Raw genomic sequence first — 72,089 nt, forward strand, 5'->3', positions numbered from 1 at the left:
TCTGATCTTCAGACAGAACCTCTTGCATTCCACTATGTGCTCATTGCCTCTTGCCTCGTCACTGGGCACTAAAAAGAGCCAGGCTCTGTCCTCTTTGTACCTTTCTTTCCAGTATATATAAACATTGATGAGATTCACCCAAGCCTTCTCATTTTCAGGCTGAACAGTCTCATCTCTCTCAGCCTTTACTCACAGAAGAGGTACTCCCATCCCTTCTTCATCAGTTCTGCCCTTTTTTCTGTACCCAGAGAAGCAACCACAGCTCTTGTTCTCATCCATATTCTAAATTCTGCCACCCCCAAGTCCTGTTCTGCTGTTTCCCAGCCCATTTGCCCTGCTCTCTGCTCCATCTCATCAGTCCTTTCTGTACCTCACTCCTATTCGTAAGCTTCCCACAGCTTTGTTTCTCTTTCTAAGCTCATCACGTCTCTTTTAGAAGCAGGTTGAAAGCCTCAGCAGGTTTATATCTCCCTTTTAGGCTGGAGTAATTTCCTTCATTCTCAGGAGGGGAGAGGTGCCAGAGCTCCCTGAGCAGCTCAGTATTTCTTCTTATTCCCACCCCTTGTCCTGGGCTTTTTACTGAAAAGACAGAACAAATTGCTGAAACCTGAAAGACAGGATGCCATCCTTATGGGATAAACTCTGATCACAGCTAAAAAAGCTGAGTTCTTAAATGCAACTTACTGCAAAAGAAGTGCATCAACAACACTCAGAATTTTTAGAGGTAAATTATATCAAAATCCTAGTATTTGGCTAATAGCAAGAATGGGATGAAAAAGGTTGCCTAAAGCAGGCACACACACACAAAAAAAAAATTAAGCTCATTAAGAAGCTACAAGAAACTTTCAATTCTGAAGTTGGAATACTTTGCATAATCAAAGATACACTGTAGATTGGAACTGGAGGCTCATAATGAGGACATATGCTTTAATGGCACAAAACATTAAAATGCATGATTAAGAAATGAAATGTATTATGGAAGATTCTGTGTGTAGTAGCATATATTATGGCAGAAAATTCTACAAGGAGAAGGCAGGACTTTAAAAATGTTTTAAACAATACTGACACAAAGTAATATACTCAGTATTTGGCAGTGCGTTATATCTTTATTTAGAACAATAAAGTATATGTATATAATGTAAATTCCAAATTTGAACTGGTATAAAAAAGGATCAGGGAAAACATCTGTCTTTAAGAGGACACATATATACACACATCACATTATATAAATTTTGTTGATTACCATCAGTCAGAATATAACTATGCAAGACTGTGCTGACATTTACATCAAAATAAATGAATTTGCCCATGATACAACCAGCAAACATCTGTGTCTCTATCACTAAAGAGTCTGAAGTTTCCGCGTTCCATCACTTTGATAACATAATAGCAACATGCCACCATTATTGTAGATCTGCATTCAATAGACAGTTGAAGCAGATTCCTGAACAGAAGAATCTTGGATAATTCTTAAATGTAAATCTAACTCAAAATATCTGTATTTTATATGTAAGGTTAGCTTTTCAATTTAATAGTTGTACTATGTGTACTGAACAGTTTCAGTGTATTACAAAGAGAGAGCAACAGAGAAAACAGAGCTGGTGAAGACCAGAATCTAAAAACTGTGCAGGTTGTACACATACTCCAGAGTATAGCACATTAGTTGTTCATAAGCTTACTTATACAATGACCTTGTGATGAAATAAGTACCATTAATTTATTCAAGTAAACACACATCTAAAATAGCACATTGAGTTACTCAGTATATCACTATCTGCTTTTTATTCTCACAAGGCCACTATTAACTGCATGCAAAGTTCAACTACTCCAAATGAAACCTAAAAAATTTAATTTCTCACAAAACCACAGATATCTGAAACCCAAACTTTTAACTTTCATAGAAAAAAAAAAAATACAACACTCACTTCTCCCCAACTTCATTTTAAGAGAAAGGGCATAAATTTCTAACTGAGTTAATAATGCACAGGCTATGTCTACCCAAAAACAAGATCAAAGAACTGATCACTCTTCAGAAGTCAGATAGGTTACAGCTGGATAAAGAAGCAACTAAGGGACTATTTCTGCAGCTACTATTCCCACAGAATAATAACTCATCCTACTTCCACTGATTTCAAAGATGACTCATAAGTCAGTAGTTTTTCAAAATTTAACTACATCTGAAGTAAGAGCCTCCTTGATGGGTAGACAAAATGGGCACAGAAGCATTCAAATAATTTCATGCTCACATTTTCAAGTGCCATGACATCCATTGTCTTTACAAATGTCTAGAACTGTCCTTCTACCTTGCAAAATGACTGAGACCACCTAATATTTTGTACAAATCTCTCAAAAGTGGGTAGGAAGAACAGGGAAAACATGAGCTCTAACAACAGTTTTGCTAGTCTGTGCTGTACTATGTTCAGTGTATGTGCAAAATAAAAACAGGTTGTGATGTCAAGTTGGAAGGTATATACATGAACTTTCTTTCACTTCACACGTAGCCTTAAATTTGCCTTGATCTGCAGCAGAGATTAAAGTACATGACATTATCTAAAAGTGACATAGCTACTATTTTAAGATGTTACTCTTAGAACATGAATGTTTTGCTACTGTCTATCTGGGTTTAATGTATGTTTCAATTTAAAGCTGATATTTTGTATTTTACTATTGAACAGGTAGAATGTATATTAAGGAGTCTAAAACATCACACATTTTGAATGTCAAACTATAATTTAAGGCACCCCAATGTGCAATGTAACTGTGTTTTTGATTTGCTGGAAAATATGTATTTAGGAAAACTAACATTCTTATAAACAAGTAACATTAATAAGTACCTTTTTTTTTTTTTTTTTTTTTTTTTTTAAACGAATCATTGAAAAATACTGTAAAACGTCAAATGTATAAACTTGCTTTGAGAATGTATAGTATAGCAACATGAAATATTGAAGTTTTTTGGTAAAATGTGTAAGGATAATTGCTTCCACTTGATATGGATAATTTTCATTTCTTTCAAAACCTATCTGAAGTTATTCTCCCCCTTACCATCAATTAGGTCATGCTGACATTTCTTTCAAGGTAAATCTTAAATAAGTTTAGAGGTCTAGTGAGTAAATAACTACACATTTTCAAATGAGACTGAACTGCTAATGGATAATTCTGACTGATTTTTGCAGAGCTAAAATTTGAAATGTGCTCATTTTGTAGAAGTGGTGGGCAAACCTTCTCACAATTATTTCTTGTTGAATGGTGAGTGCTCCAGCATCTTTTGAATAAAAATGAAGGCCTAATTCTCATACTGAGCTTCTTTAGAACAGAAGTTCCTGAGATGATGCAAACTCCAAAGCTCTGTTAACATTAATGGAACTGTGTTAATTTGTATCAGTTGAGCAGGACTGGAGGGCACTTTTCTGACACTCAGTCAGGGCAAAAAGGCCTTTGTATAAATGGTAAAGATCCACATGGCAATAAAAAATGATCCATATGATCATACCTTGGTATCAGTGAATTCAAGAGAAATTTCACCATTGATCTCAGTAAAAATGCCATTCAGGGTGTCTACATGCACACATCAAACATCTGAGTTAATTTTTTTCTTTTGGTGGATATGAAAGCCAAATCAATTTTACTAATAATACATTTGTGCAAACACATACATATTATATGTAGGTTATATACTTTTTATGCATGGTTCTCAGGAAATTTAGCAGATGATTAAAAATTCCGCAAGAATTCTTTAAAAATTAAGTCTGTGTACAAGCAGCATTTGGACAATGCTCTTAGATATGGTTTAACTCTTAGGTTTCCCTGTGTAAAATCAGGACTTGATGATTCTACAGGGTCCTTTCTAGCTCAGGATATTTTATGAATCTACAGTTAAGTTATAGTATACTTTAAAGAGAATTACAACTTTCTGTGAAATGAGCTGTGTTTTTTTTTTTCTTTTGTTTTTTTAGAGTTTTTTCAAGTAACTCAAACTAAAACTTCTATTGACCTTGACAATTTGAAGTGAGTTGCCCTTATCTTCTAAACTGAAACCCCTAATACAGATAAGTGATACATATCCATTATCTGGAAAGAGCCAGGATGAAAATATGCACAACTGCACTGGTAAATTTTACCATTGTAATTTTAGGATTTACTTGAAAATGCATATGTGTACATCAATCCTGTACAGATTCCATGGATGCTATAGCAGCAATAGATATAGAAGACAAGTGAGAAATAAAGCCTTTCCCTTTTATTTTAGGGAGAATTAACCTTAAGAGTGGAGAATGCCAGGATATTAAAGCTTAATAATCATTCAAAAAACAATGCAAATGTTAATTACAGCTGATGTAAGTAAAAGCTAAATACATTCTCAGGATCTTTCAGATTTTCTATGATATACATTTAAAAACAAGATATTAATGGCATGCATCTTCAGCATTTAAAATGCATTTCATAGGTTTGTCTTTATTCTGATGTTTGAACGCAGTTCAGACTCTTTACTTTCTCTTTCCTTGGCATGGCTGGAAATTTCACCAGTGTTCATGTATCCAGCAGTTACTCCTAATGGTTCAAAGCTCAATGATGTATTATCACCTCCTGTTTACTTTGTCTTCATCCAGTATTTGCTTCTTCTGAGCAGACACCGCCAAAGCTGATGAATTCTTGAGGCTTTCTGGGGCAGGCATACAGCCACCTGGCATCCAAAAGAGACCACATGTTTCTGTACACATGACCTTTGCCAGGCATAAACCCAGTTCCTTATAAGTAAAAGGCTACTACACTGGTCCATGGCATGACTTTACTTTCAAGTTTTATATACAGTATTGAAGAGTATGTTATCTGTATCCATTTCTGTGTTTTCTGTCAGTTCGGAGAACTCCATTTGAAGACACCAAGGTAAGGTAGAGGACACAGAACTTAAATTAAGGATGCAAAGGTATTTATGACTTTCAGTGATTACAGATAGTTGGAGGCATTTGAAAGATGCATTTTTTTCAGGACATGTACTTTGTTTGCCAGAGTCAGCTGCAAGTATTAATGCAATTTAAAATCCCCAAATGCAACGTAAGGTAGATATTCACATAAGATACAGTCCTGCTAAGTGCACACTCTTCTTGTCGTTGTTCAACTCAGTGTTGGTTTCACAGTAAGAAACACAAATTGTCCTCATACTATGTCATGTCTATGGAGTCATGGGCAGCAACAACAGATGCAGACTCAGTCTGTCACTCCAGAAGGAATATGAATGTGCTTAAAGCTGCTTCATTTATGAAGCGAACATGTAACTGTTACCTGCCTAAAGAGAAAAATGGAAATTACAATTTTGCTGATTGGTATCTCTGTATTGCCAAACAGTAGAGCTTTTCACAGATATATAACACAGACATTTTTTCTTATAATTATGGAAATAGATATATTCCAAGACACTTGCATGGCATTCATTTATTCAGAAACAAAAAATATTGTTAATGAGATGTATTTTCAATTTCATGCCAACTCCTGTTCAAGAACACACTTACCAGTAAAAGCCATTAATATCTAGTTGACAGTGATAAGATAACTTTCATGGTTTTACAGAACTATTACATTTGTGCAGGGCTTTAAAGTGTTCTGGACAACACAATATCAAATGAACTTACCATTTTTTGAAAAATAAGTGACTGGTTCAATGCAGTGATGATTTCCCTTTTTAGTGAGCAGATGTTAGAATAAATTAGCTAGGGAGACTGAAATTGGCTATGAAGATAACTACAAACAGTTTGGAACAGACCTGAGAGTGCCCGCTGCTGGGTACACTGGAAAGCCTGGACAGCCAGTTGTACTCTGATGCTTGCTCCTTCCACTCTGACATAAAATAAACCATTCAGCACTGCCTGAATCTTCCAGACCTTTGCTGGAGAGGCCATCCACAGGCTAAGTAAAGCCCTAGTCCTGCAGAAGAAGCCCCTTGCCAGAGACGTGCTCCTATATGTAGAGGACTGCTGGGACTGAGAAAGCTCACTTGTGTTCGCTGCTCACTCTGATACACAAACACAAGAATGATGGATCTGATAAGGCTATGGAGACCGCAAACTGTGTCGTGCAAACAACTGAAAGAAGCTCAGCTCTATCCTGCTATTTTAAGGATTTTGTTTTTTAGGTCATGCTGCTTTGAAACAGCTGTAGAAGAAGAATTCTCTGTATTGGCTGTCAAAACCAAAAGAGAAGCAGTAGCTGAATTTTGAAATTCTGTCATTTTTCATTTTGTAATATTTACATTACCAGCCAAATACCTAAATTATTGATTCAGGATTAGAAGCTAAAGACCTTCAGGTGCAAACAAAGCCTACTAATAATAAATTTTATTTGTTTTCAACAGACAAAAGTTAAGCTTGTGTTAGGACTTTAAACCATACAAACTTACCAGTACATGAAACAGTAACAGTGTTGAGGGAGAAAAAGCAATGGTTACACTTGTAGATGTTCTTTTTCTTTCTGCTGCAACATCCTGAAATAAAAAATAAGTACTTTGTTACTACAGTGCTAGTACTATAGGTACTATTACTACAGTTTCAAGGAATTAGAATGGAAGTTTTTATCAGTTAGTTACAATAAAAACATTTACATATAACAAAAGTGATGTTTGTAATTTAACCCAAATTATTAAAACTTATGGTTGCTAATAGATTCTTCCTACTTATAGATGAATTTTCCAAATTTCTTCATGAAGAGGGAGCAAAAATGTACATATATGTAAGAAGTCTTCATGTGTAAAATGTAATCTGTTTAAATTTTCCTCTTAGGGCAATGTCCTGCACTTAACTAATTGTTCAGTTTTCATCTTTTGTCTTTCTCCTATAAAGCAATGCTTTGTATTTCCTGTGAAGTTAGAAGGAAGATTCATGTTCCATTTCATGTGTTTTAATACCTGTGAGGATGAGGTGTAGGATGAGTTATTTTGAGCAACTAATATACTTGGTAAATATGCAGTCTTCCTTTCTATGAATGTTCATGAAGAAAAAATATTTTAAGTATGTGTGATTCTAGAAAGTTTAAACTCACTTCTTCTGTTAAACATTGAAACTTGCAGCACAAGTGACCAAAAGTGCTAGATCAGAACCTTCTCTATTCCTGCCTTCATCTATGGGCAGCATGAGACATTTCACAAAATATGAGAAGCCTACAGTATAAGATGTGTTCTTCCACACAGTATATCCTTTTCTTAATCCCTCACAGTTAAAATTTGACTAAAGACTCTGAAATATGATATTAAATAATACTCCCAAAACATTTAATTATGAACTATACTAATTTGAACTATTCTAACTTAAACTATCCCTATGTCCTTTTCTGAATTGAACAGACTTCTCCCCCTCTGCTCTGCTCTTCTGAGACCCCACTTGGAGTACTGTGTTTAGCTCTGGGGCCTGTAACATAAGAAAGACATAGACCTGTTAGAACAAGTTCAGAGGATGGCCATGAGGATGATCAGAGGGCTGGAGCCTCCTGTGAAGACAGGCTGAGAAAATTGGGGTTGTTCAGCCTGAAGAAGTGAAGGCTCTTTGGAGACCAGCCTTCCAGTGCCTAAAGGAAAGCTGAAGAAGGACTCTGTAAGGGAGTGTAGTGACAGGACAAGGGGTAAGGGCTTTAAAGTAAAAGAAGGTACGTTTGGATTAGATATTAGGAAGGAATTCTTCACTCAGAGAGTGATGAGGCCCTTGAACAGGTTTCCCAGAGAAGCTGTAGATGCCCCATCTCTGCAAGTGTTCAAGGCCAGGCTGGATGGGGCTTTGAGCAACCTGGTCTAGTGGGAAGTGTCCGAGCCCATGGTGTTGGAACTAGATAACCTTTGAGGTCCTTTCTATCCTAAACTGTTCTATGATGTCTTGACCCAAGTCATGTTCAAGCAACTTTGAATGTCTTCTATTGTTATTTCTGGGTTTGTCGAATTGACTGAGTTATACAGAATTATTTCAGCTTTAAAAAGAGATAAAGCCGTGTTTAAGTATGAATAGAGCAGCAAATCATTTCAGGATGACCTTATGAAGTCATTAGGAATATAATCTCAATGGCTTTCTATGAAAGTTAAAAAAAACAAATAATGAAAAAAAAAAAACAAAAAAACTAGAAAACAGTATAACATACCAAGGGGAGTATCAAAAGGTGAAAAAATGTGAAAAATGTTACTGCAAGACAGATTTAAAAGGATTTAGACATACAACTAAGAAGATGCTGTTTTCTTTTTGTTTGCTTAATATCAACCTAGTTTTACACCTTACAACAAATAACAAATTCACTTCTCTGTCATTTCTTTTACAGGTCTCAGCCATCCTGGGTTTACTTCATTCTTCCCAAGTAAGATACTCCTTTGAAGCTGCTGCTTTTCATCACTACTCCTTACTCATGGTGGGAGTAAGGACAGATAAAGGAAAGGTAATGCCTCATTAATAAAATGAGGTATACAGAAATATTCTCCATATAAATTCTTACTTTTCAAATAGGAGCTCCTTCAAAGGACACAACCTAAGCACACATTTTGACTCTATAGCAAAACACTTGATAATGTGGTTTGGTTTTGTGTGTATGATTGTCATTCTGAGAGCTAAAGAGGAACCTTCAGTAAGCATCTCTCAAAGACGAACCTACATTTGTATATATGTGTGTAAAGTGAAACATTATACCTTATCTCATTTTCCTCTTGACAGCCATGACACTCTGTAGTTTCATCACTCTCTGGTCTGGATTTGGGATGTGTTTTCTAGAAGAAAAAAAAAAATGCATTAAATGTAAAAATTTTAACGCTTCATTAAAAACTCACAAAACAATTGTATGTTTCAGGTTGCTTCAGATTTTCAATATCAAAATCATTTTGCAAAACATAGGCCAAATCTTATGTAGGCCACATCTCCTACTCCAATAATTTTACAATTAAAGCCTTTGTATTGTAGGTAAGCCACAATAGCTAAAAGTAAAAGAATCCTTCTCATGATATAATAGAAGAACTGAGAAATTGGGTGAATCCCATTTTCAATTTCCAGTTAGAGAGCAAGCATGCTGCTAAGACAAGATTTACAGTTTGGTGATGGAACTGAAGTATTTCACAAGAGATTTACATTTGCATGTCACACAGTTCAGTGAAGATCAGAAGAGATGTCTCTTGCTTTCACATGCAGAATTGTTCTGTTCTTCCTGCCTCTGTATAACTATGAAATATGGTATGTAAACAATTAAATGTAGTATTTCTTACCTTCCAATATATGGCTCCCAAAATGAAGCCAATAAGAAGAGACAGTAATGATGTCAATGCTATGCTGATCCCTTGAAGGCTGGAGCTGCTAATGAAGCCAAGTGCCTCTTCTGTAATTACAGATGTTCTCGTTAGGGAAGACAGATTTATGACAGAAAACTATCTTCAGGGCAACACTATTAGTAAGAGCACTTTTATGCACCACCTACATAACAGCTTCTTAAATAGCAGAAGAGATACTTCAAAGTACTGTGTACAAGAGATGCATTTCATACAATATCTCACAGAAACTTTTTTGACCACAAAGATGCTCTTCCCATTTCTGCAATTGTTCTGTTTAATAGTTCCAAGACTAATTATCCTTTTGTCATTTGTAGAGCATTTTCTCCTTCCTTTACTTAAAAGTTTTGGATATATCAGTTTTTAACAGTCTTATTTTGTAACACAGAGTATTTTTTTGAAGAGAAAATATCTGCCACTTCTAAACACTCACTTCATGTATTTGCTTAAGTTCCATAAGACACATCCTACTGACTGCAGATAGACATTCTGCCTTTCCAATAATGAACCTCAACACGAGGCCTCTCAAGGGAGGTTATTTTAACAAAATAAGCCTGAATTCACTTCTAATGTGTGCCTGGAAAGGTCCTGCTGACTTCATTAAGATCAAACCCTTGTAAGTTGAAGTCTAGCTGTGTGCTATTTTGTTGCTACCATTTTTTGAGAGCTTTTTATATTTCATATGGAAGAGCCCCAATCCTAGTCTTTTATGTACACAAGCAATTCCATTCCCCTCACAGACAGCTGTGTGCCTGCCAAGACTAAAATGAGGCTATCCAGTTATTTAATCAAGAGCAGGATGTGAAAAGTCCTGTGGAGTCACCCTGGGATCCACCTTCTGACATACAAAGTGAAAAGCAGGAAACTGCCAGTTTAGACACCATCCACTCAGTTTTAGTTGATATCATGATTTGGAGTCTGCAGCTCAAATGGTGTGAGTATTGTCAGCTTATAGGAAAAGAACTAAACTAAGCACAGGGAAAGTGTAGATGATTAGATATAGAAATAAAAAATGGAATGATAGCACTAGAAATTTTTGTGACTCATACAAACAGCAAACTTCTAAGCACATATAGTATGATATACTGTGTCAATTGATGTGCATTTAGTACATTATTAAACAGCCACTAAGAAAACACTTCAGAAAGGAGCATTCGCATAATATCTGGAAACCTATTTTCAACTCTCTGAGTTTTTCTGCAAGTCACGGTAGAAGTTTTTACACAAACACTCTTTTTATCTTTGAAATCCATCCATGTTTACATAGTTACCACAGGGAGAACTACAAAATAAGAAAACAGAAAGTCTGCACCCCATTATTATTCACCATTTACAAGGCTCTAGATTCCTATGATAGAGGTTTCAATTTTACTTACATCCAGTAGACTTGTCATACTAAAAGGCAATATTGGTCAAGCAGAATAGATAATAGTCTGCTGTGAAAGAAATCTGTCTACAAAGGATAAGGGAAACAAACTTCTACAGAGATGAATGCCAGCTGAAAAGAGGCTATTAATTAATCTGCCTCTGTCTGCTCAGACTTTAAAACCAAGTGCAGAAATTAATGGGAGGGGCATGTCTTTTATCAAAGTCTGTTCTAGGTTAGGTATAGAGGAGGTTGACTTACAGAACTGAATCTGGCAAAGGCAAGTAGTGTAGAGAGAGCCTGAACAGATTAAAAAACATTGACATTATTTATGAGACTTATATTCTCAGAAGAAAATTCCTATATTGTTCTTGTGTTTTAGTCAAGAAAAGTTAAATGCTTTTTTCCTGATCACATTAGCCATTCTTCCCAGTGTGAGACTGCTCAGTTATACAACTGAATTTATGGTGATGGTCATGTTTCCTGGACTCTGCCTGAAGTTCAGGAAAAAAAAAAAAAAAAAAAAAAAGGAAAAGTGAGATAAAAATCAGAGGAAAAACTCTTCAGGTCACATGAAGATTAAACCATTTGATAAGATGTTATAGCAGTGTGTAAAACCTCAAAAAACATCTGACTGCAATGCCAGCCAGCATGCTATGTCAGGCTTGCTGATTTTTATGTAAACTTCTTGAGAAATTGTGTGCATTCAGGGAGATCATGGTTAGTCTGGCATGCTGATTTTTACAAATTTTCAAAAAAATTAGATTGTCTTAAACGACAGAAGAGTTTTCTTTACAATGAGGCATCTAAAAGTGGAACAATCTGATTTTGAGAAGATATCTCCAATACAGATGCTTTCTTCAGCATCTATGGAAAGGAATCATAGAATCACAGACACATGTAATGGTTTGGGTGGAAGGGACCTTAACGATGATCTAGTTCCAAGGATGCCATGGGCTGGGACACTTCCCACTAGACTACATGTAGGTTGCTCAAGGCCCCATCCAGCCTGGCCTTGAACACTTGCAGGAATGGGGCATCTACAACTTCTCTGGGAAACCTGTGCCATAGCCTCTGAGTGAAGAATTTCTTCCTAATATCTAATCCAAACCTACCCTCTTTTAGTTTAAAGCCACTACTCCTTGTCCTATCACTACACCCCCTGATAATGAGTCCTTCCCCAGCTTTCCTGTAGGACCCCTTTAGGTACTGGAAGGCCACTTTGAGGTCTCCCTGGAGCCTTCTCTTCTTCAGGCTGAACAACCCCAATTTATTCAGCCTGTCTTCATAGGAGAAGTGCTCCAGCCCTTTGATCATCCTTGTGGCCCTCCTCTGGACTCATTCTAATACTTCCATGTCCTTCTTATATTGGGGGCACCATGAACTGAACACAGTGCTCCAGGTGGGGTCTCACAGGAACAGAGCAGAGGTGACAATCACCTCCCTCACCCTGCTGGCTGTGCTGCTTTTGATGCAGCCCAGGATACAGTTGGATTTCTAGGCTGCAAGTGCACATTGCCAGGTCATGTTGAGCTTTTCATCAACCAACACTCCCAGGTCCTCCTCCTCAGGGGTGCTCTCAATCTATTCTCTTCCCAGCCTGTATTTGTGCTTGGGATTGCCCTAGTCCAGATGCAGTTGTCGTAGCACTTGTCCTTGTTGAATGTCATAAGATTTGCACAGGCCCACCTCTCAGTCAATAGTTTTATTATAATTATTTTTCCTTCGGTAGAGACCTTTACCTCTGTTAGAAAATTGAACTAAAACAGCTCTATACTAAAAACATTCCAACACCTGATGGTTATGAAGGCAGAGCAGGCTAAGGAATAGGAGGAACCAGATGGTTGGGTAACTGTGAACTTCTTGGGCAACGCCAGAGGAACTTCTGGCTCTGCAGTTGGTACATTATTCACTTGAAATAGACCCTATCCTGCAAGGTGCTAAAGGGGAGTGGAAGCAGGCCAGCACCTCTCCAAGCTCTCACTTCACACCTTGTGGAAGAATCCTTTAGGAAGTGAGATCATTTGAAGTAGATTCATTTATAATCTTCATGGACAACAGGATGTTAAGCTGTGATTGAAATGCATTTACATTGAAAGCCACTGAGCTACACAATGAAGTTATTCAGCTGCTTTCCACCTTGAGCCATGTATGTAGGTTTAGCAAGCAATTATGAAATAAACCAGCTAGATTTTATTACCATTTATGTCTCAAAGGAATTTTTGCTTTACCTCTGCTAAGCTCCAACACAATTACCAAAAGATCTTATCTACAAAAATGTAGAACAGCTCTCACCTGTTCATTAGGGTTTGCCATTAACTGTAAAGGTGGAATAAAGGAACAAAGGCACAGAATGCAACATCAATTGCATTAAGCCATGCGTAATATTTTCAAATTGTTGTGCAATTACTGAATTAAACTACAGTATTCTTTGCTTAACTATAAAAATCGACCTTCTCTCTAAAAGCACTTCTAGAGGTCTCAGTGTTTACAGAGCACACGTTCTTTGAGCTGTTCAGTACTGAATAATAAAGCTTAACTATTGTAAGGAAACTATAGGCAAAAAATGGAAGAAAGCAACACTGAACCTTCCATAAAAATATAAATTGTGCCTTGAAACAAGGTGCTAATGTGAGAAGTGTTATTAACAGATGGCAAGTTCAAGTTTAAGCTGGAAAACATGAGATTCATTTGGTGGGGTGAAAAAAAAAGAATACTATCTACTGCTTGATTCAAGCACCGAAAGAAGAGATGAAGTTCAAGACCTCTTATCCTGACATTTGTTCTTTACACAGGAACCACCTCATCTGAATTCTCTAGACTATGCATGGGATAATGATCCAAATAACACCAATGGGACTTAAACAGTTACTCAGAATTTAAATTGGATTACAGTTATGTAGAACCAAGAGAAGAAAACATAAGTATCCATTTTACATTTAGTTAGGATAAGATTTTTGCTGTAGATCTTGTCAGGGCTCACCTCTATCACAGTAGTTCAATTCTATCATTGTGTAATAATGATGAAGTAATGAAATATGACTTGCAATAAATGTAGCAGCAACACGAGAAAAATGTAAGTTAGCTAATTTATATTATATGCAATTCCTACGATAATTCTTTCACAAATGATTTTATTAGATGATTTTCTTCAGGTTTGCCTAAGTTGAATTTAAAATCAGGAGCAATTCAAGTCATCTGGCTCTCTAAGCAGACATTCATAACAGATTCCATATTTATTATTCATCTGGAAGGATTCTTTTGTAAACAGTGAATGCTTCTCAATAGCTTAGAAACCATTAATTTTAAATAGATCATTTTAAATAGATCATTTTAAATATGTTTAATAATAAAAAGGGTTATTTAAAAGAAATGCATTGTTTTGTGTCTAGGGATGCCTTTTTTTCAGGTTTTCTCTCTTCTCCAAATATATGCATTTCTGAATTTTGAATCTAGTTGTATTGTTCTGAGAATAGACCTGCAGCTGGCAGACTGAGTCCCCTGTGCTGAGGGTTCTCCATGTGGAAAGTAGTAAGGATTATTCATTTTTTTTCCTTCTAGGAAGGCAGGGATTAATTAAAAAAGAGAACTTACTCAGCAGTAAAGCCAAAACAAACCTAAAATCGGTGCCAAAGACCATTCTCTGGCAGTAAGAGAGAGATGCCAATAAAGATGTCACAGGTCTTTTACCCCAAAAGCTCCAAACTAATAACAAAAGTGTAACCAGTCAGCATCCAATCTCCAAGTTAATGTAATTTAATCTGATTATGCGTTCAAACTGTCCCCAGCCCTAGACATTCAGTCTTTGTCATTTCTACATAAGGCTGTTAACTGCTATCCAATTTTCAAATAAATTGCTTAAGATAATGTTAATCGGTTAGAATACACCTTACAGCATATGGCCAGCCAAGCAATTTCTTTGACTTACTGCATTACTTTAATTTACTTAGGCTTTTTTTTTTTTTTTTTTTTTTTTTTTTCCTACTTCATTATCAGTTCCAGTTATAAAGCAAGATTAATGAGCCTGTTTCTGTACTCCTGTTCACAGTAGAGACACAGATGCCAAGCCAATTCAGAGGTTGGAGCCCTGGCCTCTGCCCAGTGTCCCTCTTGTTACTCTGATGGGTCAAAATTCCTTTCATCTGAACTGCTTCTGTAATCTCTTTCTATCTTTCATTGGCTCCTTGATCCATTCTCATTGCTTCAGGCTGCATTTGAATATTCTTCCTCTCATAGTTACATCAAAAATTATTACATGTTCAGACCTGAGATGCAGTTATGCACTTTTTAGCCCCCTCCTCGTGCCTCACAATTGGCTCTGGGCTCATAAGGTTATTTGCAGCCAGCTATGTGACCTCTTGGATATGAATTTATGGCAGTGAGATTTCCCTTTTCCAGAGAGGCAAGCTGGCAGCCAGGAGTTGAAGGCAGATTTCATTCCAACCTTCTTCTCAGAGTACTGGGGAGTGATAACTTCAGACCTTGTGTTAATTAGAAAGCAACCATAAGGGCTTTCAACTTGACAACAGCTGTAAGTTAACTAAGAGGTAGCATACACGGTTATGAAAACCCAGAGAATAACTAGATTACACATTTGCAAGTGAAGTAGGAAGAGAAGAAATCCATTCTTAGCAGTATCTGTCCCACAGTCAGGAGCTTCCATTGTGCCTACCAGGCTGTACCGGGCTGCCTCCTTGGCTATGCTTTCTTCAGCATGAGGAGCATCAGCCACACACTTCAACATCACACATTCAGATAATATGGGTGTTTGTGAAATGAAAGAGGGAAATAGTAAATAGGGGTGCACACTGTCATCCTGATGTGTCTGGGAGAAAGGAACAAGGGAAACAACAACATGTATGATAAGATTTAGGCACCATTTCAAGAACCTCTAAGGAAAAACCCCTCCTTCAGAAAACTCCAGAGAGTATTCACATTGTTGTACATTATGTCACTAAAGTCCCCTGAAAATCTGTTATTTCTCTTCACTTCAGGTTCCTGTATCCTTTCTGACCTTTGATGGGTTATGCTTCAATCAATGGTTAATCTTACGGCAACAACTCCAAGCTGTCTGACCTGTCAGTCATGTAATGCACTGATCAAGACAGATGAGAAACACAGAGATAGTCATGCCAGACAGAAGATTACAACCTCAAAAAAGGTGTAGTAACTATGTTCTTGATCTCAGCTAAAAGCACACTGAGTGTGGAGCTAGCCTTTTTGGAACTACAACAAGTAAACAACAGTCTTCAGGTTTGGCATCAGGAATGCTCTCAAAATACAACATACAGAAATATTTTTCACCAAAGTAAGTATCCTGAGCCCAACTCAGGACTGCTATTCTGTTATCTGGAGAACCTTCCTTTTCTGAGAGTTAAAATGAGGTATCTGGAAGAGCCATGTTTGCTGAGGTCATATGACTAGTGAGACCTCATGATAGCAGTGAGACAAAATGAGGGAACCTGCCCTCTCTAACTGCATGAGAGCTGTCACAGCATTGTAACTTTATACCATTTCTAAATTTTGATTAGACACGTTCATTGCATTTTACTATTGCAGCTGAGAAACACATGGTATACCATCAGGCACAAGTAACTTCTCATTAATTTGTACAATTAAGACATTATTTTCCTCTGAGCTCTCATAACAACCAGCCACCAGAACAAAATGGAGACACATATATTAATTCAATCACTTGTACTTACTGTTACTGCTAGTGTTACTGCCAGTGCTGTCATTCCTAAGGGAGCTGGCAGCAACAGGAGGAAACAAAATTGTTTTTGTGACAGCGACTCTGGAATCTAAATAGAAAATGAGTGTGTCAGCATTATGTAACTTAAAATACAGTTCTCTCTATATAAGATGATTGGCTATAGGAGTACTCTGATTTGGCTATAGGGCTGTTCTAAAAATGTAGTTACAGGGCTTTTTTTTTAATAAGACAAAACAAAACAAACAAACAAAAAAAAAAAAAACCAAAAAAAAAAAAAACATATTAAGAGACAGATGTGTCCACACACTGAGCTGCAGCTGAATAGTTATTCTGGAAAAGCAATCATTTTAAATGTGTTCTTAGGCTGTAGCACTGATCTACTTCTAGTTACTACTGGTGTAATTGGGCAACTAGATACATTGCCCTAATTAAAACAGCTAATAGCTGTCACTACAGAAAGTAAAAGAAAAGAGAATACAAAACCTCTCTTTACTGGAAGGATGAGAATGAACTGCAAGAGCCTCACACAAGTTAAATCTTTTAAATCAAGCAAACATGACCCTTTTTCAGCTATGGAGACAACTCGAGGGTACTCCAGTTTAAAACTTGTCCTAGCTTCCTGTCCTTTAAGTAGTGCAATCTGGAGCTCCATTTCTACCTTACAAAAATTAAATAGCGCATCAATAGAAGATAAGATGAAGAATAAGAGCAGTGTAAAAAGCCAATCCAGCATGTATTTGGGATGAAAAGAAACAGAGCAGAGTATTGTGAAGTTATTTGGATTATATTAAGGAATGATGTCACCAGAAATGATGGCATTAGCTTTACTGCCAGATATAACTCTACTTAGAACAGAAATACAAGCATTGGTACTGGTTGTAATTTTAACTTGCAGTAAAAAGAGACATGGAGATACAGACTCAGATCCTCAGCATCTCTGAAATTAAAGGAAAATCACCCATTTCTATCTACTTAGTTACTGTTCCCTAAAACAAGAGCCATCTTACCATTCTCTGGTGTTTCTACTGTTGAAGGCAGAATGCAGTCATTCTTATCCAATGTGTCTGCAAACTCCTTGTAAACCTCAATGGTACTGTTAAAGACCTCAAAAAACTGCTCAGGAAAGAAGCGATGTTCTTCGTAAAGGTGACCATTTTCTTTTATAAAATCCTAGGGTAAAACACAGAATTCATCTTGAAAGAGGGTCAGGTGAGACTCTCATTTCATCACCTCAACAGATGATTAAAGTATGCAAAGATGACATAAAATAGCTTAAATTTTTAACCTGCAGAAGACCAAATCTGCTGTATACAACCTTAACAAAACAAGCAAGACATCTGATATGAGGATTTCAAATTAACCTTGCAAACAGAAATAAAATATTAATCCATGGTTGTAGAAATGCCAAGGAATGAAAGGCAATCTCTCATCTCATGATGAAAATGAAGAGGTTTTACTTTTTTCTCTTCTTCTTTCTCTCTCTCTTTTTCTTCTCTCTCTCTTTTATTTTTTTTATTATTTTTTTTTTTTTAAATTGAGATCACTCATTAAACAAACAAATAAACAAAACCTTGATTTCACATTACTTGCTTATGTTCTGCATGATCCTTTTAATCTGAATTCAGGAACACAACACAATCATAGCTATTGTCGTAAGAGTACAGGGAACAGAATACAATAGCTAGGACACACTGTGGCTTAGAAGCAGGCAGAGATCTCTGATAATGTACCTAAAAATAAGAACAGGACTATAAACAAGGAAGCCCAATCACTTTGAGGTCTAACAGACAAGTTTTTTATGCCAGACTAAACAAAAATATTGAGGTCCATGTTAAGATCATTTATGGTTGTTTTCTTTTTTTCTTTCTACCTGACCCTGGCTTTCACAACAGATGTTTCTTATGACAGCAGTTCAAATTTGATCTGGGGTTGCTACTCTTTACTCCTAATAGGAATGGTAAAAACATGGGTTAAACTGGTTTCCCTCGGCTTTAAATTAAAACCAAGGGAATTTTCCTAGTTCTTGGTTCCAAAATTGTTTCCTCTTTAATGCTGAATTTCTGTGAATTACAGGGTATTTACTTCCTTTTTCATTCTGCAAAATAAATTTCCCTTTCCCCAATCATATTCCAGTTGAGGGTCCTGAATCATAATGACAAGAATACAGAAGAAAAAAAATAAATAAATAAATTGAAGATTGGACAGAATTTGTTTTGGAATGGAAAGATAGGGAACATCTAATTATGGAATAAGTTCTCAGAAATATAATGGCAATATATGACAAGGTTACAAGCTTATACCAAATCAAATGACATTGGGTATTTTTGTGCACTTAATTTATTCTGAATTGGGAAAGGAAAGGAAAGGAAAGGAAAGGAAAGGAAAGGAAAGGAAAGGAAAGGAAAGGAAAGGAAAGGAAAGGAAAGGAAAGGAAAGGAAAGGAAAGGAAAGGAAAGGAAAGGAAAGGAAAGGAAAGGAAAGGAAAGGAAAGGAAAGGAAAGGAAAGGAAAGGAAAGGAAAGGAAAGAAAAGGAAAGGAAAGGAAAAAGGAAAGGAAAAAAGAAGCGATTACAACAGCTAAGGACCTTCTAGACAAAAATAAATGCATAGGGAAGATGAAATCCTAGTCCTATAAAACATGATGAATTTGGGCCATTATTTTTCAGTGAGACAATACCATTGACTACAGAATTTTTAATTACTGATAGACTGGTTAGAGCTGGGTAGGAGATTAGAAAATTAAGTTTTCCCTATCAATTTCATCCTAGAGAATCTCATATGTCTGATCCATCAGATACCCAAAGACTCATGGAATCGTCCAGCTGCTGCTGGCTTACAGAAACATGAAAATGGAGCAATATCCTCTAGTCTTTGCTGCACCTCTGTATAAAAAGTTACATTAAATCATGGTGAAGCTTTCTGAGCCTCACAAACTGTGATACATACTTTAAGAGTATGTTAATAGTTTCAACTACATGATTTTTACATTACGTTAAGATCACTAGGAAAATATGTAATTTAAGCTGGATGTACAAGGAAAATTTTTGCTTGTTGGAAACAGACATGAATGAATTAATTATGTTAAGGCTGGTAATTTCACTACTTATATAACTGTATAAAGATCTTTGCATATACTGTAATTTCATGTAAGTCATTTTCTTTGAAACAGGAGATGACAACTATCCAACATTAGCATAATGTACTCAGTGCATCTCTAAACAAAGCAGGATTTCAGACATACAGCAATAGAAATGAAAACAAATTTAAAAAAAATAAGTAAAAGTATCCAACAAATCTGCATTAGATTACCTTATTTTTATCAAAAGCTAGACATGCCATAAGATCATTAATTATCCTTGTGAGATTATTGATGATTGAATAGTTGCTTAAAACATCAGACATATCGGAAATATCAGAAAATTTCTGGAGAAGACTATGTAGACTCCTTGAAAATTCAGGCACCATCAAATGCAACCAACAGTGATTAGGCTGTCAGGGGATAAAAAGAAAGACAGAGAGGTAGATTAAATATCAGACTTTTCCAAAAGCTGGTTATGCAACTCGATGTTCTAAAGATTAGATTGTTCTTTCCAATTTAAATTATCTTGAATGTCTAAATTAAAAATCTCCTTCTTTTGTGTCAGTCAACTTTTTCTTCAGTCCTTTTGGTAAAATTTCTATTCTCACTGATACTGACATATTTATGGTTGTCTGATGCCATCCTTTCATTAAATTCTTAATGAATGCTAAGCATCAGTCTTTTGAGAATTTGAACCTTAGGACATGCTACTATGAACCCTCTTCTATGCTTTCATTAACCTTTTTTTTCTCTCCAGACCTTTTTTTTTTTTTTTTTAATAGGAAAACTATATTTTTCCTATTAAAAAAAAAAAAAAAAACACGATTCTTTTAATAGGAAAACTATACTCAGTCTTAATTGTATCATTGTTACCCTACATGACTCAGTTAATCTCAAAGATTCTTAAATCTCTTCTGAAGGATAATTCCCTAGATGTTTTGCTATGGAAAACCATGTGTGCCTTTATCCACCTCTGAACTAGTTAGCTCAGTTAACTTCTCTTAGTGCTTTCACTAAATGCCATTCCTAATAATAGTTTCTATACCTAAAAGTCTTTCTTTTCCTGAGTTCTTGACAACAAAAGAATTTTACACAACCTGTCATGGTATCTGCCACATCCGTGCCACTGGAATAGAGTTCAAACACTTTAACTGATTCCTGTGCAGCTAGATTGCAGATAAGGTTTATACAGCTGTTCACACGATTAGGACCTGGTCATTCATTTTGTTACCTTACAGGGAGTCTTTAACTTATTTTACTTGGATTTATGTAACAACAGTTAAGTAAATAAAAGAGCCACTCAGTTCCACTCTCCCCAGAAAAACAAAAACAAGAACCAAAACCAAACCCAAAACAAACCAAAACAACAACAAAGAAAAAAAAGAAATTGCCCTTACCCAGTATGGTCAGTAGAAAGGCAGGTAACATGTTAGTCACATCGCAACATGTATATGGAAATCTCTTCCCAATAAATATTGCATTATTCACAGTAAATGTTATGGAAATTTATTCCACATATGGAGCAATTTTTTTCAACTGGTGAAAATGTCAAATGATCGTTCAAGCCTGCCAGCCATGAAGATTTTGACCTAGCAACCCCTAAGGAAGATGTACCTTCAGTATTACTAAAATTGTTTTGAATGTTCCATGATTTCACAGAATCACATAATCATAGAATATTAGGGATTGGAAGGGACCTTGAAAGATCATCTAGTCCAATTCCCCTGCTGGAGCAGGAACACCTAAGTCATGTCACACAGGAACACGTCCATGGATGTTTTGAATGTCTCCAGAGAAGGAGACTCCACAACCCTCCTGGGCAGCATCCAATGAGACCATTCATACCTCCTCCTGCAGCATAAGGGAAAATTCTGCCACTCTACCTGTTTCTAGACTTATCTCATTTGAGTCAATTTCTGCAATAACTCTGCATACAGATTGTTTATTCTAAAAAAAAATGTATTTACTACTATCAATATCATTACCTGGAGACAAATGACTTTCTAAGTAACAGAGCTGTTCTGCCATGATCTGTATATGTCTTTGATGAGGAAGAAACATCCATACTTTCAAAGACCAACCAGATCACTAGGCTTCCATGCTTAGAGAACTGAAAGGAAACAAATTGTTTAGCTCCACCTCAGGTTTCATTTTTGTGTACAACTTTCTCACACACTACTAACAAGTTTTCTGCAATTATATCAAGAGTTTAAAAGGAATGAAACACAATGTGAAACGGATAGTGTTTGGCTTGATTCTCTGCTTCCCTTTTCTCCTTCAAGCACTACAACAGGAGGAGAGAGGCAGATTCAAAAATCAGAGATGGTTTGTTGAAATGTACTCCATTCAAGCAGCATGCATTGTGCCATCTCCCATCAGGAGACAGAAAACAAGTTTACTTTTGCTTTGGTGTAGCTACTCTGAGCTGCAAACCTGGAAACTTTATCTGAGGTTTTGTTCCTGTGGTTTAGCAAGTGCATGAGAATCTCCTCCGGCTGAACTGTTTTGACTTACAAAGCTGTATTTCACGGGAGCGTTAAGTTTTCTTTTCAGTAAAATCAAGAGATGCATTCTCGTGCTTTCTCAATACCTATCAAACACAGGGATGAAACTGCTAAAACTGACATTATTTGTCAAGGAGAAACAGAGGTTTGACTCTGCTCTTTTTATGTGTGTAAATTTGGACTAGGAATTATATCTTGGAATACTTACAAACCTAACTTCCTCTGTAGTTGCAGGTACTCATCATTTAGTTTTTTCTTTCTACATTTATCTTAAAGTTTGGAGTTTATCTTTCCTTTTGAATTTAGCCCCTGCTGCTGTCATCTTTGCCTTTTAACCTTCAGGTTAGACTACACACTTTGCTCTATTCAAGACTACTTTTAACACCACTCAAATGCCTTGAGCTAGTGCATAATGCAACAACCATTCTGTTTAATGGATCAGGTCAGTCTGTTCCTGTTACATGCACTACACTGGCTTTCCATCTGCTTTGCATTCACTCTGCTTTCCTACCTTTAGTCATTTACATTCTAGATTTTCTACCTTGGGTACATTTCTCACTTTGTGCACACATTTAAGATTGAAATCTATTGGGGAAGACAAAAAACAAAAAACAAACAAACAAACAAAAAGCAAACTGCAACAAAAGTGTTGTTTCAGTTTTTTCAAAGCTGAACAAAAGATTTGCCTTATGCAGAGCCCTAGGTTTCTCAGCTTGCAGGGACCTTTAAGATCCCAGAGCAAAACCTACATATTCAGTCAGCCCTTGCTGTGGTATGTGCTGTGGTACACAAGCTGAAATCCCCAGAGAGGAATTTGGCAGAGCAGGACATGAATACCGCTGAATACTTCCCCCTGGGAAGGCATGCAGCCAAGAGCTGCACCTTCCCTCACCACTACTGAATGTGGTGTACAAGCAGAGTGAATATGGAAATCCCAGCTCTAAACTTCTCTTCTTCCTATTTAATTCTTGGCTACACATCATAAATGTAAACTGGATCTAGGTTTCTGGATGTGATGCAGCAAGATGACATGGCGTTTAAACTATAGAAGAAACTACTTACTGGCAGCCAACACTAAACCACGGAGGGAGGTAAGAGTTAAGCAGTGAGAACAACTGGGAGTCCATTGCTCAAGCTGGCTCCCTGGTCTTCTTCATCCACAACATAAACACTTCCCAAGAGAGCAGCAGAGAGAACACAGCCCAGCCCACACCAGGCAGCTGCAGTGCTTGTCCCTGAGTGGGGAGCAGAACCCAGACTACGGCTGCTCTCCACTGATGCTCATCACAGCAGGCATTGAAAGGGCTGAATTGCAAAATGCACTGCAACCAGGGGATGGTGGCAGCTGGTCTTCCTGCGTAATAGTTATTTTGAGCAAATAATTATTTTTTCATTAGTTTTAATTGTATTATATAGGACCTAGTGCACATGATTTCCATAGAATTTGTTCTGCTGATTTTTTCTGCCAAAGGAGTAAAGTTTAAGGAATATGCATTCAGCAGAATTTCTATTTTCAACTTCTTTTCTTTCTTTTTTTTTTTTTTTTTTTTCACTGCATGCAACAACCAAGAGAGCATTTTCAACCCATCCTTTTAAAAAATATGGGAAAATAATAGGGAAAAAATATTTAGTAGAATAAGCAATAAGATAGTATGAAAAAGTTTTTAATACAAAAGGCTATAACATTTTAAAGAAGGCAGAAGGTGTTTACTTAAAAGCATCATTATGTATTAACTATGGAGTTATATAGAAAGAATGTGTAGAAGGAACTTCACAGCATGTTTGAATGAAATAACATCCTCACTTTTTGTCCATTTGTTTAGTTACTGACACTGTTATTTGCTGAACTTGGTCTTCTCTTCATTGTCTAGTCCGTTTGCTGTACTTTAACACAATTTCTAAGCTAGAATGATATTTTAGGATATATTCCAAACTACAATTCATAAGAAACTATGTTTGTTTGAAACTTGTTTAAGAAAAAGAAAAATCAATTGGCATAATGAAATAATACCATAGTTAGGTGTATTTTTTTTTTCCAGAGAAAATGGTAAAAAATGGAATATGAAGAAATATTTTTGCAGGATTCTTGTAATTAGCAAGGTTTTAAGTGACTTCAGGAATCACTATATATTCCTGTCTTTTAAATGAATACTTGCAAAAGTGGAACAACCATCCTTCAACTGTAACTTATTAAGCCATAGGACTAGCTAAAAACGTTATCACCACCACAGGTCCTAGTGGGCTGTTTTATTGGAATTATCATGAAGTGATTGTACTTACCAAGCTATCCATCTTCGGGACATATTTAAGGGTTATCATATAATCATTTGGCAGATTTCCAACCTACAATAAATAGATAATAAAAATGTTATTACCAACTACAAAAAGTAAGACATCTTCCATCACATTCCATTGTTTTGTATTCATCAGAATCCATCAAATATTCAACACAGATTTGTGTAACCTACAAGCTGCAAAAACGTACATACTGTTTCCTATAGAATTGCAACTAAATCTTATTTGCTCAGGAGAGAAGTATCTTCCCACACCTTCCTAACTTTCTCAGATCCAATCTGATCATGTTCAGCACTGCCCAGAAGAATTAAAATCACTAATGTGGTGAGAAGAAGTGATGGTCTGAGGTTATTCACTACTGCAGAATTTCCACTGCATTTCCATCTTTTAATGGAAAACTTCAACTGTTGGGAAAATTTGTGTGGCAATTCACATGTAACCTGAACTTCTCCAAACATGCATGCCCGGTAATCTTTGACTAAGCCCTTCTCCTTCAAGTAACTTTCAACGTAAGCAGGCATTTCACAGAATCACAGAATTGTCTAGGTTGGAAGAGACCTCATGATCATCGAGTCCAACCTCTGACCTAATGCTAACAAGTCTTCCACTAAACCATATTGCTAAATTCAACATCTAAACGTCTTTTAAAGACCTCCAGGGATGGTGACTCCATCACTTCCCTGGGCAGCCCATTCCAATGGGCTCAGTAAAGAAGTTCTTGCTAATATCCAACCTAAAACACCCCTGGTGCAACTTTAGCCCATTCCCCCTCGTCCTATCACCAGACACACGGGAGAATAGACCAACCCCCACCTCTCTACAGCCTCCTTTAATGTACTTATAAAGACTGATAAGGTCGCCCCTGAGCCTCCTTATCCCCAAGCTGAACAAACCCAGCTCCCTCAGCTGCTCCTCATAGGACTTGTTCTCCAGACCCCTCACCAGTTTCGTCGCCCTTCTCTGGACTCGCTCGAGCCCCTCAATATCCTTCTTGTAGTGAGGGGCCCAGAACTGAACACAGTACTTGAGGTGTGGCCTCACCAGAGCCAAGTACAGGGGGACAATCACTTCCTTAGTCCTGCTGGCCACTCTGCTTCTTAAGCCAGGATGCCGTTGGCCTTCTTGGCCACCTCAGCACACCGCTAGCTCATATTCAGCCGACTAGCCTAACAAAATACCTGAACCTAACAAACCTAACAAAATAGTAAATTTGAAACTAACAAAATACCTGCCTACCTTATGGTCACATTATTTGAAATCCGTTTAGACAAAAGATGTCAAGGATATACATAATTCCCTTCCTGAAGGAGAATCTACACTTTGTTCAGCAAAGCATTTCTGCTTCTTTGGGTTAAAGATCGTTCTGTCATGTCTGTTTCTGCTTCTGCTGCTATAGCAACCAGCAAAGTGATTTTTTTTTCTTTCTGTGCAGTTTTTAGGTAATATTTTGTTTGACACAACAGAATGTTTTATTGTTAATTAAAATGTAGTTTCAATTTAAAATTGAAATAACAATTTCAAAATGTTCAGGTTCAAGAAATGATCAAGGACAGTACTTATGTCAGTCACTAGCAACTTCCAAACATTTTTTTTTTTTTTACACCATGGACTGAAACACAGTCCCTGAGTTCAGTGACCTCTGGCTTTCTTCTACAGCAACAAAAAAACAGGTTTTATAAAAATAACCACCATGAATTCATTTCCATAGATCAATTATTTATTTATTTATTTATTTTTATTTTTATAACCACATATTCCCAAAGCAGCAGCTGCAGAAGTGCCACTAAAAATCTCTATATCAAATTCTGTTTACCTGGATTTTTGAGGAATTGATTCAAGATACTAAAAATAGTGAAAATTATTGCAATACATTTGTTCTTTCTTTAGAGCATCTTGAAATTGTCTGATTTATTCTAAATTCTTATCCACTCTTTTTTTTTTCTTGCTCTAAAACCACCCTGACATTAATAGATAATGCAGTTTCTTTCCAGCTTCCTTTGCGTGCCTAGAGAGGTAGGATTAGCAACACTTCAACCAGCAAAGATAGTGAAGATGCTACTCTGTGTGCAAAGTTTCCCCTACTCACTCTAGGGGGATTCAGTACTTAGCAATGTCAGCAAAACTACTGTTCTTTAAGAAAGGTCACTGGAAGATTAAATTTGTTCCAAATCAATGAACACTACAAGAATTGATATGCATTATGTATACAATCTACTTTACTGGCATCAGAGCCTGTCAAGCACTTTTCATGCACAGTTAAAAAATGTAACTGCCCAAGCACTCTTACAGCTCCTCAAACAAACCTGGAGAATACAGCTCAGTCTCAAATATTTTTTTTCTTGACAGACTGTGAATCAGAAAAGATATTTTTGAACTTATTATTAAAAATGAAGATCAGTGAGGGGGGAAGGTGTCAAACACAAAGTACATGCCCTACCTCAAGACATAACAATTAGTTAAAGTTTTATTGATTGAACTCCACATGCCAGATGCTCTGCTAATGATAAAAGATGAGAGCTCAGTCAAAGTGAGGTAGTTAAATTTGTGTACCAGTTCGACTTCCCAATTCACTCACAGCAAACGGGCTAGAGCCCCTGATGTAAGAGTGAAGAACATGTTTGAACTAAAGCTTGCATTTCAGCTGTCTTACTTTCCTGAAATGAATCTTGATATTTTGTTGAAGGCCAACCACCGATCCAAAAGTAACCACTTGCTTTTTAACTGCGGAATTATCCTTATGCAGGAGTGAGAGTGTGGGCCAAAAAAGGGTCAAACATGGCTACACACATTTTTTGCACCTGTGCACAAAGGCAGAAAGTATTCTGCTTACCAAGGTGGCTGGCTGCTGCAGTTCCCAACCAGGAGCAGCACAATGGACAAAAGGGCTGTGAGCTGCCTGAGCAAAGGAGGATGAAGCATGACTGTCCATTGAAACTTTCTGAGTTCTGGAACAGCCTTTCAGTTCCCTTACACAAGGCCTAAAGTACAGTGACAAATCTGGAGGGTAACAAATTACCTGCCTGCATAATCTTCCTTGTTTTATAAAAGAGTAACATTTTTTATGATAGTCTTGGAAAGTAACATGTACAACAAAAATAACCCTACACTGCAATTAAATTGCCCCCCAAATTTCTCTGATTTAGTGGTTGGTATAGTTGTAGAAATTTTATCAGGCTCTGAGATCAAAATATTCTTTCCAGACATGAAGAATAGTGAACTTAAGTCTTTAAATTCATATAAAAGCAATATTAAGTTCTATATTCCTAGGTGTAATAAAAACTGGGGAATGTAAGATTCCCTTTGACATACAGAGGTTTCAATATTTAATACAGCACCCTTAACATTGCATAACACAAATATACTTTTTGTACGATTAAGTAAGTCTACAGTAAATATTACCATTTGCTGTTGTAAATTATTTCTTTTTTATTCAGAGGCACATGATGGAAAAACTTACTTTCCTTTTCCATTTCTAACTCTCATTTCTCTCATCCTCATTCCTATTTTTTTCCCATCTTGAATACATCTGCTTCTTCCCTCTTTGCATCCTCAGCTTTTCTTTTTCTGCAGGAGCTTCCACTTTCTGTACATCATCTCTGCAATCTACTTTACCTCATCTGCTAATGAAGCAGTTAATTAAATCTTTATCATTTGGCTTAAGACAACATGGTAACGATTTCTGTTCACACTTCTTACATCCATACTGGCAGATTATCTGCACAGGATAAAAACACTGGATTCCCCCCCCACCCTGCCTTTTTTTTTTTTTGTTTGTAATCCCTTCACTCAGTAGAGTTGGATCCATTCCATACATTCTTATGCAAAATCAAAGCCACAATTACAGTAATGTAGTACCATAGCTTTATGCTGACTTTCTATGTTGAAAAGAACAATGGGGACAGGCTTTACCGACAGGTGCTGCAATTACAGTTTTATAATATGGAACATTTGTTCATCAAGTAATGTGTTTTCCTCCAGACGTCTTCATTTAAAAAGAGGCAGCAGTTCAAATGATTTGTGATGCAGAATGAATACTCTCTAAATACCTTAATTCTCTATAGGTATGAAACTATGTTCTTTTAAAGTTCTCTCTATTTAAAAATAAAAAGATTTTTGAATTGTTCTTTTCTTCTGAAAATGCTGTTATTTAGGACATCTTCTACATACTACAAAATTACATTATAAAGATTTCAATAAATTTAATCTTACAGAAAATACTACAAGTAATTTTTGTATTAATCGTCTGTTTTGGTCTTAAGTTTGTTAATACTCAGAAACCTTCATTTTATCGAATCTCTTCCTCCTTTCTATAACTTTTGCTAAGAGTCTAGTATGATGCTAGTGAAAATACAGTTTAACACCAATGAAAGCAAGTTACACCATACATCTGTCCTCAGTTTCTTATTCAACATGAAATTGATTAAGCTAATGAACCACATTTTCGGGCACTGAACAGTGTGTCTTATTTATTCTCCACCAGCATAGGCTTAGTAGACGTGCCTGATTTACATTCACAGAAAGTTTTGACTGGGGAATGTTCTTCTCATTTTCCTAGAATACAATAGTTTAACAGAACACAGCCACAAGAAACCAGGAAATATTTAGAAGATGCTACAACAAGCATGTAAATCCAGAATGTGTTACAACTTCACAGGCAGTGTAAATAGTGCCTTTGAAGACAAACCAAGAAGCTCGCCATTGATCATAAAACGAAAGATAAACAGCTTAAGGGAAATGAGTAGAAGATATATGGTCAGAACAGCACAATGAACAGACAGAAGGGCAAAACTGTAGAGGCTGAAGGCAGAAAAAGACTTTTCAGTAGACTGGATTTTAATTCACCAAGAACCTGGAAGAAAGATGTTTTTGTATAGACAGAAAGCTACATAAACACTTTTTTTCATTTTATGATGGAAAAAAAAATAGCATTAGAAGTGAACTTAATAAGCATTTGAGAAGTGGCAAGAGCCAAAATGGACACCTTTATTATAGACCTGAATAGCTGGAGAGATTATTATTATTATTATTAAGTGTTATTACTTTACAGTGAGAAGAAAAAGGCACAGAAAAGGATAACATTTGGGGGAGATGAAGAACTCATAGCCCTCCCATGTGGAAGATTCAGTCCATACAGAATCTAAGATGATGTCTGAATGTTTGTGAGGAAGACAGGCCTACATCCTAAGATAAATGATGGTACCTGAGTATTACTGCTGAACAGTAAGTTATCTCACACAGATACTGGACTAGATACATGACTTTGAACAAAAGAGTCCAAAGAACATGCCAGTGTGGCCAAGAATAAAGCCTGTAGAAATGACTGCCATTCTACAATGTTCTCAGCAAGCATGATAAAGATCTACTAAAAGCCTTTGTATAATAACATAACAATAACCATCGGCAATAACAGTACATACAATAATATTAGCTTCTGTGAAATCCCCAGCTCCTTCTGGGAAATCCTACAGTTTGTTCTCAGTGTGAAAGGGGAAGAAAGTGATTAAAGACACAATATTCTACTGGCATAAAATCTTTGGATCAGTGAAGAAATAGATCTATAAAGGCCTATAAAGAACTCGGTCACCTATGCAGGCTATGCCTAAAACTGAAGACAAATCTTCAGAATATAATTTCTCAATTTAATCAGCATATTTTGTTTCAAAATGCAGATGGTACACGATATTTATAGTAATTTACAAGAGTCATAGGCCCTGCCTGAACTAAATTTTTAAGCAAACATCTTGGAGTCCATGTTGTATATACTAAGGATATACTCCATGTAACATTAAAAAAATCATAAATACAAAACAAATACTTCTTGAAGGCCTGTTTCCAAATCTTTTGCTACCCATCCATTCTGAAAACAAAGTTTCTCTTTAATTAATCCAGATATGCTAATATACAAAAATACAGTGCTATGCAGAAATGCTACAATTGTCAGTGGTCTGCTCCAGGTATTAGAAGAACTACAGACATTTACCCAGACCAAATGTACATAGCCATGTTGAGCAGCACCTAGGCTAGATTTTATTTATTTATTTATTGTTTGTTTGTTTGTTTGTTTGTTTTAAAATAGTTCAGGAATCATTCTACAGTGCACACACAGTGGTTTTTGTAGACAGTTCCTAAGACTAATAGAAGTAGGATGGGAAGAAAAGATCATTTAGGAGTTCAGGTAGATATTGTTGCTTTCAATGATGAAAGCTTCATGATGCAGCCATGATTTTCTGTCAAAAATTTGATAACAAATTTATAGCAAATATAGTTTTAACAGTATTTGGAATAACTGTTCTTTTCAGCTAGATAATATGGTTAGTCAGCATTCTCTGTGAGTTTCGGCCTTCTCTTATAAAAACAGTCAGTCTAATAAAAACCAAGAGTTCTTATACTAAATTTAAGATCCTACAGTTATTTCCACATTATCTCTTCAGCTCAGACTTTATGGAAATGATTTTTGCACAAAAAATCCATGCAAATATTAATATACACAGACAAAACAGGGAAACGGAGTCTCATCAAAACATCTTCAAACACTCAAAACAAATAGAACTCAGGTGTCTGGTGTTCAGCCTTGGCATTCTCTGTATCTGTCTGTTATTTCTCACACGCAAAACATCTTTGAAGCTTTTAGCTAACTTCACCAAAATTTTGCATTCTATAAAGAGATATGAAAGGCATATAGGTAAGAGCGACCTTATTGCTCTTCAAAAGTACATTAAAGGAGGCTGTAGTGAGGTGGGGGTTGGTCTATTCTCCCATGTGCTTGGTGACAGGATGAGGGGGAACGGGCTAAAGTTGCACCAGGGGTGTTTTAGGTTGGATATTAGCAAGAATTTCTTTACTGAGAGGGTTGTTAGGCATTGGAATGGGCTGCCCAGGGAAGTGATTGAGTCACCACCCCTGGAGGTCTTTAAAAGACGTTTAGATGTTGAATTTAGCAATATGGTTTAGTGGAAGACTTGTTAGCATTAGGTCAGAGGTTGGACTCGATGATCTTGAGGTCTCTTCCAACCTAGACAATTCTGTGATTCTGTGAAGTCAGGAGAACAGTACAGCATCTTCACTGAGGAGTGGCAGAGGAGCTCAGCCCAGTTGTGTTATGCTCAGTCTTGGCAACATCAGAAGGGTAGTGCAAGCCAGACAGTAGGCAGGGTTTTTCTTCCAGGACAAGCAGTGCACATGCACCAAAATATTCACCACCTGAACTCCTTCCTTCCAGCCAGCAGCCCAAGTAAAAAGGGATGTGAACCTGGTAGGAGCTCAGAACATTGCCCAGGTAGGCCTCATGCCCAGGGGCCATGGGAGGGAGCTAGCAATAAGGTTGTATGTGGAGAGAGGTGAAGAAGTGTGAAGGAAGGTGGGGTATGGATATGTAGTGCTGCAGGGGTATGTGCAAGAACTGCAGTTGCTGGACTAGACAGGAGGAAGATGCAGGAATATGATATGGAAAAATCACAGTCAAAACAAACAAACAAAAAAAAACAAATTGATTTTTGTAGTATTAGGTGTATGTCATAGTGTATCATAAAAGGAAAGTGTGATTGCTCAAGCTGGATACAAATTTTTGTTATCTGTATTTACACATACTTGAAGTTTAAATTGTACTAAAGGGAAAGTCAAATCATGTGTTCTGAGGATATATAATTGACAAAAAGTTACTGCTGACCTTGTCCCAGACAATTTCATCAGCCCTCACAGGATTTTTGTTGCTCTGTCATGCTTTCAACAGTTTTAAATCAAAGCTTAATACTCTTTCAAGAGATGAAATATTATCATAAAAAAAAAAAACATGCCAATACTTCAGACTTATGCCTAAAGGGACTAATGTGAAGCAGTGAGCATTTGAGAAGGACTATAGAGGACCCCCAGAGATTTGCACTATGTGCCAATGCATATAACAATGCCCAAAGAAAACAAAAACATTGCAGTGGCAGCAAATGCTAGGGACTCCAAATTAAGTGTCTGATAGCATAAACTCCAGTCTTGCAACTGTTTCTCCACAACACAGTCATAATTTTCAGCTGAAGACAATATGTAAGTGCAGGTATGTTTTTTAAATGTTCAGTACATGGTATTTCTTAAAAACACTGGTGCTAGATCCTGTGGTACTGTAAGTCAACATAATCAATGACTTTAGTAAAGTCAAACACCAACTGACTTCACACGTGAAGATGCAGTTTTTCAGGTGAATGCAGTGTTCAGCTAAGTAACAGTTAAAATGTACTTAAGTTGATTTACAGATGCAGCTGTCAATCCTTCAGATTTAAAGTTCTTGGTATGACAAAGCAAGTAGAAACAGAAATATAGAATATTCTTTGTAGCCTACTCACACCTAAGATTGTAAGAGTTGTTCAGTCATTATTGCTTTGATTGCCACAAAGATATTTAATATCACATTATTTTTTATATATGGTACAAGTTTCCTAGAAAACTAAGGTAAAGACTTGTGTTTCATTTTCATGTTGTTTGTCATCAGTCTACTCCCTACATGTCAACAACACAAAGACAGTAGTCTTTCATCTATATGGGAAACAGTCTGTTCCCCGAGAATGTTTGAGGAATCAAAACTTTTGACAGTTTTTATGCAAGTTTGGAGACAACAAAACACATATGTATATATACTCTAAATTGGTCAAAGTCACTTTTTATATGTGCTGAAACTATTTTCCATTCTCTGCAACAAAGGTTTTGGTTTTGATCAAGTGACAGATGTTAATGGATTTTTATTTTTTTTTAAGCATTCTTCTAGTTCCAATCTAGATTTGTTAACTTTCCTTAAAAATGTAAGGCCATTATCCAATGATTATTGTTTAACATAAAGAATAATTTAAAATAAAAGCTACTTACCAATTTTGCAATGTCATTTACATCATCTGTCACTGGATTCCCGCAGGAACTCTGGGCTTTGACAAGAGGATTAAGTAGGAGTAGTTGAAGACAAAAGCAAGTGATAATCCAAGTCTATATTTAATAAAAAAAAAAAAAAAAAAAAAAGGAAATAAAAAAAAAAAAAGTGAGTAATCTCCAAACAAAGTAATAAGAGACTGTAGCAATGTTTTTCATATATGAAGTCAAGATGCAACAATACTTTCCATCTTTCACGAGCATGTACTCATACTGCTATATGGCAGGGGTCCACAGAAATGCACTTAATTGATCTTTTGTGGAAGAAAGTATCTTTAGAGTAATAATGGAAAACTTATTGAGCTGTCAGATTGCTTACGCGGAATCCTGCTGGACTTAATTGCCTAGGTAAGATTCTGCAAAGTTAACAGATGCCAAAGAAGAGAAAAAATCACTATATTCTTCATCATCGATATAAAACTAACTAAATGCTTGTCTTTCATCTGATAAAGTATTCAATAAACCTGTGTCTCTAATGTGATAATGGATGATAAGGAACAAAATGGTAACAGACCACAGCAAGATAAAAGGCAAAAGTTTTCATCACAGCCATTACATTTACAAACTTAAACTGTAAGCAAAACCATAATTGGCCCTGCCCAAATACTGAGGTCTTAAACAGCAATACCTTTTAATTTTATTTTTATTTTTATTTTTCCTAAGTGACATACCCTGGCCTATCGGTAGCAGTAGCTTGGCTTTGAAAATACCCTTCTCACTAAATCCTATTGGAAGAACAATGTAATGTACTTAAACAGGCTTGTGAGATTCGGACAGAACAGATAACTAGAACTAGCTGTAATGCACCTGGGTGTCTCCTTGGCTACATTGCCTAACTTCCATCACCTTCTGCTGTTCCTTTGCTTTGCTGGTTTTCCACAGAGACCTGTGCCAAGTTTAAGCTGTAGATCTTTATTTCCAGAATGTTAAAGCATCTAAGTTATGGATAATCAAAAGTTGCCTCTGGTTATAAAGCTTCTTGTGCCAGCTGACTGAAGCTGTCAACAACAGTCAATGATGTGTACATATACTGCAAGTATGGAATTTGCCTGTGCAGGCTCCCAAGCCTCCAAAAGGGCAGGACTGGGACCAGCATTTGCTTCTGCACGAACTGTGACACATCTCAGGCCCATCTGTTCTCTGCATCAGGTAGAAGGCTCACACCTTCAGCCTGGACTTCCTCACCCCTCAGTTTAAAACCAATGCAAATCAAACAGCAGGGATGAAGTTCTTTACAAAAGCAGAGAGATAAAATTACAGATTTAAAGTACTGAATATCATTATAGTAACCTAGAAGGGCTAAAGAAGCATGAAAATTAAGATTGCTTGGAAGCTACATTATTAACATGAGAGAACAGTGCCAGGCACTTTACCCAGAATTATTAAACAACAAGTAAATCTCTCTCTTCTCTTTCTTAAATCTTACATATATCTTATATCTCAAGTAAAACTTGTCAATTGCTTTCTTAGACTACGGCTTCCTGACTTATTTAGGCAAAACTTCAGTGTGGGCTGCAGCTGAAAAGGATAGTCTGGCCTTTTGTCTTCTCTTCTCCCATGCTGTCACTAGTGAGATGGCTGAGTAAGCTGTAACAAGCAGACAACTTCCATTCTTGTTACTGCACGATCCTTTAAGCAGTCCAGCTTTCTAATCTAGCTAACTACAAAATCATGGAAGAGTGAGTACCCATACACAGAGACAGCAGAAATGCCTGGTTATATTTGTACAATAATCACCGGGAGAAAATAGTAGAAGTAGTGTGAAGTGAGTTACCTAATATTCTTTAAAAAAAATAAATAAAAAAAAAATACACCACACAAAGCTTTGAAATTGTGCAAACAGAAACAATCCAAGCTCTTGGGAGATGAAGCTGTCAGACTCAGAGTGACGCTTGAGACACAAAAGACAACAACTCTGTGTCTATTTCTGGCTTTCTGATGAAAGGGTAGTGAGACTTGGAATGTGGGGGCCTGGTTCTGCTGATTTTCCTCCTCTTGAGTAATTTGGCCGACCTCATTGTGTTTGTTCCTCTGCTCTCTATTTTGCATGTAGAAGTGACCAGGATGCTGTCAGTCTCTGAAAGGACCTTTGAGAGCTCCTTGCAAAATTCGTGTATATGACCTCAAAGCTTAGAGAGAACTAGCTTTAACTGGTCAGAGAAACATCTCCCCCTCTGCATATAAGCTGCAGAATTGAAGAGGAAAGCAAAGGGGACCTCAGTTAAGAGACTACTTTCCCACTGCAATTTTTTGAACAAAATTGTTGTAAAAAAGACAATAAATTTAGATAATGAAATGGACTAGCTATACTGTTTTCAAGTAAATACATATACATAATATATACATTATAAGTATGTACATTATATATATATGTATTGTTTTATCTTCAGAGTTAAACAGTCACTAACAATTACACTTCCCGAGGATCAGGGATGTTTTCCTGATTTGTTCTATGGAGATGGAGTCCATGCCAGAAGTCACTGATTTCTTTATTTGGTTCCTCAGAATTGAGAAAGATAGAAGTAAGTAAAGGAAGATGGAATTTTTTTCTCTGACTTGTGTCAGTGTCATAGCACAGAATTTGACCTATCTAAAAATCAGAAAAGTAACAAAATTCATTCATTGGAAATAGTGTGTTGTTTGTTTGTTTTCCAGATCAACTCAGTATTATGAAAACAAACAGCAGCACACTCTAAATAAGACTAGAGAACTCTGATGTATCTTGTCGATTTTCATACTTTGTGACGCAAAAGGACAATCCATAGATGAAGTTTAAAAATCTCCACTTATTTTGTAATTATGCAAATCAATAAGAATGCAATGCTTTTTTTTTTTTTTTTTTGGCCCGGGGAAGTAATGGGATTTAAAAGCACAGTCATTTTTATGACTGCTGTTAAAAACAAATGTGTTGTAAATTTTGAGATGATTTGAGGTTTTTCTTGCTTATTTGTCCTATGTCATCCAACAGGAACTGAAAGTCTGAAAAATACTGCTAGTTTCAACATGCCTATCATCCAAAATCTTTTAATTATTTGCACTTACAAAATATTTATATTACACATGCCTATAGGCACATTGTTCGTAAGGACTGAAGAGATCAAAGAGCTATGCTATTTCTGTGTTATTTACTAATGACCAAACCTGCTGTTTGAGCAAAACTTGAATAGACTGAATTAAATCAAAGACAGAACAAAAGGGAAGCTTAAACAACAACTTTATAAATAGAGATTCCAGTTTTACACTTTACTAAGCATAAATGAGAGTTACCCACACAGCAGTCATAACAGATTTCCATTTATAATTACTTCTCAGCTAAAATGATATTTTCAAAGTTGGCCACAGGATTTAATCACACATCATCACATTACCTATCATAAACACCTCTATACCATAGGGCCTTGTTCTATATTAGTTTAAAAAAAGTCAGTGTTATTCAATTGTTTTCATGTTCTGAAATCTCTTAAATGCTGAATTTAAGAGATTTCTAAAACTTGCTTTTGGAAAAAAAAATGTAAAGATTAGACTAGAAAGGATAATTCAGATTAAAAAATTGTATTATATACAAATCATTCTGCAAAAGATTTTTATCATTGCCACAATCTATAATTTCAATTAACAGTTTTTTAGAGGCCTAGCTAGCTAGTGTGTTGAAGGCTGTCATTTCAGTTGTAAATCAACAACTTTTTCATTCAGGTTGTTCACTTATGATCTGGAGTGTTGACAAAGGCTGATGAATGAATGTCTTTGCCACTTTTTCACAGTATGATATCCAAGATATTCAATTACCCTGGTTAATGTGCAGCTAGATTCTTAAGTGAAAAAGCAGAAAGGGGAAAACCGCATTGCTAAATAAGCAAAACATTGGCAAGTCTGGATATTTCCAAATATCTATTTCATACTGAAAAAAAAATTAATTATAACTAGGAAGAAATCATCAAAATCAAATGGAAATAATAAAATGAAAAAATAATTAAGCACAGGGAGAGATAGAAACTGCACAGATGAACAGGTTCTACATTTTACAGTTTCTTGCATTCAGAGCAAGTTAGCCACAGAACTTTTCACTTCAGTTTCTTGAGTAAACCAACTAACCACAAATAAGACACAGCTGAAGCAGGATTAGCTGACAATGTAGAACAGTATTCACCCTGGACCAAGCTTTCCATTTTTTTTATATTTTTTTTTATATATATATTTTTTATACTTCTTCTAATGCTGGGGTGGGAACATCTCAATATTGGCTCCTCAGGCTACTTTGTTCATGCTGCTTTGCTGAGGCACAGCTTGTGAACCTCTGCTATAGACAGCATTGGCTTGGATAGTCATGGATAGCTAACTTAATGTTTGTACCTAAAAAATGGATAGCTAACAATTTCATATCTTAAAAAGCCTTTTGTAACAAGAAACAGAAAATTTTGTAACAAACAGAAAATGAAAATAGGAAAAAAAGATCTTTCTTGCCTCCCCCACCCCCCTTTTATTTTTTCACAGAAAAAGTATCCAAAGCATAAAAGTACAATAATTATTTGATATGCCTACTGAGGGATGTAGTTATTCAGCTGTGTTAGAGACAATTAAAAACATGGAAAAACTGTTTTTAACCAACTAATTTTGGCAAGTAAGTTTTGAACTGGAAAGTTTCCTTCATACTCTCAGGTACCCAGGAGATAACTTCAGTGTAGTTAGAGGAGCCATTGCAAGAATGCTGAATAATGCATAGCACTAAGTCCAGTATGCAACCTTTACTGTCCTTCAGAAGGCTGGTACTAGTCTCACAGAATATAATAGCCTATAGATTAAGGTGGTCACTAATGAGTGGCAAATCTAGGTTAAACTTCCTCCAACCACAGTAATTTCAGCTCACAGGAGCTGGGATCTGTTTGTATGGTATCTACCTCCTAATTACCAAATAAGGTACTTTTCCACCTGTGACATCTTCCTTGTTAGAAGGGGGATACATAAGTATTTCTGACTGCTTCTCTCTCCCCCCTCCCCCCCCCCCCCCTTTTTTTTTTTTTTTTTTTTTAAGAAAAATTGTGCATTTTGCACTGGAAATTTGTTATGTAGAGGAGGGGAAAAAAACACACACACATACACAGACATTCACTGCACAGGCATCAGAACATTTATGTATATCCTCGTCTTGCACATGCTATTCCATCTGGGCACCCTGACTTCTGGGAAGCTCCCCAGTCAACATGAGAGTTTTCTTGAACAACCTTCTGGCAGTCCATTGAACAAAATGGAGCCTATCTCCAGCTAAGTGAGTCACCCTGCTGGGATGAGACAACTAGGAATCTCTGGATCACACCCTAAATGCTTTGTTATGATTACAAAAAGCAGATGCATACTTTTCTAGTGACGGATATTCTTCATTTTTTCAACATTGATGTAGTAGGGAGAATGATGGTAAAAGTAAACAAAATTCATTAGAGAACATCGATGCAACTTATTTTGATTCTGATTTAAACACAGGCTACAGAAAGACCAGTTACTCTTGCTGAGTAAGCTTTGAAATTCTTTAGACATTTAATATTGTCTAAGTACTTACAAAATGCAGAAAACTTTTCTAACTAATTCTGCATATACTATCTAAAACACATGATACAAATGTACTATAGGGGGTAAAGAGGAAGGAAATTAATGAGTTATTGTTACAAACATAAGTAGGGAAAGGTACTCTTGCCCCTTATGTTCAGATGAATTGAGCAGGCAACCTGCTTTCATAGCTGTTTCATCTATGTGTAACATCCTATAATTGACTTTCCATAAAATTCCCAACCATAAAACCTCTCCCCCCTAACCATTGCAGATTCATTTATTTTCCAGTGGGTGGCTTCAGGAATGCCTAATGACAACTGATAAAACCAGTATTTTTCAGGTAATTGTCCATTTGATGCCATAATGCCAAAGTGGCACTTGCTGGACTCTACCAGCTGCATGTGAAAAGGAAAAGCCAGTTGCTGTATCCAGATGCTTATAAACCTTGTTTCCTTCCAAGCTATACTGTCAACGAATCAGAAATCACTCTATTTGAGTCAAGGGATAAAAATATTCTAAACCTGCTAAATGCTAATATAGAACTAACTTTTCTTCACTATGTTCTTCAGTCAGAAGGAGAAACCATTCCCTAGTTCTGCAAACATATGAACATGGTCTTCCTGAGACAGACAACTTTAGGATACAAGGTCTTATTGTGCTGAAACAATGATGAATCTCACTATTCTTTCCCACAATCCAGATCTTGGGAAACCTAGGAAGCTCCTCAGACAATATGTCAACTTTGTTTCATGCAAACTCAGGTCTATTGCTATCATCAGTTATCCTTTCCAGGTCTTCTTGACAGATACAAAAGCAGCAGGCTGCTGCAGCCAATATGCTAGTTTTGCACTTAGTAAGGCACTATCCTGCTGTACTTGGTTTTGTGTTTCAACCAGAACCGAGATGGACATTATAAGCAAGAGGAAGTGTAGACTGATACAGAGTTTGCCTTGCAAGTCAATGTGATACAGGTATTATTTTGTAACTGCATTTGGTAGACTACAAAGTAGTGTTTTTAATGTATAAATTATTAATTTTCCACCCCTGCAAGGATTCCTATGTAAAATATTTGGCTGTCCTAAAAATGTTGCCTTTGGCTCTTCAAAAATGTTATCTGTTCCATAACAAATTTTGTCCACAATTAAATCTCACTAGTCAATCAGGGATTCATGCAGCTTCCTTGCAACCTAAATCTGTCCTGGATGACAGGCAGTTTGTTTGGTTCCCAAACACTGGGAAGTGAAGTTACCAAGAGACAGGTAATATATGGACGTTGCCTCTGGAGCTTATGCTAACAGTGTCCATATAAATACTTACTTATTTTCATCTATAAGATAGCATTCTAATTCTACCAAAAACCAAGAGTTCCATGGAGAGAAACATTTAAATAGGAAGAAAGGCAAATAATAATAATAATAATAATAATAATAATAATAATAATAATAAACAAAAGATGTATATTGGAAGAAATCTTACTGTTAAGTTAAAATCAGAGATTATGAGGACTTCATAGGTCCTGTATATAGCATAGCCTTTTTAGGCCATAAGTACCAGCAAGAGATTTTTTTTTCTTCCTTGTAAAGTCCATTACAGTCATCACTGATCAGTACTGAAGTTTTACATTACTTTCCCAGTGAAGTGCAATAGAAAACAATATTTATTTCTTATTTTAAGGGAGACACAGAGATCCAAAATACCTGCAAAATTCAAATAGTAATAGCAGAAGACCAGACTTCAGTTGACTCAATAAAACCTTCCACAGACTCCAAGAGGAAGTAGGAAGTTTTTTGTTTGTTTGTTTGTTTGTTTGTGTTTGTTTTTGTTTTTTTTTCCCCGGGAACTTACAAAAGAATTTTCTAGCATAAATCCAAAGACATTATTAAGTAACTGAAAGTGGAAGGCAAAGTAAAATAAAAGATTATCTTGGCAGGGACGAGAAGATTCATAGATTGTATAGAGGTGGATGATCTGACTTCCTCAGGTAATGAAAAGACATTTTCTTAAATAAAATGCTAAAGATTGTTTTTAAAGATCTATTTAAGATGTTTTGTTTGTTTGTCAAGTTTCTAAAAGAAAAAAAAAATCACTTTCTTGAATATTCTTTGGAGTTATAATGAAAATGTATACATGACTACCCCTTTTAACCTTAAAATATCAAGCTCCAATAAAGGAAATGGAAGAACAGTTGTTATGGAAGTTCTGTATAGGATCTTTAATTCTTACCATCTGCTACAAAGTACAATGAATTTGGATTAGAAGAACTTCTACACTGACTAAATTAAAAAAAACAAACAAGCAAGCAAGCAAACAAACAAAAAAAAAGAAAACAGTGAAAGTATGCAAGCATCAATTATTTTGATACTTGGCATAAAATGAAACTCATGCACATGATGAAAATGTCTGAATTCCCTAGTAGCTCACTATTAGTATTAGCTAAAACAGATTGTGTTTCATGGCTACATACTTTGCTAGAAAGTTAGCTGCACTAGAAACCTGAAGAATTTCAGTTCACATTTGAACTTGTGAAAAGAGAAAAACAGGAACAAAAAAATAGCACAAAATTAGAAGGGTACTAGATTATTTTTTATTTTTTTTTTTCTTTCTGACATTGTATACACTCTTGTGGAAGTAGAGGATAATTTTAAAATAAAAATGACAGATTTGCCAACTTGGCCTAAACTAAAGGCATGTCTCAGAAATACATTATTTTGTTTCTGAACTCTGAATAACTTCTCTGAAAGGCCCTGTATCTTTCTAGGGATATAAATTTGGAACTAACTATTCTGACCCTCTCAATAAGAAATCTTAGTCAGAGACCTCATTATAAAAGGATAATTGCTCAACTTAGACTAAAACTAGATGTCAGTGAAGTTGAGATTGTGTGTTTCACCCAGCTACCTTAATTGTATTACTTTTAAAGAACACTGTTTGGATATCTCGGATCTACCCACACCAAAATAAGCTTTCACAGCTCTGAAGAATTATATTTTGTCACATCGATATTGTACTACATATTGAGAGACTATTAGCTTCCTGATATTTTAGAGCTGATGTCTACATTGTTGGCCTACAAGCGCACTTAGAATAAGGTGAGAAACAGTGGCTGCAAATGGTACAGTCTGCATCATGCTAAATAGTACGGGTTTGAGCTCCAGTAGCTTCCCTCAGTCATTCTGCCATTGTGAAGATCTCATGATCAACATCAGACAAATGTATTAGTCTGCAGTCCATCTTAGAAAGCACTTACCTGCTATTACTGCTATTACTGAAACAAATGATATCTATAAGTAATCTGCATTCCAACATACAGGGGTAGGTCTAGGCTGTCCTTCCAAACAGACAACCAAACTATTTAGGCTCCTGGCACCTAAATCTCTTGACCAACTTTATTTGCCTATCACCACAACAGATGTCAGCTGTCAAAGTCACTATGTGCTTCTACTAACTCCTGGGATAAGTACTGATCTGGTACAATGCTCTGATAACCTTCTCCTTTTTGCAGAGAGCTTACATTTGTAATAAGACAGGATAATATCAAATGGAAGGAATGCAGGAGCATAGTGGGAGTGGAGGGAATGATAAAACTGTCTTGGGAATTTGTTCCAGATCTTCACTGTTCTCATGGTTCTTATACTGTCCAATTTGGGTGTGCTGATGGCAGTTTATATCACTGAGTTCTCATGGCAACACTGCTCCTTTGTTTATGTAGTTATACCTCCATCTTTTCAGTTTGTTCCCTTGATATATCTCTTCAGATCAACCCTATCTGAGTCTTCATTATGCCTTATTAACAAGCTTGTATGACTTCTAGCACTAGATTACATGGGGGCAATATAAAAAAAAAAAAAAAAAAAAAAAAAAAAAGACTAATGGAAAACAAAGCGACCATTCACTTCCTCTTACCTTCTTCCAGATCTCAAATTTTATTGATTTACTCTGTATAGTGCCTTAGTTTCACAGACTTTCCCCTCCAGCCTGTAAATCCTCTATTTACAATCCAAATATAAATAGAAGATTGCCCTATGTCTCACAGAGCATTGTTACTGCAATTACAGTGGATGCAGTATCCAGACAGGTGGTTGCCTACGATTTGAAGAAAAGCTAACAACTTAAAATCAACACTTTATGTCATGCAACTTTTAAATGGGATTGCCTCTCATTAGTCAGAGCATTTTCTCCCATTGATAAATAACAGCTGTCATAAAATGTATTCCTAATTTACTCACAGAAAAGCTGGTTTGTTTGGATATATTCCAGGCAGTAGCACCTGCAACAACTTAGAAAGGCCTGGAACAGGAAATTTTTGTGCACCAGAGCTGAGTTTTCACTTTGATCCCCCAAAGACTCAGTTGATAACTTCAAATTATGATGCAACATGCATTTTTCTCTTGTAAAATGTTGGTGAGGAAACTGATCTTGCATTTAGAAGATTTTTTTGTTGTTGTTTGTTTGTTTTTAATTAAATAAATCAGATATTTGGACAAACCTGTAGTGACATTTTTCAACAGTAATTACATCATTGACAAAATAAGGTTATTCAAGTTTTCAGATATTTTAAATCCTGGATCTTTGGGGGAATACGTAAGGGTTATTTTAGGTTTCCTTCCATCATCAGTAGTAATACCTGGACCTTTGAAACTTAAGTAATAAAAGCTGTTATCTACTCTTTCAGAATTCAAAAGATACTTTTATAAATACTGTCCCAAACCCACATAATTACCTTGAAGTGTGTAACAATCTGAAAAGTATCCACATAATATTTTACCACAGGATGAAGGACTGCCATTAAAAATCTCAGCTGCAAGAATTGGGCTAGGTTGTGTTCTTCCACAGTGGAAATTCAGTTTCTACTCCTCACAATTTATTTATTTATTTTCACCAATAAGTTTTCCTTTTGGACATCATGTCCATTTATGGACTATATACTCTTCATTATTCAGAAATGTGGGTTTACAGATTTAACACAGACTTTTATAATCATCTTGTGTACAAAACACTATGCAAAGTCAACAAAAGACCTAGTATGTTCCATATGTACATATTAGAGGAAAATCTAACACAGCACTGCATAGTTTGTTAGAAACAGTTTGAGTTTTAAAGCCAATAAATAACTTTCCACAGTGTTCTGTTTGCAAGAAACTACTTGTTAGGAAATGAAGTAGGCTTCTGGCCCCCAAAACAGCTACTGCATACATTTCAACCATAATCTATAGTCTTTTTTTTTTTTTTCTTTTTTTTTTTTTTTTTTTTTTTTTTACAAAAACTGCAGGAATTTTCTGGAAGATAATTTTTTCAGAGGGAAGAAAATCAAAGCCCCTACAGGCAAGCCATTTAAAATACAGCATACCAAAAATCAACAAAAGTAAAAAATGAAAGCTGTCTTTTGGCTTTGTTTCTAAGTTATCAAAACTATCAGAAGAGGCAGAAAAAAAAAAAAAAAAAAGAAAAAAAAAAAAGAGGACTTTGAACGTTGAACTTACTTGTTACTATAAAAAAAAAACTATTGTTTTGTTGTTTTTTTTATTTTGTTTGTTTGTTTTGTTTTTGTTTGTTTTTGTTTCATTTACTTTGTATTTCTTCACATAGTAGGTCTGTCATTATAGATCTGTCATTATACCACCTTGGGAAAAGTCTGTTTAAACTTTATCATTCAAAAACATGGAACAAGCGACTCACATTTGACAAAAATCAGATGACGTTTCAATGATCCCAGCTGAAATGACACTGACAGGCTTATATTCTTCCTGGACCTATTTAGCAAGATTCCAGTAGGTTTTTACTTTTTGCTTCTTCCTATCACTGTACCTGACAAACTGAGATGCATTCATTAGGAATGCTTCAAGAAATTGTTTATGAGATTCATGCAAGTTTATCTCAGTTATTTCCAAATAAAACTGAGTAAAAAAAAAAAAAAAAGCCAGATTTGAAGTTGTTTCCTGGCTGGGAAAAACAACAACAACAACACTCTTTAAATTTCAAATCTTGATTTCAACTCAGTTCTCTCATAATTATTTATGAAAGCAACCTGATAAATAATTCTATTTCCAAAAAAATTCTCTAAGCACTTAGACAGCTTTTTAGTTTCTGCATAATTTGAATCAGATGCTTTCCTATACATAATCAAAGCCATAGCGAACAATTTAGCTTTAAGGTGATGATCTGTGAAAGAATAACACAACTTTACATTCACACCACTATAAGAATATAAGGACGTTAAAAACTAACCTATATCTTTTGTGAAAAGAAGGTTTATCTGAAGTGATACACTGATGGATGAGATTAATCTCAAATGCCTTGAAGTTACAGTTTGTGTGACTGCAGACAACTGACACATCAAATTAGAAACTAATCTTCAAAACATTTAAGTATGCTTATAAGACAACATAAGAGCTGAGAAGGCAATAAGCCATTTACCTCAGCAAGCTGGAATTACAAATACATTATACCCTGTCCTAAAGCTATTAACTTGGACATTAGTAAGATCAACTACATTTTTTTTTTTTTTTTTAACATTTCACTCTAACTTAAAAACACTTCCATATGTCAAAAATATCTAACTGATTATTATTTCAACTGTGGATCTTCTTACCACAGAAAATGAACATCAACTTGTTTTTCATCGTATACTAAAATATATCTTGCCATTATTAATTTTAAAAGTTCTTCCTGAAATTATTTTCATGAGATATATTTATGTTTTACAGAAAACAAATTGCCAAAAGAGACGTTTTAAGAATTTGAAGCACTGTATAAAGTCACTCCAGGTCAATGTAATTTGAAAATGGCAAAAAGTAATGGGATAGGATGGGACTGATCAAAGTTTTCTGGAACATAAAAAGCCAGTGACTGCATCAAAAACTTCAAGTATATTTTGAATTCCTATTCAGTCCCACAATGGGAAATAAATATTTTTAAATGCCTTTTCCTGCTGATGTTGAAGTACTTGAGTATCTTTCAGGGATGCTCTATGGAAACTCCACCATCTTTCAGTGGCTAGATCTACACATGTCAGCATTGCATAAAATTTTATGAGTTCTAACCATTCATACTCACATGCTGAAAGAAAGATCTTTCAGCATAAATGTCTCAGCTGTCATTACTTCAGTAAGTAATTGGAGTTCAGATACAATATATTTCAAAGGGTTTTCCTTTTCTCAAAACTACAGACTGAATTGTTACAGATGGTAATTTTGGCAGATGGTTGTATATGAAACTGAGTTTATAATTAGTCCAAATCTGACTCATGCAATTAAAGCAATGAAAATTTGAAAAATAAGAAGTGTCAGATCTGTACATGATGAATCTGGTAGCCATAGGAAATAAATAAATAAAAATGAAAAATAAAAAGAAAAGATCATTCACACTTGCAAGAATATATTGCCTATATGATATATTTCTTTCTGATTCCTTGAATTAGAAGACAAGCAAGCTTTCATGGTCACAGTGTAAACTAAAGTAACCATGTCTTTTAACCTATTTAAGCATATAATCCTTTTTTCTTCAGTAAAGGCTAATGAGATGGGCTGAAGCGATCTAACAGCTCCCTGCTGCTGAAAGAGAGCTCTCAGCACCTCCTTCTCTGTAGCTTCCCTTGCTCTGACATTCATCCGACCCTTCACCATGTCAGTAAATTCACAGACAGTGATTAGTTAATTCAACTCAGAGACACAAAACTAATCTCTGAGGAATGACTGGAGAAGGAAAAGAGATGTGCAAGGATGAGAAGACTGGAACTTCTCTTCAACTAGTGACCTCTTGGGCTGCTCTGACATTTATCAAACTGTACTTCAAGTGATATTATACCCAGTGTCAAAAAGCTTTCCAGACTAGTAATTGTGTGTGAAAGTAACACTGTCTGTTTTAGCATCTTCTGACTTTCTACTGTGTTGAATATCTTTTTTTGCTCCTGTAACAATGAAAAGATCAGTAAAGTCCCATAATCATCCTCTCCACTACTTGTATACTACTCTTTCTAGACATCTCTCTCAGTAGCTTCTTTCCTTCAGCTTTCAGTCCACCTTCATGCACAAATTGTTTCCATATAATGTTTTTGTCTATTTTGGGATTACTATTTCTGTTATATTCCTTTTTCTGATGGAGCAACAGGGACTTTGTTCAAGGTGGCTGACTATCACCATCATAAAAACATTACACTTTTTATGTTTCTCTTTCTGCTTCCTCTACAATCCAGTATCTTGGTTAGTTTGTCCTACCACAGGTACAACACACAGATTTTTCATCCATTTTTCTTGACCATGTATAGATACAAGAAAATTAAAAAAGAGCTTGGAAGTATTTTTCAACTGATGGAAACTACTGTTTTTTATGTAGTTACAATTAGTTCAAAATACTCTTTCCAAAATGCATCTCCCTGCACTTCCACACAATGAACTCCATTTGCCATCATGCCATCTGTTCTCCTGTCTTCTCTAAACCTTTAAAAAGTTCCTCAGAATCTCTTTTAGTTTCAATTAACCTGAGTAATTTATGTAGCCTGCACATGTTGTCATCAATCTGTGAACCCTCCTTCCAGATTGAACTATATGAGGTTGCTGACAATTAAAGAACATCATCACTTAGGCTTTACCATGTTACAAATTAACAACTTATTCCTACACTTTGCTTTCTGTCCCGATACCATTTTTCCTCAGACTGTTATGATAAGGAACATACAATATGGGGCTACTTAGTTTTTTTCTTAGACCTTTTTAGGGGAGACAATCTAAGCAGGTCACTGCATCACTTTCCCTTTATTCACCCATTTTGAAACACAAAGAATCTTATTACATTAAAACATTTCTTTTACAGGAGCTGGGATTTTCTATTCCTTTTATTGAGCTCTTAATACAGAGTTCCCACCTTCCTCCTATTGAGTGATTTAAATGCAGATCTACTGACAACACAACAATAGAGTTAAGCTGTTAAGAAAAAATCCTTTTTAAACTCTGGACATATTCATTAACTCTGAAGACATGAATTAAGAGTAAATGTGTTAAGAGTTACTGCGTATTTAAGAAAATGAAGGGAACGCCATGATCGCTGATTTTTTCCAAGTTATGAACACCTTGCCTTTACTGTAAAATTAACCTGAGTTGTAAGCTATATCCAGCCCAAAACTCTAGACCCTTCCACACAAACTGTAACTCTAGTATCCAGGTGATTTGTGAAGACCGGACACATTCCTCCGATATATATCAACATGCAAGTACAATCTTTCAATTCTTTACAATTTTTGAGAAATATAAATGCCTGTTAAATGCACATGCCTTTAACATATAATTTTTTAAGACACCAGTAATACAGTACTTTGAATTTAGTAAGTAACTGATAAAATGTAGATATCTTCACAACATTTGCAATGGTGAAACAAAACAAAACCCTTTGAAAGAAACTGCAATTTTTCTTTGATTTTAGTGATGATTTTCATGGGGGTTACTTAGAAAAAATGCAGTTGTAAATTGTGTGTAGTAAGTTTAATTCTTGTAAAGCTTTACTTTTGGTCAAAAGATATTGTGGGAATTAGAAAGAACTATAGTTATCAATAGTGAAACAATTGTGATGCACGTTCAACTGCAGCCTTGCTACAGATGTGCTGATAGGAAAACTCATGTAAATATTGACATGATCTAATATGATTCTTAGATTCTTATACAGCTAGTTCTCCAAAGTTTCCTAGAATTACTCTTTTAAAAGAACAGACGTTAAGTTGCCTGGCCTATCACAAAATTTTTTTTGACTTCTGGAATTAATCCTATAGAAAATATATCCCATCACTGAGATTAGTGCAAATCTCCTCAAAAGTATACATTTTTCAATGTCTATACTCCAAAATTCCAATAAGATTTGAGTTAGTGTATCATAAGTGATACAGTTCCTTATCAAGTGATACTTGTCAGTTTGCACAAGAAAAAAATTCTTCCTAATGCTGGAATTGTGCCATTTAATCTGAAATAAGTAATGGAACATGTAGGTTAAGAAGATGAAGCAACCATAGCAGATAAAGCCAAAAAGCACATAACAGTTGGACAACTACCACTTCAAACAGGTACAAATTCAACAGAAACTGAAGTAATGGTTTCGGGCACAAAACATGAGGGATTTGTTGCAATAGAAATAAACCAGTAGGCTAAAATCAGATTAACTTTACGTATCTCAGACCATTTGTAGAGGTCAACAACATTCTGTTGCAGCGTGAAATGACCAAAAGTGCTGCAGACAATCTATTAGTGGCAGATATCTAGTTGATCACTAAAACCTGCACGTGAGATTTAAAAAAAAAAAAAAATGCTGATGAGAAAGAAAGTGAAGAAAAAAAAAAAACAAAAAACAAGAAATTCACCCCATTTGATGTAAAGGACAAATGAAATCACTGAATTAGATATTTCTAATATAGTTACATAATAAAGCTAAGAGATACAGCAGAAAGCAGCAACAATTACTTCTACAAGAATTTCCTTTGATCTCAACAAGTATCTGACTCTTCCAAAAAAAGCACAAATTTCATTAATATATTAAGGAGGAAGAAGTAGTGTCACTTCCAGAGTGGCAGACCAATATTTCAGAGGGCTTTTCAGTTAGGTTATGTGCTGTGATCACATAAATTAAAATATTCCACAGAACAGGAGATTCCTTCTAATCCCAAAATGCTTAATTTTTTACAGACAAGATGAAATGCAGCTTCAAAAACAGAGGTTATTGAAGAGGTTAATTTTTGAAGTGGGTCTCAAAAAGTTGATAGGAAATAAAAATGGCCACTCAACAGACTACTAAGAACCTGTAGAAAACACCCACCAGAGATGAAGCTTTGAATGAGTGGAAAGAAACAGAGCAGTGAAAGAGAAACCTTACAGATTTTGGTTTTCAGAAGCGCAGAACTTTTATTTTAAAGAGACTTAAATGCAGCTGAGGCCAGGAAAGGTGCATGAAGAAATTAGTGTAGAACTATTTTCTGTTTAAATGGGGAGAGAGAGAGAAGATGGAGAAATGCACAATCATTTTTAGATGTTTGCTTGACAATAGAAAATGAATTCCAGAAATTTTGGTCACAATGACAAAATCTTCTTCCATCTGTAGTAGAAGACAATTTATGGGGTATTACAAACACTGCTTGGGAATGGAGTCCAGCCTTCACCAAATTTTAAAAAACAAGATTTTCACTGATTTTACTAGTCTGAAAAGAGGGCTCTCACCACCCAGCTTTACACTACTAATGGAACAAATACTGAAGAAATTTAACAAAACAGTTTGAAGCAGACTATGCTTATGGCCAGAATTTTAAAAGGACACAGATTTAGAGACTGCATGGCACATCTAGGGCACATTCTTTGCCAGGGATTATAATACAGAAGATCAAAGCAGCTTCAGCGACAGTATTTAAACTTACAGTTTATAAATAAGTTTCATATTTCCTTGAAAATAAAGAATATAATACACATCAGAACCATTAAAACTTGTGTCAAGTACAGCACTGATAGTTTTTGCTATTAGAATGGAAATGTAATCCACACACTGTGGAACCATAGTAATTTCAAAAAGACAGCAATTATGAATATTGGAGATCTTTTTACCTTTTTTAAATAACCACCAAAAAGTTCATTCGAGAACATTTATTTTTTTTTTAATCCGAATGAAAGAGGGTGCCAAGCAGTGTTATACAAGCTTCCTAACTTCATTTGGTTGACTAATGTTCCTATTCCTGCATGCTTCAAAGTTGTAACAACAAAAAAAAAAAAAAAAAAACAAATTTCAAGAAGATCTGACATGTAGATCTGTATCAGTTTAAAGAAATAATGCATAATGTTGTCTGCTCGTCATTTCCTGCAAAAGACAAATTTTGCTGACTTCACTTAATAACTAGCAAATGGAGGCTGGAAATTAGAGGTCTGGAGCATAGGACTTCTTTATAAAAAATTGTTAGCATGTTTAAATTTCAACCTCCTTAAATTTCTATGCATTTCTTTTCATTTGTGATTTATTTTTTTTTTGCATATATTATTAATTTAAGTGTATCAATTCTGAGTCCTCACTGAGTCCTCACTGCCTTACTTCAGTCCATTATTTCAGTTTGAGCACAGAAGTCAGCAGCTCAGTATCCTACTCCCATTTTATACACAATTATGAAATCTCCATAAACAGAGGAATTTTTTGGATCATCATGAAACAAAGAAACAATTGACTGAATCCCTGAACACCCTAAAACCTCCATGTGTACAGGCATATTTCAAAATAATGAGCCTTGTACATCAGGGCATTACTCTGAGATTTCAGTATGTTCTGAACACACTGTAAGCTCATTCTTTTGTCCAGGAGCAACTCTTACAAAGAGAGGTGCTGTGTGATTTGCACAGGGTTTATTCTCTATTTTAAATGGACATAAATTGTCAGGACATGCACAAATTAGTTTCACAGTCTGGCTAATATCACCAGGATAACCTTTTTTCAAAAGTAATTAAAGGTCACGTGTTACCAAACAGACCCATGAATCCACCAGAGATGATGTATCATACATAAACAGAATGCATATATTGGTTTGCTGCTACCTAACAAGTACAATGTAGCAAATAAATTTTTATATTTTTTTCCCTCTGACTTCCATATTCAAATGGAAAATTCATATACAAATATATATTTTTTCAGGTATCGTCATAAGGTCTCTTTCAGAAAGAAAAAAACAACAATAGCAACAACAACAACAAAAGGATCACTAAGTTCTTCCTCAGAAAATGAGGAATGCACCTTACCTGTCACTGAATACTATGTTTCACAAAGAACAAAAACACACAAAGAGAAAGCTACAGATACAGTTGACAAAATGGTTTAAGATTATCCAGAGTAGGACTCAGATAAAGTTTTATTCTGAGGAAGTTCTATTGTGTCAAAGTATTCATTTATCCTCTGCCTTACTTCTTTTGCAGTAAAGTACAGTGCGAATTCACACACAGATTATGTCTGTGCTGTAAAGGAAACACACAGTTGGCATGTATTTCTGCACACAAGTTATTCTAGACTGAACCTGGACATTCCCAGGGTTCAGCTATTCCCATGTTACACACAGACTTTCAAACCTCTTGGGCAGAAGGCTTGCACACCACTGTTAGACCTAAACTGCATACAAGTTTGTGCACAAGCGCAGGCTGACATACAAAGAATACTTAATGTGTATCACTGTTTTTGCATGGTGTGTGCTCCTCTGTATATATGTGTACATGGGTTAAATGGGATGAGATATATGGACTCCTTCCCTGTTTTCAGTAGTTGCAAAGAAAAAAAAAAAAGAAGGAAGTGCCATTCATGTATGAAGAAAGACACTACAAGACTATCAGTATATGTGATCCTGCCCACATCAGAGAGATCCCAGCCAAAGCAAATGCAGAATTCAGTTCCTATCACACAATAAATAAATAAATAAATAGACTTCATATACTTAAGATATTTCTAAAGCAAAACTTAGGGTGCTTCTAAACTTGTTAAAATATTTGTATTGAAGAGGTGGTAGAGCAGACTGGACTAAATTTATACATGGTCTTAACTGTCAGTGAATTAAAGTCCTTGGAGCTTGGCAGCAGAATGAACGAAAGGCAGCAGACCAGATGAAGACACTAGATGAGAATTTATTTTCACTGAGACAGTTAATGTGATTGTGTTGAAGCTAGATTCAGTCACATGGATGACCACACTTAGAAATACCAAGTTACATAAATAGGTAGGACTGGCTGACTGATTTTTACAGACTTTGATTTGCAGACTCCTAAATCTTTCTGGAGGTTTAAAGGCTGGCATAATTCACAAACTGTGATTTTGGCCTTATGGCCTGAAAGGTAATCCCCCCTACATTCCTAGATTATGTGTCAGCCCCCTTTGAGATTGAACAAATAAACCTAGCAGTTTACTTAATTTGGTCTTAAAGTATGACTTAACCCAGAAGAGTTAAAATCTTCATATGCATGGACCCAGTTCAGATTTGGAGCAACAGTAAAGTTATGATTTTTTTTATTACTTTTTTTTTCCTCTGGCACAATGCATAATTACTTATACAAAGTAGAACGGATTCAACAAAATGGAGTGGATAGTTAGACCCTCCTTAGAGACTTGAGTTCCCCCCAGAGAAAAGATTGGAATCTGGGTCTGTCTCAGTCTGGTGAGTGTACTCAACTAAATTATTTTAGATTAGCCTTTTTCTACATGGACCGAATCAAGGCTAATCCACATTTAATCTCTGTAGACCACACACGCATCATTTTATGGTGGTTCAGACTAAACCTGGTAGTATTGGTCTGAGCTGGTCTGCAATCCAGCTGTGCTCCATGGCTGCCAGAACACACCCCTCTCTGACTCCCCATCTCCACAGCCCAAAACTAGTGGGAAGTCAATAAGGGTGGAGAGAATACCAAGATACTCAGACTGATTCCTAGAAAATCTTCACTGGAACATTAAGAAACACCACATGAATGGCGGTTAAACAGGCACCAAATTGTAGACGTGAGAAGAGGTAGCTCTTAAGGCTTGGGTTAAATAGGACCTGGAAGATCCTGTACCTGATCTTCTCTATCCAGTAAGATTTGAAGCACTAAAGAAGAAAATGAAAACAAACAAACAAAACACCAAATACTGCTGTTTCCACATATTTACAAATGCTGTTTAACAGCAGCGAAGATTTAGACCTAGCAGGTGTCTGAAAGCAGGGTCTGCAGTAGACCTGGTTGAGAGACCCCTCCAGGAATTCCCTGAAGACCTGACCACCATCAGTGCACAGCACTGGGCCTGCAGGGGGGAGCCTGCACCCCTCAGACTGCACCACCTCGTCTTGAAGTGTTGATCTGGAGGCTCAGGACTTTGCAAAACAGTATGCTCCAAAGCACAGCACTAGCAGTGAATAACACAAGTGCCTCCCTTAGGGAATACCAGCAGTGACTTCTTAAATTTGATGCTATTTTTGCCTTGCACCCAAACTTAAATCTGCTCCACATAGCAACAACAGCACAAGAACATGCATAAAGCAGAAAATTCCTAATTGGATTTAAAATGGTTATCCCACCCATTTACCTTGTGTAATTTAAACACTGTTTAAACAGGAAAAGCAACGAGTCATTCACTCAGTGATTATTAGATAACAATAGGAAATTAGGGGATAATTTATTTCCTGCGTTATTTTGATCCAAAGTGTTCATTAATCTAAACTCCTTAACTGTTTTTTATTTAGACTTACAGTAGAAATAATGTCTTCATTAGTGTATCTACTTCCATTAACCACTGTTATTATACATGCTACCAGTTTTAATCCAATAAAATACCTAACACTTTTTTGTTGTTGTTGTTTGGAATGTATTTTTATTTTTCATTCTCATACTAATATAAATACCTGATACTTTTGCCAATAATTAAGTACATCCAGCAAAGAAATCTATATTTTACAGCCTCCTAACAGTCAGTTATTTCAGTATTGATAATACTTCTGAATGTTGGTTTTGCATATTTCCACAGGACTCAACACACAATGCAAACAACAGCCAATCTACTAAAATAATGAGGAAAACTAATCCCTCTCGACTCACCTTACATTGGTCCATCTCCTTTTTCTACAAGTGCACAGCAAAAAGAAACAAGCATTTGCTGTGTGTTTAAAAGGCTGATGAGCCTCAGGGTTGGCATACTGAAGATCAGGGAAAGAACAAACACTTTCATTTTCCTCTGTCAGCTCCCACACCACTCAAATGGAATTGCGTAGGGAGATTTTTCCTGCCTTGCTTCAAATAAATGGGTGTTGTGTTTACATACTGCATACTGAGCATTGCCCAACCTAAGCCAAGGGCTGTGTCTTGCCAACTCTTAACTCACGAACAATATGGCGATTACATGAGCCAGCATACCATTAAGTCACATAACAAAACTCGGAGAATGGCACTGTCAGCTTGCAGAGCTGTACCTGAACAGCTGAAATGTCTTGCACAGAAGGAGAAACTACACTTTTGTGCAATGGCAGAACAAGGTCAGAAAGCGGACTAGGTCAGAAGACTCAATCTAAACAATAAAGCCAAGTGCAATGTAGTTCACAGAGATAAAAACTAACAGACACATAATGTAGGGGGTGGGAGGGTGGGGGGGGGAAGAAGGAGAAACCTTTACAAAATACTCCCCTACCCTAAAGTCTTCCAGGTTATCTGCTGTGTAGTCTCCATATGACAATTTGTGAAGAATAAACTGCCCAAGATGTCCTCCACTGCCACTTTCACAAACTGACCTCACATAAGCAGAATAAAAACTCTGGAAAAGAGGAAAGAGACCTTATCCCATTACTCAAAGTGAATAGCGCAACATCCTCCAGGCTCCAGCTAGTTCTCTTTGTCTATCTGATAACCAGTTCTCTTTATCTGATGAGCAGCAGGTCTATGCTCACCATGAGCTCCAAGTATCTTCTAGTGCTTCATGTTCATTTTCTTGTAGAATGGGCAAGGTAGATTGAAGATCACAGCTGACAAATAAGGGTTCTGCAAGCTCACACAAATGTATCAAATATCTCCTTTGTATTTCTGTTTTAGCCCACCAATATAAGCCAGGAACAGGTAATTTGCATACTAACTTTTTTTACAGGTAATTTTTTCCCATAATAATGCCTACAGAGGCTCCCATAACAGTAACACAAACATACTCTGGACAGGACAACTTATGGAGATCATTTAACTACTAGCAATAATACGTGCATTTAGAGGTAAAAAGCCAAATTCAGATCTAAGACCCTTCTAGCACTGAGGTTTCTAAGAAGTTGTGCATCTAACCCACAGCTGAAGATCGAGTACACAACCCAAATACCGGTCAGTCCGTAACATCAGAAGCCTTCTGAGTTAGCCTCATGCATGATCTCTCCTTGCAGCATATTTCTCAGTAACTTAATCCTATTTAGATTGTCTTTGAATCTAACAAAGAACAAGGAAATCAGAAACCTGCTACATGTTTTTGTAAGATTGTATCAGCTTCAGTCATCCTATTTTCAAAATGTAAAAAGCTGTCCAGACATCAGTGGTATTCTTGTGTTGTAATATTGGCATGCAAAAATGACATAAACTCGCTTCCAACAATAGTTTTAATCACTAAGTATGCAACCCGCAAATCCTCTCATACAAGTGATTCTTCAATAAGATTAATTCATAGGAAAAGTCCCATTGAAAAAAGACTTGTATGACTGGACCCTAAAAGTTTAATTGTATTTCTAAAGGCATTACCACTATACATGTATATATCAAGGAGGGGTTGGTATATTTAAAACAAGGGTTTATATAACTATCAGACTATCTACAATTTCAGAAAAAGATCCTGTTAGGACTGACACTCTTGGGGAGCATGCTTCTACGGTTCCCCCTGTCTATCAGGTTAAGACTAAAGTAAATAAACTGACCAAGCTGTTCACTTCTAGCCTAGCGTTCAGCACTCCTCCTCTCTTTCAGCACTTCATTTGAACCAATGTATGACTCAGCTGCTCCTTCAGCTACACTACTTATATGTTTTCCCTGTGAAATATTACCTTAAACATCAAAATCCCTGATTTATTTCAAGCACTACCCAAGTATTACTAAATGTTTCCAGGTACAGTGAGGTAGAGGTTCTCACTTTCTCTAGTAAGTTTACTGCAGAATCTATGTCAAGAAATCTTATTTTCTAGCTTTCCAATCCTGATCTCTTCTCTAGGCCAGATATTGGATGAGACAATAGGAAAACTAGCCACAGGAGAGCATGAAGATTCACTTTAATGTGCCGAGTTCCACAGCATATTAAAGTCCTCCTTCTTGCTCACTTGCTCTCTGTACAAGGGTCTTCGTGATTTCAGCTTAAAGTCTTCCTTGAAGTATCCCCTGCTCTGATCTCCCTGGAATGATTAATGGTTTGGTATCACATTTGTTTGCTAATCCTTAAAATGAAAGAAACAATCCTTTGGAAAGCTAGGAGTCTGTCACTGTCTCCAAAAAGCAGGAAGCGTAACTGCTTGAAGGCTGACAGATGCTTCACCACCAAGACAAGAAGCTGTTCCACAGGCTACAGCTCCTGAGCCCCTGAGTCAAGCCATATGGTCCTGAATGCCAGGACTGCCTGTCTTTCCCAGTTTAGTGGGAGAAAGGGATTATTCCTGCTTTGCTCTGAATTTGCAAAAGTACTCTGTTGGTTTTTGAAGTTTACAGTTCATAGGAAATGAAACGCTTGACTGCTTGCACTTGTAAATCTTTGCTTGCTCACTGAACAGTTTTTTCTTCTCTGAAGAAACATGCATGCCCAGCATGCATGTTTCCGTAGGCTAGTATAACATCTTACGACTTCACTGCTTCCACTCCAATATCAAGCAAATGCATAAAACTCAGCACACAAATATAGCTCTTACAGCTTAATGAGACCCTTCCTGATTAATAACCTATTCAGCACACTTGACCAAGTGTGTATATAAAGTCTGAAACAATAGTTTGGAGGTGCAAGGCATCTTTAGTCACCTAAACGGAACAGCAGCAACGGATGTACACTGCTAGAATTCAGAGCGATCATTTAGGGCTATACCTCGCTGCAATTCAGCATCACAAAAGTTAACAGTCAGCAATTAATACCTCCTCAAGCATGGGTGCATTCTGCAGTGCTTTGGCCAGCTGAGGTTTATACGTTTCAAAAAGCAAGTGTTTCTAATTCCTGTCATCTCTTGAAAAAGTATTTAACTGCCCCAAAGACCTTAGTAAGGTGCCTCCCATTTTCTTAAATTTTATATCTTTTCCAATTATTGTATGGTGATGTCTTCAGGCTGCCAGTGTGTGGGGGACCCAGCAGCTGCCATGGGACAGGGGAAGGCAAAAAGTATCTTGCTTCTTGAGAAGAAATGAAGGGGAAGATGAAAGCCCCCAGCGCAGGATCCACAGTGCGTGTGTCTACACAGTTCTGTCTGGGAGCTCAGCCTTGGCTCTGAGCAGCCTTACTCTCACGGAGGTCAGCCAGGATGGAGGTTAGTGGCACCTCACAGAGTCAAGCCTTAAACTTTTCTCTGTAGAGCTTCCCTGAGCTGCTTCTTGTTACAAGATGAATTTTCCACTTTTCTCTACTTTTGCCTGCCCCTAGCTTTCCTCTGAAAATACACGCAGTGTGGCAATTGTAATCTGTACAGAACTTGAAGAAATAGGCACAAACCCCCACAAGGATACAGAGCAATTCTTCACAGCAGGGTGAGGGGGGGCGAAGGGAGGAATGCCAGGGGGCTAGCTACAGCACCGACCCGGTGCAGCACGCCGAAGCGGCTTGAATGGAGCCACTGAGAATAGCAGCTATAGCACTGTTGCCTCAAATTATTTCATGTTTTTGCACTCCGTTCGTGTAGCCCACGCTCAGCAGTGTAACACAGGCAACTGATTTATTACGGCAATTTTTTTTCCAAGTGCTTTCCGAGGTTTCTTACGGCTAGGCAGCCGATCCGGCCCGCTTGCTGGAACTTTTCCATGGGCTGCGGGCGCCGAGAACAAGACCTGGCGGTAAATTTTGTTTTGTTTTCCTTTTGAAAATTCCTCCCCCCCCAGCTTCCAAACCGCTCCTGGGTGGTGGCGGTTCCCACCCGCGGCGCCCCTCACCTGGCGGGCCAGCGGCCGGGCACCCAACAGCAGCCACCTCCCGCCACCCCAACGTGCAAGCCAGCAGCCGCCGGGGTCCTGCCCGCTCCTGGGGAGCCCTTCTCGGCCGGGAAGCTGCCCTTGGGCCCCTGCCATCAGGCAGGCAGGCAGGTATCTCCCGCGGCATCGCCCCGCCGCCCCCCGACCGCACTCACTTGTGCCTTCTTCATAAGGAACGGCAGCGCTGCAGTCCAGCCCAGCCGGCCGTGTGCAATCTCCCTTCAGCTGAACTGTAGCTCCAGCATAATGCAGCAGAGGATAGTCCACGCATTGGGGTTGCCCACAGCGAGCCCCGCGCTACCTGCCGCCTTCTTCCACCTCCTCCTCTTCCCCCTCCCCGCCGCCGCCGCCCTGCGCGCCCCGCTGTGCCCCTCTCGCCGCGGCGTGAGCGCAGGCACAGAGTGGAGCCGCAGCCGGCGCCCGGCCAGCTCTTTTATATCCCCGATCTGCCTCCGGCAGCAGCGGCGGCGGCAGCCCCGGCAAGACACGCCTTTCTCCTCCCTCCCGCTCCTCCCGGAGGACGCGGAGCCGAGGCGGATCCCGCTGGGAGGGGGGGAAACCCGAGCAAACTTGGGGGAAGTTGGAGGCAGGAACCAGCCTGGCCTGCCCCTTCCCACCGCGGGAGGGCAGCGGGCGGCGCCGCGGGGACTCGCCCGACGCCCGCGGGCGCCCCGACGGGGCGGTGGGCGCCCGGGGCCAGCCCGGGCGGGCGGGGGGCTCGTACTACCCCGCTGCCCGTCTTTGCATCGGGGCGCGGCTGCTGGAGAAGCCCGGTGCCCTCGAGGAATCGGTGCCGGCCGGGACGAACCGTCGGTCCCCGACGGGACGGGCAGGGCAGCGCAGGACTGGGCTCCCCACGCCCGTCGCCGCCTCGCCCCGGCCGGCGGCCCCCGTGGCGGTGCTACCTTCGCACGGGCGGCCGGCACGGGCTGCGTGCCCCAGCGAGCTGCAGAAGGCTGCTTACCTGCTCCAGCCGCAGAAAAGTTGTTGAGTAGTGCCTCCTAATGCTTGCGTGAAGGGCATCCTGCAGGTGTTGCACCGCGCTGCGAGCATTTGCATGCTCTGTAAATGATACAGCGGGGTGGGGAGAAGCGCTGGGGTTTTGCCGTGCGGCGTCCTGTTGGCAAACCCATCCCAGCGGCAGCGGCAGGATTTGAGTCCTCATCTGAGAAGACGGCTGTCAGGTTCCTGCAGACGAAACCTCCGGCATGCATTAGGTGGAAAGACGAGCGGGTTACGGATCTGCCATTTCCTGAGACAGCAATCTTTAATGATGATTAAAGAGCACGTTAGCAATCAATGAAAAGAGAATAGTCTGCCCAAGTGAGTGGTCATTTCCCAAGGGAGATTAGATGCGTTATCACAAAGTGCACAGTAAGGCATTCCACTAGAAAAAGTTCGTCTAGCTTTAGCTTAGAATTAATAATACATTTTCAAAAGTCTACGGTTCTGGCCAAAGTAAAGATAAGTTTTTAAGGCACAGAAAATAAAATAAAATAAAATAAAATAAAATAAAATAAAATAAAATAAAATAAAATAAAATAAAATAAAATAAAATAAAATAAAATAAAATAAAATAAAATAAAATAATAAAATAAAATGCGTCCTCAGCTCCACTGAGTATTTGGGTTTCAGTGCAGGACAGATAAACATCTAATCTCATTGTGCCTCCACATCCAATACAGAAAACTCGGATAATATTATTATTTTACAGCATCAGGCTACTGCTGAATTCAAAACTTTTTTCTTCACTTCTTGATTACTACCATGCTGAATTACCTTGCAGTTCCTGTGTTACCTTCTTATCAGACTGTTTTGTATGTCCTTCTGCCTCTAAACGGCAGTGATTCAAGCACTAGATAAGTAGGAGGAAGGGAGGAAGCCTGTTTAAAAAAAAAAAAATACACCTGCTGAAAGGATATTTTCTATATTACCTAGAAGTGATTAACCCTTACTGCTTTCACTGTATACACATTTAGTAAATAGGGCCAAGAAATTAAAATGTTGCAGCATATTTCCTCCTTTGAACAGATGACAGGTTTAGTCTCCTGGGGAGAAGCACTGGAAAGTGTGAAAGAGCAGTCTGTCATAGCAGCTACCTACCTTATGGGAAACACTTCTGGTCTTTCTCTGCTTTGAGCTCTGTCACAGTCCACCATTAGTCATCACAGAAAAGCTTAAATGGATGCCCTGCATAACCCTGTCAATGCAGAGAGGATAAGACTTGGGACTCTAATAGGTTTCTTTACCACCCAGGCATCCTCCATCTTTTCTGTCTATCCCTTATCTGAGTCCTTGAACTTGCCTTTGCATTCAGCCAAGCCCACCTATAATGGATTAATGCCCTTTTCATCTCTTCCTTCACATAGACAATTTACATGCATATTGCTGTTGTCCTTGGCCTCAGTACAGTTTGGAAATTCTTTTTCTCTGAAACTCAGAGTTTAATAGTTTAAACACATTAATTATTTATGTCCGAAACCCATAAGAAAACATGTTTTTATTAGTCTTTCCCATTTCCAGCACAGAAGTGACTGTTGACTTACCAAGTAAGCACAGGTTAGCCATGGACTGTTAGAGCATTGTGTGGTAAGTTTCCAAAGCACAACTGCAAACCACATTCAGTCTTTTATGGTTTACCTCATTTGCAGTTCTAAATGCCTGAGGGTGAACACAGGCTCCTCTCACAGTTCTGTGAAAACCTGTTTCTTCACAAGGAAGCTATGGAAATAGTGCTGGTCATCCCAGCTCTTCATAGGATTTGGTTCCACCCACTGAACAGGATTGTCCTTCACCAGGAGTGCTGTTCTATGTATATGGAAATAGCAACAAATGAAGCATAAATGAAGTCTTTCCAGTCTACTGTGAATGTTGGAGTCTCACCATCTTCTGCAGGTGAGAAATGGCTGCTAAATGCTGTTTATTCTAAAATTTTGTGGAATATCTGCTGTGCTTTATATAACTCCAACCATGAGAATAAGCTGGAGCTCATGAGAGTGAGCTTACCACTATGAATGAGCTCACTTGGTGCGTCAGTAGCTTGGCTTTTTGTTGGAGCAGCCAGAATCAAGGAGTATGCAAAATCAGATCTAGCTTCAGCAGCTGATGTTGCAGAGTTAAAAAATGCTCCATGACAGTCTGGAAAATTCAAAAAGATTCTCCTATGAAACCATCTAAATTGTGAGGGCAAACAACAGTATGTAGATATTAGATGGATAACACACTAATCCCATCTCATCTGTTAAAGACTGTGAGTGCATGGGGACCTTCGCTGGCACAGAGGCTGTCTGCAGCATTTGCCCACTTTCATATCGTGGAGCAAAGTTTCATTTGAATTTCTAATTAAGACTTGTTCTTATGCCTGACAGTCTCCGAAGTTACTTTATTTATTTATTTACTTATTTATAAAGCACCATAAGTCCTTCGTGCTTTATATAAATGTCAGGAAAAACTTCTGCAGTAGTACTAATCAGTAAGTAAGAGAATGACTCAATCAAGACTTAGATCCATGGGGGCACCTACACCACTATGAAGCCAGTTTTATTTCAGTGCACACTGTAAGAGCACAGGATGCAGCTGTGTTTTTTCCTTCATGTGATCTGGTTCTAAAGGTTAATTTGAGGGATGCAGTTTTCACATAACTGTTTGACTCACCGCAGTGTATTAGTATGGACCGGGATTTTGTAGATAATAATACAATTTTAAAGTAAAATCACTAATTATTTGTTGAACTGACAACAGCTCAGTACCTCAATAAGCTCTTTCTGAAAATAAAATAAAATAAAATAAATAAAATAAAATAAAATAAAATAAATAAAATAAAATAAAATAAAATAAAATAAAATAAAATAAAATAAAATAAAATAAAATAAAAAAGAAAACATCTCTACTATCCAAAAACCATGCAGATTCAGGAAAAAGAAGAAGGTAGTGCAGCATAAGAATGGAGCCAGGTGGCTTCAAAGAACTGGAAACCTTATCGAGGAGTGCCACTGAAGGAGGCTGCAGTTGTACAGTATTGTGTGAGATTTCATTGCCCAGAAGCAGCTTCGAAAGTAAGCAGGTAGACAAACCTAGAGTGCAGTCTTTGTTTTCATTGGAAGTTGACTTTGTTCATACTACTCTCCTGGACTGGTGGAAAGAAGGAATGACAAACTTTTACTGAAAAACTAAAATTATTTCTGTATGTTGCTCTCTTTGCTGTTTTACTTCACAGTAAAATGACAGTTTTATTTCCATGAGGATTTTACAGCAGGATAATTAGCATGCCAGAGATACTTTGTTTTAATATTGCAACTCATAAAGGCCAGAATAGGAAGTTGCACTGACATTATTAGAACTCGGTCAGAGTCTGTAATAAATACAATTGAAGCTACTGAAAAGTAAGTGACCATTTCCCAACTTACATGAAAGATTCTTTCTTCTATTCCTTCAATATACAAAGGTTCTAAAGCAGTATTAAATGAGCATCTGAAGACCTCACTGGCATGAGGGAATTCTCAACTAGAAAAAAGGGCACATAGAGGACATAAATTGGGAAAAAATGGTGCAGCCAGAGTTCTGTGATTTTTGGCAGACGCCCTTTGGCTTCTGATGGCCCTTCAGATGTTCATAGACATTAACAGAAATCTGAGGCTTCTTGAAACTCTTGTAACATTTTACAACCACTAGGGTTCCAAGAAGATCAGAGCATAGCAGCAATTGAAAGATTTTTTTTTATTATTTTTTTTTTCAGTCTTAACTCACGTGTTTTTTTTCTCAGATCTGTTCTAAGAGGGGTCTGATTCATCTGGGATCACAATCAAAAACACTACATCTCCTTTTGAGGAACTAGTTACATGTGTGATCTTGAAAGTTACTCAGTTGTCCAGAGCAGGGAGACCTGCTGGAGCACACTGTGGTTACTCTGATCACATGCCTCTGTTTCCTTTCACAGTAACAGAGGTTGCAGGGATAAATGGTGCCCATCCAGCACTGGTCTTCATGTTCAGTCAGAAAGAGGCCAGAGTTTGTATCAGGAGTGACAAACTGGCTGTTTTCCAAGCCTTGAGGTGGCAAGTAACTTCAGTGTACCATGCAGTGATAGCTGCTAGTGGCTATGTGTTCTGCACTGTTCGACAAGACCTTGGTTACCACAGTCCAAACATCTTTATCCTGTTTCTGCAGTGGTGGAATACCCAACCTGCAAGGGCAATTTACTTTTCTTTGCAAAGAAATTGAGTTTAATTAGAAGACTGGGGAGCAATGCTCAATTCTCTGTTCAACAAATGCAGTTAGTCCTAATTCTAGAGTACTGTCCTCCACAGATGCAGTTAGTCCTCTCTTCCTGCAATTTGGCAGCTGTCTACTTTGGAGTGTCCCCCGACATGCCAGATGAAAAGAGCAGTCATTTATCCAACACATTCTGATTTCTTCAAGATGCTGCTGTTGGTCTGACTTCTAGGGATGAAATCCTATCCCCATATTTACAGTAGGTGGAATTTTAGTGTCCACAGGCTTTTATTTAGATAGGAAGAAGTTTTGTCACTGCTTCTTAAACGGGAATACCAGAGGCATGATTATTCAAAAGTACTGGAGTTCATGCTTCTGAGTACCATATTCACAAACAGTGTAATGCACACTGCCTACATAATTACAAAGAATTTTAGTTACTATATTAAACAATAATTATTTTTGCAATATTCATATGATATTTAATTCACCTCCCATTTTGCCCTATTTTCTACCTTGGAAGAAAAAGAGAACAATTGTGCTGTATGGTCACCAAGGCAGGCAATGTTGGAGCTAGGCAGACTCAAGCTGGTACATCATCTTAGACATCTACAGTGCAACTAGATGTTTATTACAGTATGAGACAACCACTGCTTATTATCTCTAAAATTCAGTTGTTTCCCTGTCAGTTTGTACAACCTAATGCATTAATTATAGTTATATAGTCTCAACAAGAAAAGAAAAAAAAAAAAAACACGTTATTTTGCATGTACAATTCCATTTTCAAACAAAATAAAATAACAGTTTGGCATTTGTGCCATGCTTAAGTAGTTCCTTGATATATTCCTATTTCGATTCCAGTAATTTAGAGGTGACAAATGTATGAGAAATACATATATCTGATCCCTTTTTTTTTTCCCTATATGTCTTGATTTGCATTAGTCTATGTCATCCTACTCACAGTAATTACAACCCTAGGGAATTTCATGGTAAAATGGGTTCATTTGAAAACAAAAAGCTGTGTAAGTGGCATTGTATATAAATATTCACTGTTTACAGGGAAAACTGAGACTATTTCTGTTCAATGAAAACATATATATATATTCATAAATATATATATATATGTACTTATTATATATAATATTTATATTTATATTTATATTTATATTTATATTTATATTTATATTTATATTTATATTTATATTTATATTTATGTTTATGTATTTACATATATTTATAAATATATATATATTATTTTTTTTGTATAGTGCATTCCCTCAGAAGGAAGGGAGTGATACATTACATTATCAGGTACAGTGACTTCAGAGCCATATTATGTCATCACTTTTTGCTTGATGAAGTCAGATTACATTAGGAATGTGGGAAGGATTAAAATGTATGCAGAAATAAAATGATATCCTAGGTTGAATTCCCTTGCCATCAAGAGAAACTATATCATTCAGCCCTTTCAAAGTTTTACCCATTTTCAGCATAAAATGAGTTAAGTTTCTTGCCCCTGCTGGTTTATGGGAGTGATGTTTTAGAATTTGACTCATCTCATAGTTGGAAAACTACTTTTAATTTGAAGCCTAATATATTCATGGTTAATTTATACATGTTTGTTCTTGGGCCAAAGTTGTCCTTTACCATAAATAGTTCTTTTCTTTCCCTACTGCTTTTTGATCCTCCTGCCCAACCTACTGGCAATATGCACACTAATAAACAAAACAGAGACTAAGTATGGGCTCAAGTACTGGCATGCAATGGTCTGTGGTGTTTAGTTTTTAGCACTCTCTTTGGCACAGTTCTGGTCCATCCACTGTTCTCCAAGCCTGAGCTCAGTCAGAGGAAAATTGCAAGCCAAGAACTGCTTCCAAAAGGCAGTTCCCCCTGTTCTGGGGGAGGAAGAGAGTTTGGCTGCATGGACACAAACCATCCTCTGCCACTTACCCTAGGGCCAGAGAATGGGTCCAGGCCCAAAGCTGTGGTTTGGATTACCTCTTCTGACACTAAAAATAGTATTTGCAAATTATATTAAAAAAAAAAAAAAAAAAAAAAAAAAAGTTTAGTAAAACAGGTGTTCGGGAAATGCCCAACCACAGCACCTGTGCAGTAAGTCAACCTTAATTCTGGAATTTCCTCTCTTTTGAGGTTTGGAATTGCAATCAAAGCAGTCCATGAAAAAGTAAAAAAAAAAAAAAAAAGCAGAATTACTTCATAGTGAAGCTTTATCTTCTTCACTTGAAGGTCCTCTAGTATTGGAGCTCACCAGGTAAGATTTCATTGTCAACAAGAGGTTATTGTACAGTGACAAATTGCCTACTCTTGTTATCCCTATGTATTACTTCAGGGAAACAAAGAGCTAAAGCTTTCCAACTGCTGAAGAAGAGAGGACAGGAAGAACAGACACTGAGACCAGACCCTTTCTGGGAGATCACGAATTTGCTTTAGATATCTCTTTAAAGATAATAGAGAGAGGGAAAGGTTGGAAGTTAATGATAATCCTATTTTAAAGGATTCTGTGTGACTGTGTGTTTTGAGTACAGCTGTGGAAGGAGGCCTCATTCAGAAGAGATTTCTTATCCAGTTAGATTGATAAGAAATATTTGAAAGTAGATTTGTCCAATAGTTTAATTCCTGCAAATTGACTCTTTACTTGACTGTGGGTTTAATTGCATAAGAAAATACAGAATTAAACTACTTTGCTTTGATTGTCAGTTTCATTAAGATGGCAGTACTGACCTACTCACAACCCATGAGCTCTGACAGGATAGAGAATCAAGAAGTATGAGGAGGAGATATATATTTTTTCCCACACAGTTTTGGAAATAAACCAAAATGGAGGGCTGCAACACAAATGTGAGATTTTTTAAATGGTAATAATTTTCATGTAATATATCCAATCTATTAAGTCATTTGATAATTTTAAAGAGTGGTTATAAAAAGGAAATGTATTTCAGTCTGCCTTCCTTTATGAAGTAATATGAATTTAATGTATTGTTTTCAGAAGGACAGACTCATGTGACAACTCTTTCCCTAGAGTTTCCAGCTCTGAGGGACTGAGCTTAATGATTTTCATTTTCTTTCTCTCTGTCTGTGTCATGCAATACTGTCTAACAGTCATAATTTTCAGCAGCTTGAGAAAGGTGATTTACCATATTTTCTCCCTTAGTCCTTCCTAGATTAAGTGAATGGATTATTTCAGAAAGTATTAAGATAGCATATGAGAGAGAAAAAAAAAAAAAAAAAAAGAGAAAAAAAATAATGTGAATATTTTTGTTCTGCATTTAATTCCAGTCTTATATACATTTTCTTAAGTTATTCTTTAATTGTATTGTGATTAATTGCATAAGCTCTGTATCTTGTAAAATACAATTACTTTTTTATTCTAAACAACCTGTCTTTAAATATCATTTAGTTCCTTTGTGTTCTTTAATTATTGCAGAATTTACACAAGAGCAATTAATATACTTCTGGTAATTTATTACTTTTCTTATATCTAAAAAATCTCTGCTTTTCTCTAAGCCAATAATTTAACATTTTTAATGCCTTTTTATAGGAAAATCATAGTATGATTTTGATAAATTCCATTCTTTTTCCTTTATCGTAGCCTACCCTGTTAAAACAAGGCTTAAAGAATCCGTGTTTATTCTGACAGACAGGAGCTGAGCTTATCTAGAGATGAGGACTGAACACTTCAGGCCTGTACTGGAAATTATTTGGTTAAATATGACAGGAGCCAGCTGCTAAAAATTGCCATCAACAAATCCTGCTGCCCCTAATGGCATTCTTTCCCCAGGAGCTTTGGCACTCTGTACATGAAGCTTCCTCTTCTTCTCTAAGACAGAGACCCAGTCATCTCTCCTTCCCTCTACCTCTGCTTTTGTGTACAGGGGAAGGAGGAGCATTTCCTTGACAACTTCTTGCCTTCTGGCCCTGGCCCTGAAATTGGTTGCTGTTCCCTTGGCAGCACATGATCCTGGAGCTCTACAGCTGTACACTGTAGCTAGTGACAAATAGACAGCTTCAAGCTGCCTACTTCATCTTCTGCAGCACATTTACTTTCTTAACACATTCATTTTCTTTGCAAAATAAAACATTAAATACAATTCTAGAAGGCAGAAATCACAAATGTGGAAAACAATGATTTTCTCTACTGTTTGAAATACCACTTTTTCAGTGACAAGAATCTTTGTAAATAAAATAAAGCAGGATTAGTTGTATTTTTATAAATCAGAGATGCTGGTAGCTGTGGAAAAGGCAGAGATGATAGCTGGCCCACCACACACTCTGAAACAATAGAGACGTGTTGAGGCATGAGGCCCTCATAAGATCTCTTATAAGATGAAAAGTTCTGTTAACTCTTGCTTAAATGGTTATTCTAAATTCTGATCGTGAGTAAAGAAGGCTTATTTAGGAGAATGAACAGTCTGTTTGTGGAAATAGAAAAAGATCTTTGATCACTTGATTTGGTAGGCAAAAAGCTAAGATTCTGTGTTTCTGTGGAGGTCAAAGAAATATATAGGTAAAGCAGAAACAAGAAGCTAGTTGTATTTATACAAGGATAGGTGTGGCCAATAATCAGTTTAAGCTGGAATCAAGCAAACTACACAGGACTGATATTCTGAAACTGCCTTCCAAAATGAGCAGTGGGAAGAAATAATTCCTAAATGGAGTTTAATCAGCATATGACAAAGATGTTAAATTGTGCTTGTAGAAGAGAATAGCAGGTGACAGGAGTGTGAGGCCAAGGCAGTCTCTTGCTGTCCTGTCAGCAGAGGGATAATGGAAGGAATGTAAGTGCATAAATTTATTTAATCTTTCTTTGTCCCAGTGAATGAATATCCAGTATTTCCCTATAGACAGGTATGTGATGCTTCTTTGCAACGATGAGAAGCATTTCTGTCTCAAATACTGTTATGGATGTCCTTTACAATCTCCTGCTTGTTCTTTCAGCAATAGAACTTGCTGGCATGATTTTTATAGAAGTAGTAGGTGATACAGTAGAGATAAGGGCAATGAGAGCTTTCTCTAACCTATGCAAGGTTGTGGTGCATCTCTTCATTGCTGTAAGGATCAGAAGGTGTGTTAAGGACTTCATAAATCACATGTTGCCATGCCAGGATTCGGCGAAAAGACCTAATTACATGGTGAAAGTAAGCTAGAAATTGAATAAATTATGTTGGAGAAAATTGTGAATGTATTAGCATTGTCTTTTACAGCAGAATAATGCTGGCAACAAGTGATCTTTCAAAACATGTGTGAATGTGTCCATCCTTTTATAATAACAGAAACTGATCCTTTGCTTGTGTTGTGGCATAGACTAGATCTTCAGAAATCTAAAACCTTTTCTGTCCATGTTTTCCTTTTGTCTTGGGATGAAATGACGTGTTTGAGACTTTGGATGCTTCAGACTTATGTTCAGATATCCTTATGAAGGTCTGCCTGCTTCAGTGTCCTGAGTGGATGGAAGACTAGAAACAGAAGAACTAAGAATGGTTTTAGAAACTGATTCTTTCCTTGACTCAGGGGGAAATGTTATGGGACAGAGTCTCAGTTAACTTTATATAACCTGCATGAACTGTAGGTCAAGGGGATTAAAAATGTCTGCAGTCAGTTTTAAGAAACCTGTTTTCACAATTGCCAGTTTTCCTGAGGTAAGTGGAGTACCCAAAAAGGTTGCAAAACTAATGGGTTAAAACAAATTGTATCCTCTCTACTGAAAATTCCTTCAGTAAACTGAAGATCTTGTTTCAAACAGTTTAAGCTTTATATTGGATTTTATTGTTCAGTAAAGTAATGAAAAATCCCGTTGTATTCTTGATCTTTTCCCAGTTGCTTTTTAAGAGAAATCCAAACATACAAAGACACAATATTATATATTCTATCCTTTTTATGAGTGTCTGTGTATTTATTTATAATCACTGTTTCAGCGGGTGTCACAATTATAAATTTTCTTTTTAACCAACTATTCCAGCAATTTCATTTTACTTGGTGGAAATGATCTTGATTTATATACATAGTCACATGATCAGAATTTGACCTTCTGTTTGGCTCTCTGTTATGCTGTATGTACAATAACAATATAACGAACTTGTGCTATTTCAATAGCTGCAGTGACATTAACAAATGGTCCTGGAACACAGCAAAGATTCTTCCACAAGATAAGATACCATAAATTTAGTTACTGGAGCATTGCAAGTGACAATGCTGAGGTTTAATTTTTAAACAGAATAGCTGCGTTAATCCCATCTCCATTGAATGCACAAAGAAAGAATTCATGGTAATTAGGAAGAGACAAATGGCAGCATTCACTTGTGGAATTCTGGGCCCACATATGCTTGTACTAACCACTTTAGGTCTTTAGGTTTCTTACTTGGCAGAAAAGAAATTATATACAAGGGGAACTTGCATACTGGAAGGAGGCTCCACTCTGTCTCCAGACATAAAGAACATCTACAGGGTGAGTGGAAGCAGGTTTATAGTAATTATACAAGGAGCTGGAAACAGCCTGGTTGCCTAATATGTTCCATTTTCATTTTATTTTTTTCTTGTATCCGTATTAAATGTTATAATACCTCCTTTAAGACTGTTACAAATAAAAAATTTAGGCTGGAAAACTGTATTTTCCTTTGTCTCATGAAAGTCGCTTTGAATTTGTCTAAAGCAGAAATTGCAAAAAATGCAATTTATTTCCCATGACTTGAATTCCCCAGGAAAACTTGAGCAGTTTGCTAAAACACTAACTGAGCATGAGCAACCTGAGACTGAATCTGTCTGTTGTGTAGAGGTACGTGCAGAACTGTGAATGCTGCAAAACTTTCAGAGCCATGATAGTGATAGTGGATGTGAAAATTGAAGGAAAAAACATGAGCATATTGTCTCTGTTTAATAGACTCAGCCACATAGAAGTTTCTAATGATGGGAAAGAAAAGGAAGCAGGATGGACTTGGCTTTCTGGAATGGTGGTGATGGTGGTGGCACATGTTCTGCTGAGGAAAGGAAGCCAGCCTTAGTTGTTAGCTATTCAAATGTGACTGGCAGCTCAAGTTCAGGTGTGTATGCTGAAGAATTAAATTTAGGGGATTTTCCCTAGATATCATTTAATTTATAAATAGGGAAATTCACCCCCCTCCTTTCTAAAAAAAGTAGGGAATTCTCTAAAGAAAATCTGTTCATTATACCATTAGAATATACTGTATGAATGTTCCAGAATTTAATAAGTGGTTCATATACTGTCTGTTGAAATCTTATTTATGTTTCTGATGAATTAATTATATAGAATGTCTAATTATATGTCCATCTACTTTTCCCCTTTCATTTAATGTGTGGGACAGATGCATAAAGAGATAAAATGTCTTGAATTACCAATGCACAACTAACCATTAATTTGGCATTTCCTCAAATTCTTAGTCCTTACTTTTGCCTCCTAAAAATATTTTCATAAAGCCAAGATAGCATTGGTTTTAGTATAGGCTGAAGAATGCATGCTAGAAGAACCATAATCTTTGCATGTGGTTTAAAAAGATAACTCGAGCTTTGTAATACTGGAGGTTCCTTATATAGTGACACTGCATATTAGTGTTTCTTAAGGGAATATAGATAACAGAGATGTTTCACCCAGAATATAGTTGCCCTCCTTGTGTGTAGATTTATAATATTTATTCCAGTCTCTAAGTATGCATTACTACATACAAACAAAAATTAATATTATGTTAATTAACACATTGGTTTATTAGCAGTTTTGAACAGAGTAAAAACAGAGGAGTAGAGGAAATTAGTTGCCTTATAAGGGGAATCTCCAGAAAGCAAAGCTAAATCCCATCATTTTGTAAGTTTTGAAAAAAGCAGCATTTTTACCACACTGTGTTGTGGAGTTGAAGGTGATAATGTAAATACACCAAAAGGGAGCAACTGCCTTGTGCACTAAAAGCGGTTTGAAACACCTCCTAAGCATGGATCTTTTTGCAAAAGATCACAAAACCAATGCATTTTAAATCTTGATTGTGTGTTGACATTTGTGTATTTGTTTTTGAATATCATATATTGATCCTTGTGTATAACCTACTTGAATTAAATAAAAAATAATATTTTTTAAAAGCAACATAATAAAAACTGCCATATTTAAGAATTCTATTGTAAGCTTATATTTAGGTGGCCTAAATCCCAGTACCTACCCTTTGTGACTCATGCTTCAGAGTCCTTATCCGCTAGGAAAGACTAGTTATATGTGGGGTATAGACCATCTTAGTTTGGGGCCCTTCTTGCTGTTAAATGTGGAATTAGCATCCACATTTGGAATTATCCACTAATTCCAAATGTGGAATTAGCATGCCACATAGGCAACCAGATTTCCAGCATGGGTATTTGTCCCTATATTTTACAACTTTAATTCATTAGGAGTAATCCTTATGTAACTATAACTCAGTTAAGAGTACTCACTTAAGTGTTTATTTTGTCAAATCCTTGAATTATGTTTACAATATGGTTCTACTATAGAAGTTAAAAGCTTTCTATGACCTAGCTGTTATTTGCGTGCACTGAAATGGAAAAGTAAAGGTGAAGGAAAACGTTACTTGTG

The 72,089-nt window shown here is 36.8% G+C and overlaps 1 protein-coding gene across 2 annotated transcripts; it reads right to left on the minus strand.

Moving 5' to 3' along the window:
* Nucleotides 1-1,110: 1,110 nt before the first annotated feature.
* KITLG (KIT ligand) lies at nucleotides 1,111-58,608 on the minus strand. Of its 2 annotated transcripts, none has more exons than XM_084294215.1 (10): nucleotides 58,453-58,608; nucleotides 33,078-33,191; nucleotides 24,216-24,278; nucleotides 19,662-19,841; nucleotides 17,361-17,523; nucleotides 16,346-16,441; nucleotides 9,215-9,324; nucleotides 8,649-8,725; nucleotides 6,392-6,475; nucleotides 1,111-4,681 (listed from the first exon to the last, which is right to left on the minus strand). In XM_084294215.1, exons 1-9 carry the CDS (start codon nucleotides 58,465-58,467, stop codon nucleotides 6,436-6,438), a joined length of 858 nt encoding a protein of 285 aa, XP_084150341.1. In that variant the 5' UTR covers nucleotides 58,468-58,608; the 3' UTR covers nucleotides 1,111-4,681; nucleotides 6,392-6,435. The 2 variants fall into 2 exon arrangements, with proteins under 2 accessions (XP_084150341.1, XP_084150340.1); XM_084294214.1 differs by having other exon boundaries at nucleotides 1,111-5,284.
* Between the last annotated feature and the right edge of the window lie 13,481 nt (nucleotides 58,609-72,089).

The sequence above is a fragment of the Netta rufina genome (genome assembly GCF_964035555.1).
Source record: "Netta rufina genome assembly, chromosome: 1".
NCBI lineage: Eukaryota > Metazoa > Chordata > Aves > Anseriformes > Anatidae > Netta > Netta rufina.

Excerpts from the sequence above, each read along its gene's own strand:
- KITLG (XM_084294215.1), bottom strand. Across the intron at positions 19,842-24,215 it reads TCCCGAAGATGGATAGCTTG|CCTAATCACTGTTGGTTGCA; the intron begins GTAAGTACAATC and ends ATCCCCTGACAG. Across the intron at positions 9,325-16,345 it reads CAGTAACACTAGCAGTAACA|AAGAGGCACTTGGCTTCATT; the intron begins GTAAGTACAAGT and ends CTGTAATTACAG.